Consider the following 72,089-nt stretch of genomic DNA (forward strand, 5'->3'; position numbering starts at 1 on the left):
AGAAGTGGCCCTCTGGGAGGAAAGTCAAATAAAAAGCAGCCTTAACTGTACTCCAGATAGCTGGAAACCAAGAATGGGACAATGGCCCAATTATTCACAAGATGATGCTGATGTTAGTCTTTTATCAGGAAGGAAAAACAAGCAGAACATTTTTTTTTTCCTTCAAGTAAGTAAATTCCAACTAATTAAAAGTTTCCCCTTTTTTTTCATGGCAAGCATGCAAAAAGTGTTGTGGTTTAACCTCTCCACACCTACAACCAAATGTCTCGTCTTCTTGTGTCTTCTATAACACAGAACACAGAAACTCATTTGGGCAGGCACTGAATGAATTTCAGTATGCAACCACAAAAGAAAGCCAAACTGTACATATGTTATATATTAAAATGGCAATTTTCATAAACAGGTGACAACAACCCCTTTTCACTATTTGATCCAGCATTCTTTCAGTTCTAACTGAACAAACCAAGGAATTTATTTCCATGAAACTGTGTTAAGCCTACATGCACCTGAAATTCCTGATAACTGTGCTATGCTTTGTTGCAATGACAAATTACAGGGTATGTTTCTGCTCTGCTCGTTAGTCTTCCCTTGCAGTCCTAACCTGCATGTGCCCTAAGATAAATTCGGTATTGACCCTGAAAGGTAGTGTTCTTGAGAACTGTGTTCTTTTAGAGAAACTTAAAAAAATAATAATAAAAAAAAAGTAGTTGCTTTTTAACACCAGCTACTCTTTTGACTCTGAAAACAGGAGATACATTTTTTTTCTCACACTATTTTAGAGATTGAAAACTTTAGTAAAAAAAAACAAAAAACAAAAAAAAACCCAAACAAACAAACAAAAACAACAAAAGCAGGAAATAATATCAAGAATAAATGCCTCATCAAAAATAAACAAACAAACAAACACCAAAAAAACAAATGATCTCGAATATAGACACTGAGAACAGTTTTGGAAGAGAGAGAAAACAGTTTTGGAGCAAAATTGAAATGTTTTCTCTGCCTGGAGAGGAGAGAGATCTCTGAAAAACACTTGGGATTATATGGATTGGAAGGCAAATTTGGACAAGCTTATTTAGGGAAAGAAGGTGAACAAGTTTATAACGAAGTGATACAACCTACAATGAACATTTGCAGCAGTTTATTTTTCTGAGTGATTGTTTACTTCTCAGAGCAGTCACTGCAGTCAAGCAAGAAAAAAAGATGCAATCAAGTGTCTGCAGTGCATCTTCTTTCTCTTGATGGACACTACAGGTTTTGCCAGACAAGGCAGGCGTACAAGATGCAGGATGGGAAGAAGCTCAAAAACCTTACTAATTTGTCTAGGAGAATTGAATCTAATAGAATAACTAACCACTTAATGAATAAATTTATTTGCAAGTATACCCATGTAAACCTGCCTCCATAATCACATGTACTGTGGTCAATACCCACAAAAAGACTCTGATGGTAAAGTTAGGAGGTCACTAAACCACTTCGGTAATAACTTTATCTGAAGATCTATAGGGAATTTGGTTTAGGAAGATGATGTTTTCCATATTAGATAATTGATAAAAACTACCATTTTTTGCTTTAATTATCTTTTAAGCAAAGACAACTTCAGTTTTATTTTTCTCTTCTTTTTTTTTCTTTGTCAAATATGGACTGATATTGTTCTGTCTGGATACAGTGCCTCAGATCTCAAGGGTCCCTCATGGGTCTTGTCATTTTGTTGCCTGAACTCTCTTCATTTTGTTGCCAATATTCTTCTTCATTCTTCCATAAATGGAGGATTGGCGGCCAGAGAGATTTAGCTTGGATGTTAGGAAATACTACTTTTCTGAAAGAGTGGTCAGTCACAGGAATGGGCTGCCCGGGAAGATAATGGAGTCACTGATCCTAGAGGTGTTCAAGGAACATTTGGATTTTGTTTTGAGGGACATGGCTTAGTGAGTGCTATTAGTGATAGATGGATGGTTGGACTGGATGATCTTGAAGGTCTTTTCCAATCTTGGTAATTCTGTGATTCTGTGATTCTGTCAGCACCAAAGTGTCTGAATATATCTGAATGATTAAGGGTTACTTACAAACTCCATCTATGCTCTGAGTTAGTAGAGCACAAGTACAAGTTAGTAGAGTTAGCTAGAGCAGTGTAGCCAAATTTGCCATCTACTAAGTCCGAACGAAGGAGCTGACATGATTTTTTAGCTCAAATACTATCTTGCAATAATGCATTGGGATGGCTTTCAAATGAGAGCTGATATGAAATGCGGAGTGAGTTAACTCATGATTGTCTGAAGGTGACCATATAGGTAGAGGATAGGAAGACCTCATAGAGGAATCAGGACAGGCTAAATCAGTGGGCTGAGGCCAATGGGATGAAGTTCAACAAGACTAGGTGCCAGGAACTGTGCTTCAGTCACAACTCCAAGTAACACTACCGTCTTGGGACAGAGTGTCTGGAAAGCTGTGTCACAGAAATGGATCTGGGGTTTTAGTTGACAGTTGGCTGAACATGAGCCAGCAGTGAGCTCAGGTGACCAAGAAGGACAACAATAGCTTGGCTTGTATCAGAAATAGTGCTGTCAGTAGGAGGAGGAAGGTGATTGTCCCCCTGTACTTGGCACCGGTGAGGCCACACCTTGAGTGCTATGTTCACTTTTGGGCCACTCACTACAAGAAAGACAAAAAGGCCCTAGAGCATGTCTAGAAAAGGGCAACAAAGCTGGTAAAGGGTATGGAACACAAGCCTTATGGGGAGCAGCCAAGGGAAAAGGGATTGTTTAGTTTGGAGAAGAGGAGGCTCAGGGGGATATTATTGCTCCCTACAAGTACCTGAAAGGAGGTTGTAGCAAGGTGGGAGTTGGCCTCTTCTACCAGGTAACAGCAATAGAATGAGAGGGAATGGCCTTAAGTTGTGCCAGGTTAGGTTCAGGTCGGATGCTAGGAAAAATTTATTCTCAGAAAGAGTGGTGAGGTATTGGAACAGATTGCCCAAGGAGATGTGGAGTTGCTGTCCCTGCAGGTGTTCAAGAAACATAGCACTGAGGGACATGATTTAGTGAGCATGGTGGTGATGGTTTGATGATTGGAGTAAATGATCTTAGGGGTCTTTTCCAATCTTAATGATTCTATGATTATATCCTATGATATCCTTCAAAATGACTCTAAAGCCCTGAAATCACTCTTCTGTAACCCTTTTGAAAAGTGTTTACTGGTGCTTTCTGCTTGGCCAGTTCTGAAGACAGCAGATGCAATGTATTCTTGTACTCTTGAGGGATATATATGAATGAGTTTGTGATGTGTTTTCTCTGGTTTGTGTCCTCTTCAATTACAGATTACAATTACAAAAAAAACCATCATAAGCCACTTCTTACCAGTGTTGCATATACTATGGCAGTTACATTGCCTGTCCAGCTAAAACTTCTGTTTAAGTTTCTAAATTCCAGGCATTCAACTGTCATCTGAAATATCTAAATTTGTTATGCCTGCATGTAGGAGCCTATCTGTGGGCTATAGGCTTTCTGCAGTCACCTGCATGCAAAGAACTACTGTTATTTCAGATGCCTTAGGATATGCATGACATCCTGATGGGCCTAGGAGACCCACTGTCAGTGGGAGGACAGCAGGTTACTCTGTCTGATCTCAAATGTCACTGCCTCCCTCTGTGTAGGCCCTTATTAGAGTCAATAGAGGTCTAGCATGGAGTCACTGCAGCTGAGCGAGTGACTCAGCTAAGGAGCTGCTGGTTCTCTAAGCTAGGGTAAATTGAATCATTCTCTGGGTCGCATAGGCTAGGTATCTGCAGAGTATGGCAGAAACTGTGAACAACTTGTGCGTACAGGGACACCTACTTTCAGACAACTGCATTGTGGTTTAAGCTGACAAGCAGCTGAACACCACACAGACCTTCTCTTGCTCCCTGCTGCCCAGTGGGATGGAGAAGAGAATCAGGAAAAAAAAAAAAAAAAAGATTGGACTTATGGGCTGAGTTAAAAACTATTTACTGGAACAGAAAAGGAAGAGAGAAATGACAGTAATAATTTTTGTGAATATATATATATATATACATATATATATGTGTATATATATATACACAAAACAAGTGATGCATAAAACAATTGTTCACCACCCAACAATCGAGGAAAGGCTGAGAGACCTGTGGCTGTTAAGCCTGGCAAATAGAAAACTGAGGAAGGACATTATATTATCAGTGATTATGAATATCTGATGGGAGGGAGTCAAGTGGATGAGTCCTCTTTTCAGCTGTACCCAGTGACAGAACAAGAGGCAAGGGGCACAAACTGGAATGCAGAAAGTTCCATACAAATGAGGAAAAACTTCTTTACTTTGAGGATAAAGTGCAATGGAATAGGCTGCCCAGGGAGGTTGTGGAGCCTCCTTCTCCAGCAGTATTCAAATTCTGCCTGGATGCTTTCCTGTGTGACCTACAATAGGGAAGCTTCTTTAGCAGGGGGTTAGACTAGATGATCTCCAGATGTCCCTTCCAATCCCTACAGTTCTGTGATTCAGTGAAAAGGTGCACTTTTTCTTTCAATAATAGATTTTCAGAGACTAAACGGCTGAGATTTATATCCTGCTTCTGTGCTACAGGGCTGGCCTTATTACACTGAAGACTGAGGTGCAGTAGCACTCACGTGTATGAAATTTAATTACACTGATTTATCAACTAATTATTTTTCCTACTAGTTTTATCCAACTGTCAGAGATCACATCCTTTCTTTGAGCAAAATGAGTGCATTTGCTCTAGGAATCAATTTGCCATTCACAGATGAATTCTCCGTAATAGCCACTTTGCCTTTATTTTTCATTTCCAAATGAAATTACATTCCCAATTTGTTAGTAAATTTTAGTTGTTAATTTGTTCACGTATAAGAACGCCATAGTCTTAACTATGAAATGACACAGCTTCTTCAGAAAGGCGATTCCCAGCCTTTAGACCATAATGTTAAGCTATGCTGGTGAAAGATATAAATTTTGAGTTTGAAACAGCAAGCTGGAGGATTTTTTATTCAGAGTTTCTGCATCCTGGATGAAAGCACTAAACTCCTAATCTATAACATAAATTACAGTGACCATTCCCTTTTTTTCATCCATTTCAATGAATGAACAAGTCTTCTGTTTCCAAAATAGATTATATAAATGCTGACTTCCAGGAGACAGTTGGTAAGTGCATAAATTTTGTGCACAGTGTCAGTGAAGGGGCTACTCGTTGTCCTGCTGAAACTTCCCACAATTAGCTGTATTTACTGATAGTTGCCCCCCCTCCCCCCCTCCCCCTACGAGAAGCATCAAACTCTTCCTTGTATCATGGGGATGGATTGTTTATGTTTCCTTTGTTAGTGGTTTCTTCTTATGGATTAGATCAGAATAAGGATCTTTTTATCTTTTCAGATAAGAATAAGAGATCTTTATTTTGAAAAATTAGCCTGAATAGGGAGATGGGCTAGAATGTGACAGCATCCCCCATGGAGCCATGGAAGCCAGTTCCTTCAGTTTTCATCTCCATTTTCTGTCTTTCTATGTTCACTGAATGTTTTCCAGTATTTTCTTCATTTTACTTTTAACACTGCTCCATTGTCAACTTCTAGTTTTTGTGTTTCATAATTTCATAATATTTATTTTATTGCACTAAGTTGATGTTTATAACTCCAAATTTATTGTTCTCCTTTTTTACCAGATCTACTTGTTTTTACATTACTTTATATGTGCTGACATCTTACAAAGCAGGTAACTTTACTTTCACTGGTTCCCTTTCCCACATTCTGAGAGCAAAAAACAGCCTAATTTTCATTAGAAAAATAATCCACTTGGAACAAAAATAGTTAGGGCACAGCTGAAAAACATCCATGTGGACCTGAACTGGAGAGAAAATGCTAGTTATGTGTTTTTTTCTTTTTTTCTTTCATTCTTGAATGCTTCCGAGTTTTCACTTGGCTGATCTGTAATAAATGTGTTCTGCAATCTACAATTCACAGAATCACAGGAGACTGAGGTTGGAAGGGCTTTCTGGAGATTGTGCTGTCCAAGCCTTTGGTCAAAGCAGGACTGGGTACAGTTGGTTGCTCAGGGTTTTGAATATCTCCACGGATGGAAAGTCCCTAACATCTCTGGGGAATGCATTGCAACATTCAGACAGCACAATACAATACAACAATAATGCAATGTTCTGCAGTATTGTATTGTGTTTCAATTTGAGCCAACTACTTCTTGTCCTTTCAGGGACTCATGTTTAGTATTGTGGTACAAAGCTGTGAAAGAAAGATTCAGTAGTATCTTCAATAGCATACTGAGAAAATGTCGAGCAGATATTTATCTGTTCATAGTGTTAGAAATGCTAGGGCCAGAAGAAGCCATTAGAACCATGTAATCTAATTTCTGCCTAGAAGAAAAAACGTAAATCTTGGTCAGCAATTTCTGCATAAGTGCAAATAATTATCTGTTGCAAGACAGACTATTTCATAGGAACAACTCTTATCTTCAAGTAGAAGTAATTGAAAATCAAACGTATCTATTGCTGGTAAGTATTTTCTTTTAAACAAAAGTGTATAGCATACAGGTGATAGATTCACAGAAAATAAATCAGGAAGGGACTCAGGATACTATACCTCTTATCTGAAGCTATGTCATTTTTGTCTAAGCCACATTTTAGATACACTTGCCTAACTTTTTCCTTGATAAACTACAATGATGGAAGCTGAGCTGCTGTTTTGGGCTGTTGCTGTTGTTCTACTGTTTTTGCAGTGCCTGACTTTAAATTTCCCTTGTTGGTATTTAAATGTGCAATTTCTTGTTTTGGCCCCAGTGGCCACAGACAATTGCTTAGTCTCTTCCTTACAGCAACTTTTTGTACAGCTGAAAACTTTTAAATCTCCTTTCAGATTTCTTTCCTTTAGATTAAATGACCCCTTCAAACTTTCCTAAATGAAGTAGTCATGAGTTCTATCATTCTTACTGAACTTCTTCCAGGTGGCCTAGTTTATTCTTGAGGAATAATGCTTGTAAATGACAGTGTACTCTACCAGTGAATACTGCACCAGCCCTTGCAGACAGCCTTTCGTTTAGGCAGGATGTACTTGGCACATGCTCAGATCTGATCTGCTTTAATCCTCAAACCTTTTACAGCAGAGCAGTTCTGTCATTCCCTACCCTCTGTCTGTGTAGTGTAATCCAAGTCTGTAATATGACTTTACATTTCCTTCCCCCACAAAATGAATCCTATTTCTTCAGGGAAGTTATCTCAAGTTTATTGGTGTTGTAGTCCCAACCCTAACAGTGCTTGAAACTTCTCCTGTGTTGGTAAGATCTTCATATTTAATAAATATATCTATACCATCATGCAAGATATTTACAAAAATACAGTATTATAACAGACCTAGAGCCCATTTCTTTGGAATTTTATTTAAATATCCTTAATTTTTTGAATGGAATGTTCAATATAGATTTAGATACAGCTTCCATCATGGAAAGTCATTAAGCTGTGTTCTTCTCCAAGTCAGGACAGCCTACCACAGGAAATAGTGAATCATTATCATATATTTTAAAGTTCTTCCCTGGCATCTAATAGTGAATACTCTCAGAGAAAGGGTACTCATCTGAGTGAAGTTTAATTTTATCCTCTTATGGATATTTTTGTCTACTAATTTTCCACTGTTGCGTCATATAGTATAGTGTATCATATAGTACAGTTCTAATCATTTTCTTAAAAATAAATAAATAAAAAAATTAGATCTATTTGATATGATTTGTTCTCAAAAGTCCTGTGCAGGCACTTGCCTTGTATCATTGCTGTTTCTTGGTGTTTGTGAATTATTTTTTGACTATTACTGGATTTCTACAGAACTCAAATTAAGCTAAGTGCCTTTTTCTCCTCTTTAACATCTCTCTCCTCTTTTTTTAAAAAAAAAAAAATTAGATGTGGGATTTGATTTTTCCTGATTATGCGGAGCCTTTTTTATTTAGAACAAATTTTCAAAAATGTAATCATTTATCATCCCTGAGATAAAAAGCTGGCAAAAGTAAAATGCCCACAGAGTTTTCATGGAGGTTGAATTCCAAAAAAAACCTCTAATTTACTTATTTTCCAATCTGTTTGTCACTGCTTTTTTTTTATTACTCATCTCTCTGTCCCAGGTGCTATGCTGACATTTTCATGAATTCATATCATTAACACTGTAACCTTCTGAAGACTCCTGTTGAGGAATAGACCAACATTTGTCTTAATCTCCTGCAACTAGAGAAAAACAGAGTATTTTCTCATGTATTTTATTACTTCACAAGTTATATTTTGCCTTTCTGATTTTATCCCTGGAATGCTGATACTCTACTTCAGGATAATTTGTGCCCATGAGTTGTCTTATTATTTTTTAAACAGTAAGAGCTCTCCCCAGTTCCTATTCTTATTTTTGGTGACATCATATAAAAATCCAGGACTTCCACCTCCTGATCTCATTGCACTCTGCTGTCCATGATTTATGGTATTTCTGTTCTCCTTTTTAACTGAGTATAGTCAATTCTGACATCTGCTTCATGGTCACTCACTGCAAGTTACTTTTCATCCATACATTCTCAACCAGTTCTTTCATAGTTTCTAGGACACCCAGAAGATGTCTTTGTTTATTTGCTTTGTTTACCTTTTATAGAAACAGATATGTCACAAGAACATTTCAAGATTTTGCCATTGATGATTTCCTGCTGCCTTCCTTTCCCTGTGGCTGTCTTAGTGACAAAAGAATCCATTACAAAGCGAGTCTGTCCTCTGCTCTTCAGGTTATTGCTGGTTCCAGAAAGTGCTTCATCAACCTTGTCTTTGACCAGACCCAAAACACAACAGCATTGTTTTCTATTTACTTCAACATTTGAGCAGGTTTCTATTCCTCCATCTTCTGGGGCACAGAAGAATATCAATATGCCCTTGGTAAACAGGGTTTTGTTGTTTTTGTTTTTGTTTTACTTTTCAGTGAAAGCTGAACTAGATACATACTTATTCTGCTAAGTAATTGGTCAGTATTACAGCATTTAAATTCTGATACCTTCTGAGTCAAAGTGTTTGTTGTTATCACTCCAATGACTTCAATACAATTTTTCCAGCAGAAAATACGATCTATTGTTTCCTTTGAAAAGGAGGAAAAATTATATGAAAATGATATTCAAAATAGCATATACACATGGTTGTATTGAAACTGTATATGCAGTAGTAATACTGTCACTGACTAAATTTTGGCTTTTTAATCTGCCATCTTAAAACTATTTTATGGAAACCATTTGATAGAATGAGCACTGGGTACATCACTGAAAATGCTTAGCAAAGAATAATATTATTATCTAAAACTAACTGCAGACTAAAATGCATGCTTTTACAAGGAAATGAACCCATCCAGACCAAAGGAACTTTAAGATCTTTGTTTCCATGAGAGGTGATATTTTCTTCACAGAATGTAAGATCTTTTCCATCCAATATTTGTTATTTTAAGATAGATGAAAATTCAGATGCCAGAATGGAAACAGGATGGTATTTTTAAGGGATGTAACTTTTAAAAATTATATCCCCTAATACAAAATAATTCCAAGTTTATGAAACTCATTTATATTTCCAGTAGGTCTAGGCATGTGTCTGTAAAACAAATCCTTTAAAAAGGATTTGATGTGACAACACACATACACCAAGACAAGCACCCAAGCCCCCTATCACAGCAGTGAGCATCAGAGCAGAGCTACCTGAAATGAGGAGTCCCTGCCTAGGGGCTGCCAGGGGCAGTGTACGGATGTGAAACTGGATGATACTCTCTGGTGTCTTTGCTGAGCTAAGTCTTTCCAAAATCTTCAATCCAAGCATTCATAGAATCTTGGCTTTAGTCTTTCCTATAAATTTCATTCTTATGACTGCATTACAAGGTAATGCATTGGCTCCACTTATATTTTGAAGCAGCTGAAAGTACCCAGCCTTTGACTGTTGTCCTTGTCAAAATACTTGAGTTTTACTGTAATCAACTGAAAACACATTGTCTATTAGAACTTTTCTGTTAAAGACAAAGAAATTAGTCTTTCTTTCCCCCTGTTAAGAATATGGGAGTAGATTCTAACAAGAGACCTAAAAGAAATTATTTGTCATCATTTGTACGAGAAATGTAAAAATAAAAATATATTACAGAGTTAGATACAGAATTTAGAAAAAATGCTTTGTCCACGCAAGAATTTGTACTTTTCACATCTTATGGAAAATAGAAAAGCTTGAGTTTTTATGATTCCTTTGAAACCAGTTGCTAAAGTACTTTGCAAAATTTAACTATTTAGGAATGTTTGGAATTTAAGCAATCCCTTAGTAAAACTGAAATTTAAGATCCAGTGTAGGTAGAGAAAAACATATTTAATTCTCTGGAAAGTATTTGATGTATTTAGAGGGTGGATTCTACAAGCTAAAGACTAAACAGCAGTAGATTCTGTAGTAATAAAAAAGAGCAAAGCATATGAATGACAGTCTAGAAGCAGACTGAAAAGGTAAAATTTTCTTATGCATATTATTTTTTACTTCAGACAGTGCATTTTACTAGTTGTAATAAAGCATCACAATATCTCTTTCACAGTATCTCTTTGTGGAAAATATCTAGTTTGCATACGGGTAATGATGATAATACTAGCTCTCAGATTTCAAATACTGCTCTCAAGTGCTCCTTTCAAAATCTGCAAGCTGAAATGAAATTGAGTTATGATGATGAAAAGGAGGTAAAAATAGCAGGGATTTTGTAGAGAAGTCCTTTTAACCTTTCCGGATTGTTTCTAACATGAGAGGAACAGGAGTGTGTTTACATAGAATTCTCACTGTCTAGTTCAGACGTGTGATATACTCTTTATTTTTATACGTAGATTGGCTGATATATGATGGTTCTTTTATTTTAATGAGTTACTTTAGATGCAAACGTACTTCTTTTTTCTGTTTTAACTTTTTCAAATGCATTACCACGTGTGCTGTGTAAAAGTGCCGAAGAGAGGGTTGTGGTCGCAGGATGTCCATAATGTACATGTTGTGATGAATGGACTGAGTATTTTACATGCCATCTCTTTATTGCAAACCCTCAACATCTTTCCTATGAAATGCATATCAAACAACTAATGATACAAAATATCTGCAATTTTCTTACCTGTGATTTAAAAAACAATACAGCATATGGTGAGAATGGTTATCATACATTCATATTTAAGCACTGTCTTTTGCTGAAGATACAAAGTGGAGAAAAAATTGAAAGAAAGAGCAATAAAATTTATCACATCTGTTCAAGACACGTATATTAACAAAAGACTGTTCCTACAGCTATGCTTGAGAGAAACCTGGGTGTTGCGGGCATGCAGGCAAAACCAAATCATAGCTGATGGTTGACTAGATGAACTCCTGAGGACCAACTATGAGTGTAAATTGCCATTCTTGTAATCTGAGAAATGATATATCCCCATAAGAGTATATCTAATCCATGGTGATGTGATACAAAACAGCTAACCTTACATTGTTCTTTTGATGGCTTCTTGGTGGTGACTTTTAATTTATGAGTAGTGTGGAAAGTGTGGAGCAGTATTTTCTGAAATTGTTCCAGCTGGGTTTGCAAGAACACACCTTTGTCTGCAATGTTCAAATCCCAGGAACCTTTATATCACATAGCAAACACTTAAGAACTGAAATAGATGCTTTCAGAGAAATTCTTCAATGAAATCTCAGTCCCAAAAAGTTTTCTAGGATTTTTCTAGGAAAGACAGATGATCAAATAAGATAATGCTTACCTTTTTTCAGTTGTCATCAGTGGTTCCTGGAGAGTGAATTGGCAGATAAATTCATCCAAGAAGTTAAATCCACAACATGATCAATTTGCAGTTTGGGCAATTTTCTTCCCTCGTACCCAATTCCTTACAGCTCCTGCCAGGACTCTAGGCTATTCGCTACACACCTTTGTCCTTTTCCATGTGTTTCAATGCTGTCAGGTTTTACCCTCCTCATGAATACCTTCTTCTCGCTTTTTTTTCCTCTTACATTTCTATTTCTTCTTTGCCCTAGGCCTTTCCAACAATACTTTAATCCCTGACCTGGCCCTTAACAGTTTCTTCTTTCTCTGTCTATCTGCATTTTGAAGTTTATCTTTTATCTTTAGGGGCTAAGAGGTGATAGAGCACTTTAGAGTTATTTCAAGAGCTGATTGACCTAGCTCATTTCTGAATGTGATTCATGCTTGGACCTTACAGAATTCATAAAAACCTGAGGAAAAATATGCCTTTATGTCCAAGTATCCTGATGTCTTATTACAGTGAACCTGCATTAATCAAAAAGCCTGATGGCTGCAACAAATGTGTTGCAGCCTTCTCTTAAAGAAGCTGTGGGATCAGAGTCATTTTCCTTTGGTGACAGTGATGTAGGGCAGCTTCTGACTCTTGCTGGTCAAGAAAAATGCTGTCCCTTTTTCAAGATTGGCTTACATGTTGGGGCACTTTCATAGTGTAAGCACAGGACTATCCAGTTTTTTTGCCAGTTTAGACTGATGTTTGTACTTGCATTGGCATGATCTAGCTGTGTTCATGTACACGGTCTGCTCTCTTTGCAGGGAACGTGATCTACTTTAATCTCCAGGTGACTACCTGAAGGTAGTCCAATGGCAGCTCTATAGCATTAGAACTGATTTTGTATATCTGACATAGTGGAATTATTTCAGCAGACAGACAAGCTTAATTAAGACCCAACACAGTTCCTGAATTTCTTTCTGCTCTTGGTACAGTTAGAAGTAATCATAAATAGTTGTTTTAAAGTACATCTGAACTTCAGCCAAAGCCAAATCCTAGGTGTACTGATGCTCCTTCTTATGTATAGGAAATGATTAAACATAAAAGTAGTATAAACATTAAAGACATGGATTTTCACCCCTCTTTTACTCTATGTGTTCCAGGTTTATTATTTCTTCTTTCAAAACTGTAGCCCCTGGACAGTGTTAACTTTTAGTAGTTATGCTTTTTTTTTAGCATTTTATTCTAGGTTTTGGGACCGTTTTGTCATTTGATTAAATTTCACCAAGGAAATTGGGCAGGATGTATTATTTAGTGCAAATAACTTGCCAAGATGCATGGAGAGAATTGCTTTGGCTGCGATTCTCTGAACTGGATTCAAGGAAAAAATATATTTGAAGGTCTCTGGTGCTCAGTAAGATGCATGTAATATTTAAAATGAATTTATCTTCATCTGTCAAAGCAGGGTTTTTTTTGTGTTAGAATTGTATGTGTGAAAACCTAAATGACAATGTAACACTATAATGTGCTTGCTAGGATCCTGTCTTTCTGAGGAGCTGTGTTCAGTTCCTCAGGACTCTCAAGGGGAACTGAAGATGCTCAGAGTCCTTCCCAGGACACATTGACTGTCACAGGATTAGTGATACCCATTAGAGATACCCATAAGCTCTCTGCAAGGATAGTATCACCTTCTTATGCAAAAATGACCTTTGGAACAAATTCCATTTTTTGAAGCTGAAATGTCATATTGCACAGAACACTGTAGATCCTGTAGTGTTATTAATATCCTAAGCTTTTGAACATAAACACACTGACCTCTATTCCTAAAATGTATCTGTGAGTGCTGGGAGTATTTTGTACCATATAAAAGATATTTTTTCTTCAAGATGCAAAATATCAGGCAAGTATTTTTATACAAGGAGTGTTGGACGTTATGGAAGAGGGGTAATTCAGACATTCAAAATAATTTCTAGAGGCAGATCCGCTTTGTAGTGGCTAAACATTAAATTTTTTGATGCTCAAGACGATAGTGACAAATTTCATAACCACTTTTTATTTCTGACAGCAGTTACTGATATCTGGTCTCTTTTTTTCTTTCTTCTACTTCCCACTGTTAAATCTGTCCAGCCTTTCAGTAGTCTAAGATGTCTATCCATTTAAAACAAAACCTCTTCAAATATTTCTTATACGAGGAACCCAAAATGGGCATGCTAAAAATTTAGAGACCTTGAAGAACATATTTAAAAATTAGATGTGAGCTGAAAGCAGGATGGACATTGAGAATTCTTCCATGTAACACCACAAACTCTGTTGCAGCAACAGCGCAGGGAGTGGTAACAGTCTACTACACTGGAAGATATATATGTCGGTGGTGGTAACTTTTGGTATAGAAATGTTGTACTTCATTTTCATATAAATGATGGTGCAATGGTGTTAGTATTTCTTTTCTATCATAGGGTAATGCGTGTGATGCATTTTTAGTAGTTTGGCTGGAGGGGAGCTCTGTGCTAGTGGAAAGGCTCCTGAAAGGAGCAGTAACCTAGCCAGACTGCAATTCACACAAGAGGGAGATTTTCGTATGGACCTAGAAGTAGAGCTGATCCAACTCAGGACGTCACAGAAAGTTGCTGAACTGAATAATAGGCTAGTGTTTCCTCTATAATGCTAAGCACCCTGTTACCACTCTCTACCTGAGGCTTTTACAGAGGGAGTGGGGCTGCTGAGTGTCCAGAAAGGGAACTTACCTTTCCACCTGGTCATAAGAGACAGAGGGAGTTGTCAGCATATCTGGTGCTTATGGACATAGGAGCAAATTCTTCCCCTACACAGAATCAGCAGCTAAAGCATCATCAAAGGGCGGAATATTTTCCACGCACATACTTGAATTGCAGCAAAATGCAGAATAGTGAATATGGCAAAGGAAGGAGTACACAAATTAAGCTTAGTGGTACAGATTTTTCAGGCAGAGCCCTGAGCTATCCAGAGACTCCTTCTTAGCCAGGGATTTGCTGTACTTTGTCTGTGTTTCAAATGTGAAATATAGTGGGTTGATTTTTTTCCCCCATGTTTCATATTGTCAGTGTACAGTACAGATGCACACTGGCTTCAACCTCCCTAACTGGACTAAAGGAAAATTTGGTTTACTTTTTTTTTTTTTTCTCCAAAATGTTATATTTTCACTGACTGAAAAGAGCTAGATCAAGCTTTGCTGCAGTGGTGTTAATAACTGGGAAGTTTTAAATTCAAGAACTCTGTGTTATGCAAGATTTGGTGGCATTGCAGGTGGTCAGTATAAAAGATGACAACTGGACTTTAAATTTTTGCAGCTGTGGAATTTCTTCGTATTATGCTTGACTAACACATGGCTGAGTGGCATTTTGGTCTGTGACTGGACTCATCATACAAATAAGTGGGATGTTTTCTTTTTGGCCCTGAAGGGAACAAGCACGTGTCTGTGTGACATACATTATCTGAGCAAATTCAGAGCCAGCATTACACTGGTATGCCTGTGAGTTACAGGTCACAACAGGCTTTCAACCAGCTCATTCTGAGATATTTTTGGTGACTTTGTGGTCTCTCTGCGTAGTGATGCCCAGAGAGACAGAAGCCAGCTGGCAAAAGCCCTCATCAGCAGCCTCCAGAATCTATTTTCATGGGCTTCAGTGGGATTTGAATTAGGCATTTTAGGCTGAAGTTGCCATCACTTGGTGTCACTAATTGGTTCAGCTATTCAAAAATAGTCACTTGCAATTCTTGTAACAGCCTTCATAGTCATATTTTCCAAAGTTCAAAGCCCACATGTGCTTTGGCTAATGAAAGAGCACTCCTGAATATGTTTATTTCTATCTATGGGATGCCACATTATTAAATGATCATTCTCCACATATGCCCCCTGATAATACTGGTAATGATAGAATGCTCCGTGATGCTGGTAAATGCAGCTTTCACATCCATATCTTTGGGAGATTTTGGACCTCTCTAATGCATTTCTAGGGGTAGCAGAAATAATTATGGTATATATACATATACTGAATTTTCTTTCCCTACCTGCTACAAATCAGCAGAAAGCTCCTAATTTCCTTTGCTTTCTGGCATGCTAGAAATTAACAGAGGAAGAACACACGCTGTTTTACTTTGCTAGAGACTGGCTTATACAACAGATTTTTACTCTGTAAGACAGATTTTGCTGTATTTGTGCTTTTTTCATCTCCCCCTGAGGAGTATTAACTCAGAGCAATCACAAGACACCCATCCTTGACTGCTGCTTCTTGAACTGTTATATCTTCTTCTTTGCTTCTTGCTTCCCTATTTGAAGTTTTTTTTATATTAATAGGAAAAAGCGACAACCAAAAACAAGTCTTACAGCTATCTCTTTTCCAAAAATCTTAACTACTAGATGTGAGAAAGCTGGAATATTTAAAACTCTCTTATTCCTGTAGAATTTGCTTTCAAAAACTGCATCCTTCCACTGAAATGAAGAAAGGTAGAATTCTCTTCAAAGTGCAATATTGAAATAGGAAGACATATCCCCACTTGGAAAGTGCTGATCTACTGGGAAGCTGCAGCATGTTTACGGACTCGGCTTTCTGAGCAATCTCCAGAGCTTGAAGAGATTACAGTGATATTTTAACAAGGCTGCTGGCATCCATCACCGGCTTTTACTTACTGAGAAGGCTGAAAGATGGAAGAATGCAATTATTTCCATGTTAGCTAAATATTAGTGGCAGATTGTCACAAGAACTTTGGTGCTTTCAACTTCTTCATCTCCTGCCAGGCACACAGGTAAGTGTAAGGGCATCTCTGGCAGCTGATGCCTTGGGAAGGGAATGGGGGTCACGAGGGACTGGTGTCAAAGGCAAACGTATCTGATCAGAAGACAAACTGTATTTCTTAAATGTTAAATATGCAGTACTGCACCTTTTCATTTCCTATCAGTCAGGTTACAGAGCCACTACTTACAGGGGAAATATTTCTGTGAATATATTATTGCTTTCTGCAGCCAAGATCTGCCTGTCATTTCAAACTAATCCGTAACATACGGGATTTTTGTATTCATTTATATACATCTGAACAAGGACGTGTAGATAAATGATCCCTACCTAGTGAAGTATCTATGTCTAAACCTCTTTCTGTCACCCTGAAATTGCTTCTGGATTGATTACTGTGGTTAAAACAACGTTATCCCATATGACAGACGTGATATTATGCATAGAAGTAACTTTCTAAAGATGATTTTCATTGAAGAGGTTTTCCCTGAAAACACGATTTTCTGAGATGAGATCTTTGAGCACACTGTTTCAGATAAGTTTGCAGCACGGTAGAAATACAGTGATAAACAAGAGGTTTCAGAGTTCACAAGTGGGAATCTAATGGCATCAGAAATAGATATTTCTTTCTCTTTCACCCTTGAAATAACAGTTATTCTCTTTGAGTAATGGCACTGCTATGCCTCTAGAGGTGAGGCTTCCTATTTGCAAACTTTTAATATAAAATAGCTGATCGACATTCAGAAAAAAAAAAAAATAAAAAAAATAAAAAAAAGACTCTCTGACTATAAATAGATTTTGTCTTAATGAAGCTTTTCTTTTCTTTTCTTTTCTTTTCTTTTCTTTTCTTTTCTTTTCTTTTCTTTTCTTTTCTTTTCTTTTCTTTTCTTTTCTTTTCTTTTCTTTTCTTTTCTTTTCTTTTCTTTTCTTTTCTTTTCTTTTCTTTTCTTTTCTTTTTTTCTTTTTTTTTTTTTTGCTATCCTGTGAGAATATTCAACCCGCTTTAGGAATTATTATTATTATGGAAAAACAAAGTTATTACATGTTCTTCTACTAGTTTTATTTGTTTGTTTGAATGACTATAAGAGAGGAGAGTATTTGGGGCTAAAATATATTCAATTTTTGTTTTAAAATATGGTTGATTACAGAAAACAATTAATTCAAGCTGTATTTCCAATCTGGCTGTGATAAATGAAACAAGGCCTGCTGGAAGACAGAATTCTAAATAAATTTCGAAGAATAATTAGATGTGTAATTAACAGAAGTCTGAATTATTATCACTTTCTCCTCTGTATAATAATTCTGCATAAAAACATGAGAAATGGCTCTCATTAAAATCTCACAGCAGATCAATTTGCAAAAGGGAGTGGAACATTAACATGAAGCATTCAAGATGTGCAAATACTGCGATTAATTAATTAAAAGGATACTAGCACCAAAAATAGTCTGAAGTCAGAGGGATTATTTAAGAAATAAACATACCTTAAAAGGTAAGTTTGTTCTTCCTTTTTTAAACGGCTTTTCAAAGTCCCAGAGGATCTGTGTTTTTATATTCTGCTTTTATCTATTTGCACTGAAGAATCATTCTAAATAGCTGTGCTTTATTCCTCTGTATTCATCTCAGTGGAGTAAGTGATAACTTGGATGGATTCAGGAAGCTATGGCAGAGCAGGGCTGATGGGGTTTGCTTTTGTCCAGTTTTAAGGTGCTTTATGTCAAAGTATAGGACTTTCAGCCAAAGGTACCTCTACTGACAGCAAACAGAAGCAAAACAAGAAGCTGAAAACTCTTTTGTGAAAACCAAAATAAACAGGCTCTGCCAGCCTTCCCGGTTCTGGGATTCTGGCGAACAAATAATAGAACAGAAATGCCAGGAGTTACTAAAATCCTGGCTTGTGTCAAATTCCTCAAAATGCATTTATTCAAGCACTGTGCAGTATCATGCCAATACTCACATTCTGCCTTTTTAGAGTATTTGATAATATTTAAGGGCTACTTTGGCTGCTGTGCAGTATTCAGTCCAGTTGGGTCCTGTGTGCAGTGCAGTACATAAGATCCAGGTATGAATCCTATGAATATTCAGGTTGCATTACTTTTATTAATGCTTGGAATTTAACACAGGGAGGGAAATCTCCACTTCATGTTCAAAATACAGCTTTAAAAAAACAAAGAGCGAGAGAAATTTTTGTTGTACATTATGAAATAGTAATGTAATACACGCCCAAGAGCTTAACAAAACTGTAGTAAGACTAATTTAGCCAGTGCCTGTCTAATCCTTCATTAGCATACTATCATGTTTTCTGCCCAGTGGGTATATTGCGTGTTGAGAAATTATGTGAATATCCAGCAGTAAGAAGTGTTGCTGCTTAAGTTACTCTAGAGCTTTTTTTTTTTTTCCTTTTTGTTTTTACTGTGGGTGAGCATGCTTATTGAGAGAAGGATTTCTGGCAGATGATCACCCTTGGGATTCAATGAATTCATGCATTGCATGTCCTATTTGCACGCGGCTGTATAGCAAAATTACTGTTTTTCTAACAAGATACCTGTTTGAATAGAGACACTATTCAGTTCCACTGCCTCTCGGAAGACCTTACCTGTCTTTCAAGGCAATTAAATGTACACACGGATACGACTTATTTAAGCAGAATTCCAGGCGCAGGTCTGTATGCATTTGGTGCAACAGGCTGAGTGGTTTGTAGGTTGTGCTAGTGTTCTCAGCACAGAACTGGTCCTCTTTCCATAGAAAACCCATGGGCTTTGCTACCCATGTTAGAGGAAGGAGGACCAGGCCATTTGCTATTGTGTGTAATCTGGGTTCGGTATTGATGACCGCACCAAAAGATGTAATAGGTATCACTGTTTCTTGCTCTCAACCCCCCCCCTCCTCCCCATATTTTAGGTCAAGATATCACTTTTTATATCTGTTGAGATTACTTATTTGAATTCCACTTGGGTGGTAAGAAATTCATTTCAAAAAAGGTTTTTCTTTTTCTAAAGAACAAAAGGATATTTGTTGTGTGTATTTCCTGCAGTGAATATGGCTGTGCTACTTGCTAGGAATCCGCATTTACGGGCATGCATTTTTGATACAGATACATTGAAATGCTATTTTTAGTCCTAAGGTGACGTAAGGAAGGGAGTGTGACACTACTAGTACGTGGTGAATTTAAACAGCAGCTAACTCTGCAACAGGGAGTTATTGCTGTGTATTTACTGCTACTAGCTGTGCTGATGGAAAATATAATCGAAATCAGCAAACGTAGGATGTTTACTTTTCTGTTAGTGAAAGTAGAATCACAGAATTGTTAAGGTGGGAAAGGGCACTAAGATCACCTAGTCCAATCACAAACTAACCAACAGAATTAGATCCACTAAAATTTATTTCCAAATAATTTGTGAATGTATGAGCAAACCTAACAATTAGTGACCACAGTCTGTGGCTTTCTATCTTCCGTTATTCTGTTAGAGGTTAAATTGGAGTGAAATGGCATTCGTTTAAAAAGGAAGAACAAAGATTCAAATGTTTTGTATTTTACTGACTGTGCTTACCATTGGCTGTACCATTTTCTTACTGATACAAGTTTTGCCAGCTATGACATCCTAGTCAAATTTGCACAGATGAGAAGTACAGAAAAACGAGATCAGTTGCATATAAGATATTAAAAATGATTGTAGTAATCAAGTAATGATAAAATGATAATTGTAATATCATATTGAATGGATGCTTGAAAGATTTTTTAGGAATGCTATGTGTAATATAAATAAATGGAACTGTGTGTCTGTTTTGTCATGCATCTGGGGACTAGTTTTGAAATAAGGTATTCTCCTTTTGGCTAGATTAATTAATTGCTGATAATGATCTGAAATTGCATTCACAGAAGCTCAAATTCTCATGCATGCATTATATGATATTTAAACTAAAAACGCAAGAAATCAATTCCATTGTTTGTGTTGCAATTGACTGAATAGTAATTGAGACACAGGAAATTGAAAGGAAATTGAAGAAAAATTTCCAGAAAATTTATTAGCAAGTCACCTTCATGAGCTCTTAATTAAAATTTAGAACATAATTGAATTATGCTTTTTATTTCATACTCAATAATTTCCAAGATCTGCTAATATCTTTGCAATTATGTTAAAATTACTGTATCCTTTATAGACAGCATTGCTTTTAAAATTGTATTTCCATTCTCAGATGGCTGCTACTGGAGAAGGTGCAACTTGTAATCAGCGAAGGAACAGTTTATATCAAGTATTTGATTGGGATGAAGGCCAGTGTTTTGGTAAAAGTGCTCTTTCACTTGCTTCCAGTGGCAGCATCTGAGTGAACTGGGGAGGAGGCTTCCCCTGACACTCAGCTGAGAGCCCATAGGACGGCCTGCAAGACTGCCCCCAAGAAGCAGCTCCCAGGGGTGACTGGGTCCTGGCTTGCTCTCTTTGATTATTAGGCTCATAGGACACTCATTTTCACAGAGGGTAACAGTACAGTTGAAAGGATAGAAAAGTGGGAAAAAGATAAGTAGAGAATGGAATAGGGACTGAACATATGCATTAGTCAAACTTTTAAATGCATAATAAAAGCACTTATATGAGATGAAACTCAAGGTTTGTATAAGTGAAAGAGATGTTATACTTGCTTTCTGTAATGCACTGAATTTTATCTCAACAACTTTTCATTTTATAAACAGTAACATAAAAACAATTACACAAATGTTTACACCCCAAGCCCCCCTCTGCCAACATTTCTGTTACTAATCTGATGCCAGTTTGCTTTTGTTTTGAAATCAGCAGTTATTGACTAATTTCCTATCTCTGGTTGTTTGATATTATTGCTTTGTCCTTCAGTTGCCCTTGCCTAGCACTTTTTATGAAATGTACTCCAGTACAGTACTTTAGCACTGTTTGGTATTCCTCCTTATAAAATTAAGTACAAAACAAGGTACATTAAAGTATTAATAATTTGTTTTCAGAGTTTTTAAAGATTTCACAGATGAGGATAAAAGGGGCACTAATATGAATGATGGTAAATGGGGAAAAGAAGAAACAGTCACAGCTTATGTTCAAATAAATCTGTCTTTGCTACGTATATGGTGAAAAAATATTTTTGTAAACACAATTTCTTTGTAAGAATTTGGGAAATCTCTCCAGCTTTCTCTGTTGACTGAGTCTAAACATTCATAACTTTTCCAGGCTTGCAACCTTGTTGAGCATATGCTCTCCTTGAATCTCTTCTCTATGCATTTCTCCATTTCTCAGGTATTGCCTACCTGAGATCTTGTGCTAACTTCTTTTTTCTAATATTTCATAAACGATTAAATAAATTCAAATGAATAAGTCTCTTTATTTTTTCTTGTTCTTTTAAGTGATCTTCGTCCCCAGATTGGAAGGATTTGTCTGTCCTGTCAGGTATACGATCCACGGAGGTATTTCACCTTCTCTGTTCTGTAACCCCATTTTGACCAGAAAAGGAAAAAGGAGCACTGAGACTGTTTGTAATCCTACCACAGGAGCCAGATGAAACAGTTCCCCCTTGTTTCTACACCATACAACTCAGTTCCTGAACCAAACAATCTAACTTTGGTTCCTTTTCATTTTACATTCATCCCTATAAACAAATAATTTCATACTTACTGTCCAGTTGTCAGTATGTGACAAAGTACTCCCTACAAAGAGAGACAGATGAGTAAAAGCAGATTGAAGTTTTTAATCTAGAAAGGGAAGAGACTGAGAAGAGATAGTGAATTTTAAATACATAAAAACTAGTTGCCAGGTGGAATTGATCTTTGCAAATAGGACAAGAAATATTGTGTTTAACTTTGCAGCAATGGAGCTTAGAAATACTCTTTTTATAGTTACAGTAGCAAGGCACTGGAATAAATTGCCTTTCAAAACCATGGAGATTCCAGAATGAGACTTGTAAGCACTGGTTTGAAAGTCATTTCCTAAGACTAGTACGTGGTTGATGGATCCTGTGGTGAGACAGAGATGGGTTAGCTCTCTCTCAAGCCCTCCTTTTTGCTATTCCTTCGTTGCAGGCATGTAAACTTATGGGCTAAAGGGAGCAATGTCAGATATGAGCAGTGACGCATAACAAAATACATTATTTACATCAACCATTGCTATGGGAAACCTTTCTGGATTTATTCCTACCCAGCAACAAAGAGGAGTTACTATGAGAGATGGTCAGAAGTAATGTCCAAAGTATTAGAGGTGATTAAAAGGCAGTGAATGAAGCCAAATTAATTGCTTAAATCAGGGATCATATAAATCAGGAACAGTCTGTGCTTATTATGTTAACTCAGTGTTTTTAACCTGTGGTTAGTATGCTGTGGTAATGTAGAAGAAGAAGTATTTACATAATGGAATCACAGAATCAGAATCACAGAATTACATGGGTGCAGGTGAACTATAGGATCTTTTCCTTACCCTTCTGTATCTTCTTGCTAGGAGACTGAATGACCTTCATTTACTAAATCAATATTGAAATTCCCATATTTCTCTGTAAGCTGTGCCAGGGAGGGTGAAATGAATACTTGTATACGTAGACATATTGAATAAACTCAAAATGTTCTGTGATCTGCATCATATAGCAGCTCTGCTAACTGATCTAATGGCCCTTTCTGAGATTTGAATATTCAAGAAAACATCTTGTACTTCTGAGAAAATGCAGCCAAACTATAGATCTTGCTTTATAACGTATGAAAGCAGTATGAAAGCAGCATGGTGGGGTTAAACTACTTCAGAAACGTTACTCTTTTGCCTGAGATAACTTGTTCCCCTTTCACCAAGACCCAGTTATTGCCATTTGGATAGCACACAAGACGCAGGTTGAATTTTTCAAGGGGAGAGTCATCTATTTATGTGACTGCCGGCTAAGACATTTCTCAGGACCTTGCCCTTTAGCTTGTCCTATCACTATAACCGAAATAAAGAGCTGATGTAGCTCAGTTCTTTGACAGTAATCACACTTGAGTAGTTTGGCCAGGATCTGATGTTACGCTTAGTACCAAATCCCAGGGAGAGAAATTTTGAGGTCTTTCCATTTCTTACATCTTACTTGGTCAATGAGAAGACAGCTTAGTTGGTGCTGAGCAAATGCCATGATCTGTCTAAGGATTTATCCAATATGAAAGCACAAGAGCAATGGCTTGCTTTGGAAACTGTTGTTTCAGAGATTTTTTTCAGACTCTCAAGCACAGCAGTAAGCTGAAACCCTGCCACAAACTGCAGTGGTCAGGATCTGTCTACTTGGCATTGCAGGAATTCTTTAGAGCTCTAAGAGGAGTCCCTCAGAGCCAGCACCTGTTATTCTGTCTCTTTTATAGGACAAAACTAAATGGTGTCATTGCTACTTTTCTCTCCTATGAGCAAATTAAACACAACATCAGAGAAAGCAGTGGAAAATGTTGTGTCAGAGAGCTCCATTTCGCAGCCTCAGAGACACACATCCAGGCAATTCCTCTGGATAGCAGCTCTGGCTTAACCTGTACCCTTTTGGTCACAGGAACATCTGCTCTGTCTGAAGACAAAATGCTAAAGAGGTCAGAAACAGTAGCACATTCGCCCTGCTGTCACAGTGCTTATGCGGGCGTTGATAGACCCATCCACTGGCACAACTCTGGGAGCCGTTCACTGTAATTCCATCTCCGCCTGGAGAACCAGAGGGTTAACCAGCGTCGCTTTCCAGCAGGGAAGCACCGCCCGCTCCAGCTGTGCCGGGGGTTCCCAGGGCTGCCCCGGCCCGGCTCGGGTCTGCGCAAGGCGGGGACAGCCACCCTCTGCTCCCTGCTGCATTAGCGGGTTTCGCCCTCTCCTAGCAGAGCGTCCCCGGGGGGCGGCTGGGAGATTCCTGAGGAGAGCAGAGTGCCCGGAGGGAGCGGCAGGAGGAGGCGGGCGAGGAGAGCATCCCCTCTCCGCTGCCGCCGCTGAAGCCGTGCAGAGCTGTCGGTGTGGCTCCCCAGAGTTAGTTGCTCAGCAACAAGGATCAATTAATATGCTTTGCAGAAAGTGCAGGGGAAGCCCGAGCTGCTGTCAGCGAGAAGGCAGGAGGCTGAGGGTAATTCAGGATCCCACCCGAGTCTGGCACCCCTTCACTGCCACCTCATCCTCTTCAACCTCCCGTTAGCTACTGTTATTTATCCTTTTTTTTTTTTTTTTTTTTTTTTTTTTTTTTTGGCTTCCCAAATCCTTCAGGCAAAGCAGCTCCTTGCTTCAGAACTCCACTGTTTCGAGGGTTTTGCCTTTAGATCTCATCTGTATTATGGGGTTATTTGTCAATCTTTTTCCAGCGCTCTTCTAGTTTAACATTTGTGCTTGCTGGGGAGGGAAAGGGACAGATGATGCTTTAGTCAGATGGTTAAAATGATTCTTCTGGATGAGGAGGGTTGCTTGGTAACACACAGTTGAGTGGTGGTATTGAAAAGGCATCATGTGTGAATTGGGAAAGTTTTTGTCTCTCCTTTATTACAGGTAATCAGCACTGCATATCTGAGACTGAGGAGATAGTACTGGTGGTTGTGAAACACGTAGACAATAGAATAAATGAGGAGGTGGACTTTTTTTCCTTTTTCAGCATAGCAATTTCAGGACTTCAATAAGGTATTCTTTTCTTTTTCTTTTTCTTTTTCTTTCTTTCTTTCTTTATCTGATTGTCTTTGGAGTCCCTCTGATGATGCCACAAATCTGGGAATGAAGAACTTCTTCAAGCTGATTGGAAATGGCATTGCGGAGCTGAAACTTAACTGGAGGAAATATATCTCCCGAAGAAGGAAATATAATGCACTTTAAAGATCTGACTTCTGGTGAAAAATTCAAGCCTAGAGAAAACTTGTCTGCTTTGTTTGGAAGAATGGGTTGGACAATTTTCTTCAGTTCCACAGGATATCTGAGTGCCATGCTGAGCTTGATCTCTGCAGCATGCTCTGTGCTTCTCATCTCTTCCTGATGCACTGCATGGTAAGGCCTTTTTTTTTCCTTAATAATAATATTTCTGCAATGGTGAGAGCTGAAAATGCCACCAATAACCAAATGAAAATTGAAAAAATATAAAAACCTAACAAAAGAATGTTTGTTAGTGTGGTTGTTTTCCAGGAGCAAGTGTCCTGATTACTGCAGTAGCTTTGTAAGATCATTTCTGTCATTTTTCTTGCTTTTTGGCTCTGTGTGTTTGCGTGTGCGTGTTTGTGCATACCTATGTTATCAGCTGCACTTGCACTGGAGCACTGGTATATTTCCAGGCTAAAGGGGATGTTTTGGAATTTGCTCTGATATTTCTCTTTTCCTCCCTCTATTCCCCTTCTTCTGCCTCCCCTTCCTCTCTGTCTCTGTCTCTCTGGGGTTATGGTGCTACACTTTCCCTGCACCTCAGTTGTGTACTGACCGCTAGAAGGGAAAAATAGGGAAAATAGGTCCTGTAGAAACACAGAAACATTAATGAATCTATATTATCTGGGTAAGAAGCTATAGAAGGCTTTACAATGTCTGCTACCTAAGGTGAGATCTGCAGGTACAAAATACTTACCCTCTGTGGGAAACAGGTATCAGATGCAGAATTGGATGCTGTTTTAAATACACAAGGAGGAAAATCCTTTTACACATCAGAACGCCAAAAAAATGACCAATATGAATTTTGACAACGTTACTTTTGATGACCTAAGTCACAGTAAAAGTAAGAAAACCTACTGTGATGTGGTCTTGTATCAGGCAATTTCTGTCATTTACTAGCTTGGGTATTGGGAATAATTATAAATGAATTCAGTGAATGTTGTAAGATTTTGCTTGTAATGTGGATGAGAGGTGGTAAGTAAGTGCAAAGTGATAGTATTAACTAAATACTCAACTCACTATAACTTATGGCCATTATCTGGAAATTGCCAAGCAGATCAAGAATTATAAAGTGAGTGTACTGAGACAGAAGAGCATCTTAGCTTTCAAGAAAGCCTAGTTTCTTTGGATTCCTGTTTCAAAAGCGTAGGATAGAATGAAAAATAAAAGAGTGCTGATGGTAAATATATGTATATTTTCTTCTCTGTTTTGGTTGATCAGTGAGTTTGAAGAGGGGTGGCTGCCCCTTGAGGAGCAAACCAAGGTGAAGGCCTGCCCCTGCCCTGAGGGTGATCTCCATCAAGTCCTACTGGATTTGACAGGAGATGAAATGCTGAGGAGCAGGTTTGAGTGGCAGTTGTCATGGGCTCCCCAGCTGTGGAAAGAGGTGATGAAGTCCTGACTGCAGGTTCAGAGAGTGGGACAGGTGCAAAGAGCCAAAGCAAAACTCTGAGACCGGCCAGCCCAAACCAGCTCCCATGGACTTAGTATAAGAGCTTAAATTCTATTCAAAAATTGAGTTTTGTCTAAGATACTGATACTTCCCTCGTAGTGAAGGGACCTCATGAGGTAATTTCTAAAGAGAGAATGGAAATGCAGTCTTTTCATGTCACTACAGCAGGAGAAAACTGAGATGATGCAAATATGCTCCTATAGTGTGGCAGTTTTCAGGTAGCATTCAGAAAAGCTAGACTTGATTTTAAAAATAAGGGTTCAAAGTATATATATACATACTATAAATTAGATTTTTTTCTATATTGTGCTATTTAAAGTGCACAAATATTATAAGAACCAATAAGAAAAACTGAGGAAGGATAACATAACTTGTAGATGTCATCTTCCAATCTTCCCTTGTGGAAGAAGCTCTTAGTTGTGGAAATGGTCTCCCAGCTCTTTATGTGAACAAGGACTGCATACTAAACTCAAATTTCCTATTGCAAATCTCCCCTCACATCAGCAGGTCTACTTCAATCAATGGGACAACTCATATGAGTAAGAACTACTCATGTGAATAAATTAGGAAAGATTTTGTAAGACCAGTCTCTTTGATTGCCATGGCAACAGATTTATTAGGCTTCAGGCACAATTTGTATTTCTCTTCTAAACAAAATCATTTTTTGTTTTACCCATGTGTATCCTTTCGTCTTGCAATTAGGACAAGAAAAATAGGTCAATTACATTCTTGAAGATCATACAACTGTACAGACACATGGTTAGGGAAGAATTATCAGAGTATGCAAAGTTTACTTTTATTTGTGGTCTCTAAATCCAAGATGAGTGTATTTTTACTAGAAACATTCATTGCCTTATTTATTTATGCGACTCTGTTAATGTTATTAGGTATTCTTGTCAACAACTCTGGAAACTCACCAAAAACAAACATCATTTAAATTATGACTGAACATAAAGAAGCATTCACTATTATTAAGTACAAGGAGACTTACCAAACTACCTAATACATTACATATTTTCATTCTTTTAGTAATACATCATGTTCAGCTCTTTACTAGATCCAGAAACATGTTTATCTTCAGGGTATAGAAGCAAGATGAAGTGATAATTATAACAAACTTCCTAGAGAATATAGATATATACTGTCACAGGAGCCATTAGAACTTGTGAGTTTTATTACACCATGCATTATTTTCTGCTTATAAATGTCTATATTATTAGGGTATGTGTTACATAAGAAGTAATATTTCCTTCATTGAACATTATAAAGAACGGTCCATTTTTAGAATACAATGTACAAGATTTATTTTTATTTTTTTTTTTGCACTAGCTTGTGCATTATGGAAGAAATGAAAATATTAGAAAATGTGAGAATAATAACCTTTAGTATGTATCCAGTACTCTAAAGCAGCAATAGGTTTGTTTCATTAATCCCCAAAATAACAACACATACATAGTGTGAAGATTTGATTCTTTTCTAAGGGGGGTGTAGCTTTGAGAAAGAAGCTTTTGTTCATGATGATCATTGTTTTTAGCAGACATTTCTATCAATGATGTACTGGGACAGAGCTCTTTCTTTAGTGCCATTTCTCATCATTTACTTTAAACAGTCATATAACAGCTTTAATTAGTTGTCTGTGAATTCTAAAGGAAGTGAACGTAATTTCCCTTCCTTTTAGATTACTATTCAATAGGGCTCTGATGTTGAAAACATATGTATTTAATTTCAATCCATGGAACTCTTTCATTAGATAAAGTATGTGAATTAGAGCTTGAAGTGTCTACATTATCAGAGCAGTTACGCTGAGTAATGGAAATACTTTCCATATTTGCAACAACTATTCCTAGTTGAGAAAAAAGTACTTAAAAAATAGAACACATAAGAAGTTCCTGTACCTGCAATGCCTTGAGTGTTTTTGATTCAAGAACCAGAAAAAAATCCGAGGTTTTGCTAGGCACACAAAAATAATTTAAAAATCTGAATCTTAAGGTTTTACTGCTTAAACATAAACACGGGAAGAATACATACATCTAACGAGAAATTTCAATTGATCAGCATCGTTCTTTTCCAGAAACCAGGATAAGAAATTGAAAAGGCAAAGGTATTAAAAAAACCCCTAAAAACTCATATGTGTAAAAATATGACACATTTCATTTCAGCATTGTTATTCAGACTCTTTCGTATTTTAATAGGAAATTCCAAAACTGTTTTTCTCAGTGATGAATTGCAGTATTTAAAATTTCTTTTTTTTTTTTTTCTTCAGGGAAATATATATATATATTTAATACTAGATTTGTCATAGCTGTCCCAATATTTATTGTCTCTTACAGGTCAGCTCTTTAATTGCAAGCTCCCTGAAAGGCCAACTTCAGCACTACCCATTGCATAGCCCTATATTGTTGATACTGAACAGCAGTTCCTACCAGCTCTATGGTAGATGTAAGTTCTGATTGCAATTCCCTGTTTTAACTATTTTTGTGTCTTCAGAAAAAAACAGGCCTCTATTATACTGTGAGTTTTACAGATACCAGAGGAGGTAGTTTCTACTACAAAAGGCTTTGAGAGGCCTTCCAAGTGCATGCAGGCAAGGAGTTGAATTAGTCAAGTATTAATATCTTTATTAAATAGATAAGGAACTGAGGAACAAAAGACTGCCGAGGGCTATACTGTCAGGGAAGAGTTCTCAACTGAACCCAAATGTCCTCATTCTCAGTTCATCACTGTCCCTGCAAGGTTGTTCTTCATTTTCTTCATTTTTTGCTTAATGACTTGCATTTGGACTTTTAAGTTAATACTAGTTGAAGTATCAAATCTGAAAGGGAATTACTGATGCATACTTCCTTTCCAGTGTGAGACAGTTGTCCTAAAAAATTCTTTTTTCTCTCCTGAGCTGTTCTGTTTGAATGTAACCTTTAATTATGTAATTGGTTTACTACTTGGGGGAAAAGCATCCTAGATTAAACAGCAAATTCTAAATAGTAATGTCCTAAACGCCCCATGTGTACTAAGGTGTGTACATGTGTTTGTATTTGTTTATGCTGCCTGGATTTAATGATAGCTTTGAGGACTGTTGGTAAATGAATGAGATTTAAATACAGGGCAGCCAGGAGGAGCACCTGCATTCCCTTATCATCAGCAGCAACGGTCCACAGGGTCATCCCCAGCCAACCTTAGCTCTCATTCTTATCTGCAGATACAATAAAAGAGATTCTGAAAGGCGCTCCCATTCAGGACAGAAATGTTTTGCATTTTGATTTGGATATTGAACTATATAAACGTGTTTTAACTTCAAACACACAGATCTTTAAGAACTTTTCATATGTACCATAATTCTTTTTTAAATGACAGAGGACCCAAATACTTGTTAAGATATAAGCATGGTGTTTACAGTGTTTACACATTTCCTGCAATATTAATAGATGAGGAAAATAAATCTAATGATTATGATAAGGTAATTTTTGAACATTGACAGGAAAGGTGGATTTTATCTGGTTAAGAAACATTAGAGATGCTCATATATACAATTTTTATTCAAAATAAGATCCTCAAAAAGAAGAGGCTTGGTGAGAAAAGTTGATTAGCTAAAGGGATCAGTAGATATTGATGCAATTTGATTGCAAATTGAATCAAGAATGTCTATTGCAGCTCTTTCTGAGAAAAAGAATGGGGCAGTGCCTGTCCCTTCCTTATTTAAGCTAGACAGCAAGCAGTGGTGTGACTAGAAAATAGTCTTTGCATAGTCTGTTACTTGTTCAGTACGGAAATTATTGAAGTGCATATTCAACCTCTGACTTCTAAAAATTTGGGACTTATCACTTAACAATAAATAACATAGGATATTGAAAATCATATCATTCTACTTCAGGTAATGCCGTGTTGTAGTTAAGAGAAATAAGGACTTCACTTTGACATGTGCCAAAATCTAACAATACTTTGCAAAGAGAGGTGATACAGAAATACGTTAAGAGGATCAGAAAGTTCCTTTTGGGAAGGCCAATTCAATGCTTTAAAACCAAGTCATTTAAGCTGTTCAATTCAGAAAATAGACGACAAGGCTTTTTGTTGAATTCCGTGGCCTGTGTATTGTTGGGATTTGTTTTTTACTTTGCATCAAAAGCAAAAATTGGTTGAAAAGTTTTGGTTCAGATATTCATTGCAAAACAACAACAACAAAAAACTGACTATAGAATCAGTAAAATACTTAGTAAAAGACAGGATTTTGGAAGAGATTTTAAAGTATTTGTAAAAGTTCTTTCTAATGGATGACCTCTATGACACTTAGCATATACCGTTTCTGTGCTGTATATCTGTATTTATCAAAGCTGGAATTCCAAGATTTCCCTTGGAAGAACCATTCATTCTGCCAATGTCATTTCTGTTTATGCTGGGTTCCTGTATTTTGATTAAGTAGCAGTTGGTTTTTGTTACATCAAGGTGCTCTGGAGTTTAGCATAGCTGGATATTTTCTCTGATTCCTCAAAACACTGTTATGAAAATGTGCAACAATCTATATTATGCTGGAGCCACCCCAAGGTATTGTTAACTCAATGCATATTATAAAGGGGACAGTGTTTCTGACATGACTTCCTACAATGTTCAGGGTGTTTTAATGTGTAATATCACTGAGAGCATCCTGAGTGTGGAAAAATCCGATGTTCCTTCCTTTTTATTATGGTTTTAATAGCACTATTATATATGAGTATGCTGAGGAAAGGTTGGTCCATTACTTTGACTCATGACTGTGATTCCTCAGGTCTTGCATCTTTCCTTGCACTTTCTTAATGAATTGTAAGGGATTGCTGGAATCTTTGGCTCTAGTGGTTTCTCAGCTCCAGCCCCAAAATCAATGCAAAAGATGTTTAATGCACAAAGACCCATCTGCTCCGTCCGTGCATGCTCAACACAGAATAATTCCAATCCTACTCATTGAATTTTAGAAAGCTAGTAAAAGACCAGAAGTTACATATGCAATGTTTCTGCAGAGGAGATAGATGAAAAGCATCACTAAAGCTTCATGCTCTTATAAGCAATAGTAATATTAATAAAGCGGACGTGACAGATATTATAAAGAAGACCCTACAATCAGATTCCTTTCCAGTTTCTAACCTGGATTTCAGTGTATATATAAGTATGTGCAGAAGGCACATCAGTTGGATATCAGAGAGATTTTAGCATCAGAAACTGCACTGCACTCTGCTTTGCTCCTCGTTCCCACCCATGGCCCTTCTCTGGAGCCTCACCTGGAGATGCAGTTCACCTGCAGAAATCAAGTTTTGCATGAAGAGGGAAAGAGTCTTTCTTGATCCCTGCAGGTTAAGCAAGGGATTAATAGCTGATGCAAATAGAATCAATAAGCAATTTCCTTTGTAAGACAAGGGCAACCTTCTTGACATCAGTTCTTTAGTGGTAAATGCCAGGTGTTTTTATAAAGTTGCATGGGTTACCATGTATCTTAAGAATCCGATAGCATACACTCCTTGCTCACACATCCTCATCAGGAGCCTGTCCAGACTCATCCTCCATTGGCCCTTCCTGTGTCTACCTCAGCCCATGCAGGCACATATCCCTAATACCCGTGACAGTGTATCTGGGTACATCTGTCCATTGCAAGTATGTATGAGCTGAGCCTCTCTCTCTTGTGGTCATGCATCCATCCCACCTGCAAGTTCAGCACAACTGTGATTATGTTGTCTGTTGTGCTCCCCTAAGATCCTGATCTTTGCTCCCCTGTGATTTACAGTGGAATATTCCTCAGCCTTGGGTGGCACTGCTAAGAACAGGTCCCTCAACTGTATAAGTGATGTGTGCAAATATGATGTCTCCTGGGAGGCTAAATAAAATAGACAGTGCTCCTTGCCAGCCACTGCCATGTCTCACTTTCTGCCTTGGTTTACAAGCTCTGCCAGTATGGTTTTGAAGCCTGTATCTGTTATAGATCCTCTGTACTCCCCACTGCTAAGTCCAAGATCTGTGCATAGGACTCAACTTTCACACGAGCATTAGCACAGGATAGCTGCTACTGCATTGAGAAATAGAAACTACTGTCATGCAATGAGGTAAGATGTTATGGATAGTTGATTTCATAAGAGATTTGCAACAAGGTAGGACTTTTCCACAGGTCATTGCACACGAGCATGTGTCCAACCTGCTGGGGTGAGCACTACCATCCTACTGGGTACTGTCACAGCTGGAGTGAATTTAGGAGCCAGAAAATCTGCCCTTCAGATTGTCGCCCAGTTCTCTGCAGACACACATGGCTGGACTGATGCTGCTATCTGCTTCACACCTACGTCTCCCCAGTCTGGAAGTGCAATATCTCATCCCTTATTCTGCTTATATAACATGTAAAGATGCTGAGTTCTCCCAGAAATCAGGTTACAATCACTGTGTGATTCAGCTTCCAGATCTGTTCAGCGGGGCCACTGAACCTTGCTTGTGTGTCCCAAGGTGAGGATTAATCTGTTAATGTTTGTAAAAAGCTATGTAAATGCTCTGTATCATGCTGACAGGTCAAGCACTGCATTGCTCACTGACTGCTTCTCCTGGCAGTGTAAGATATATGCCAAACAATGTCTGTGCTTTTAACTGATGTTCGCTGATCTATCTTGACTGGCTCAACCCTCTCAGGATTTGGCCCTCCTTAGCCTGCTGATAGGTGATACAGCACAAATATGCAAGGCTGCTGCTTTTCCAAATAAATTTGAATGTAGTGAATACATCATTGTATGCTTCTGCAGGACCTTAACACTCAGGACACTTTAGTTCTCCTGAAGAACACATGGAAAGTGAGGAAGGAAGCTGGAGCTCAGTCCCCTGTTTAGCTGTGGGCAGGCAGGTAGCAGTAATAATTTCTTTTAACTGTAGGCAAGGATCAGTAGCTCATTTCACTGGTTAAATTACAGGTACTGGATCCTCGTTATTAGCATTACACAAGGATTTTTATGTTGATTTTTTTGTATGAATGCATAATACTTTGATCATCTTTCATGATTTTTGCAGTGAAGGTCATTTGCCACTGATCTTTGCTGATGTCTTTATGGGTATATTTAAGTTTTCCCAGTCTATGAGGGCTGCTCCAAAAGTAATGCCTCCTCGTTTTATTATGTTTGCCCACAATATCAGAGGTGGGTATTGGTGATATGAAAGTAAAGGCTGAACATTCTCACCAATATTCTGTTCCACTTTTTTTTGCCATACAATAGATGGCAGCAAAGGGGCAATCTGACAAAGTGTCATCTGACGTGGAAGTGTATATCAGGCAAAGATGTGGAATTGAATACCTCCATGCTCCATGCAGAAAAAAATAGTACCAGTGACATTTGCTGACACTTGCTGAATGTTTATGGAGACCAAACAGTGAATGCAAGCAGTGAGGTGGTTGGTGTTGCGTTTCAACAGTTTCAACAGCAACTTGAAAGACAAGCAACAAGTGTGAAATGCAGGGTCTTGTTCATTCCCAGTGAAAATGCATAGCTAATGGTGGTGACTATGTTGAAAGATAATGTATTTTACTTGAGAATTTGCTCTATTAAATACTGTTATTATGATCTTTGTATCTGTTGTAGTTTCCATTAAAATAAATAGGAAGCATTATTTTCAGAGCAAGCTATATAGATAACAATGCTGCTGAATAGTTTAGGAGCTGTTATCAGCGCAAGTTGTTACTGAGTAAAATCAGGATATCTAAAAGGAAGGTACTTTCTGTGAATCTTTGTTGCTATGTGATCCTCTTTGAGGCTACTAGAGCTAGAATCTCAATGTGTGGGTCATTTTCTGGGTCTAACGTAGAGATATGGTGTTGAAATATTCAAAAGCAGTTATGAAAAGTAGTTTTTTTGTTTTTCTCAGTGTTGTTTGTGCAAGGAACTTTTGCTTTTAAGGCCTGATCCGATTCCTTTCGGAATTGGTGAGAACTGTGCGGCTGGTTTTTTCCACAACAGCTTTCACCCCAGCAAAGTCTACATGATTGCCATAACAGCAAACGTGAACAGGCTCTGGCTATCTTTACTCAAAAATCTCTTTCCTTATTTGTTTTTTGTTTTATTGCTTTGGAGTAACAAAAGCCCACATAAATGCACACAGCCTGTATCGGTCCAGCAGTTTTAAATGACAAGTAGAGGAAAGATGGTAGGATGTGGCCTTTGGGTTGCATCTAAGAGTTGTTGCAGGATGGTGGCTGCTCCTCAGACAGATGCAGGCCCTTTGTACTCTCTGAGAAACTCTTGCTCTCACCTGGCTGTGCTGAAGCTAACTTGAGCACAGTTTAGTGTGCAGCAGTACTGTGACTGCAGCAGAGATGTAGCCCATGTCATTTATAAATGACTGCAAGTTGGAGTAGGAATAATTTATAAGCCAAGCTTGGGAGATTACCTTGTTTACGGCATTGTTAAAAAATAGAAGGTAAAATTAAAATGAAACAATTAAGTCCAAATAGATGTAAATGTCTCTTAGATAAGAAGCCTACTAATGTCCTAGAACTACAATTTGGACCATAATATAACAAAGAACAACAAGAAAATATTAGCATTTACAAGAAATAAAGAATTAGGAAACAGAAGAAAGGCAACAAAGACTTTGCTAATGGAGGGATTATGGCTTTTGAGACCATGCAATGTGACACCTATGAAAAGCAGTCAATTTTGCAGATTTAGCAATTACCACCTGTCAGGAAGTGCATGTACAAAAGATGCTACTGCATGTGTGGCGTGGGAGAGTTTCTCCCTACCTGGCTGTGAAGCGTGTTGAGGGTGACATAGCCATCATGATGGCTGAGCACGGTGTGTGTGCAGATGTTTATGAGAAATCTATTCTGTTCTTCTTTACTTGCAGATACCTGCATGTGTCATAGTGCTGTGCATTTGTAAGTCGTGCACTTCTCCTTCTCAGTAATGCTTACTTTAGCCCCAGGGGAAGTGCAGCTGTGACCATAGTGGATGACTTCATCAGAGGAGGGAAGTTACCCAGCCTTACTGACAGATATTTATGAAGATTTTCCCAAGGCCAGCCTCCAAATGCATTACTGCAGAGATACTTTTGACATTTGTAGTCCAAGAAGTGCTATTCAGAGTAAAACACTGCCAGTGGGTTTTCATAAAAATCTTGTTTCTTGGATTGTCTGTGGGGGTTTGAATAGAACTCTGAGTTGCAAAGCCCTAAGATTTCTCTTGAAATATCTCTACCAGCCTGTATCTGTCTTCCTTTCCTCTCCAGACACAGGGACCTTCAGCAGTGCTTTTTGCTTTAGTTACCTACAGCACCCCTGCCTGTGGCTAATTCCTACTCAGGCTTGCACTCTCCAAGCAATCCCCAGTGGACTAGGGAAGAAGGGAAAGAATTGGAATCAATTCAAAGAAAGAACTATGAACTATGGGCAAGAAAATATAAGGAAATGCAATTGAGATGCAGGCAGATTTTTTTTTCCCATAGACAGATTTTTGAATAATAAAATGATTATAAATATTGGACTTTTGGAAATAAAATACTTACTACTAAAATCAACCCACAAGCATATATCGTGAGAAACCTTTCTTCCTTGACACAGCTGTCAACCCTTTGGAGATTTTAAATTGGAATTTGTCTAGTGTAAATCTTAGTTTCTACTTAAAAAGAAATATCAAGAGCATTGAGCTTTTGTCTAGGGTTTTTAAAGCATGGGAAAACTAATATAATTTCTGTACTGATGTGGAGTTATAAAATTTCACATCCTCCAATTTTTGTCAAAAAATGGTTATGTCTTTTGATTCATGAGATATTTTGCTATATAACACTGTCATACACTTTCTCTTAAGAAAAAAAAAAAAAAAAAAAACAATTCTCTCCTCTGGACTATTTGACATGGCTATTTCATTTGTAACTCAGTCCAGAGCTGGCTATGTTTCAGTCACCAATGTCTTCACAGAGTTTCTACATGAATTATTGGGCTGTGTTCAGTATCTAGAAGTCTAAGGAGTTGAAAAGTATGGTTCTAATGTCTGACTGCAACTTGAAAGGTTCTTCAGATGCATAGCCAGGCGTAACAATGACCTGTTTGTGGTTGCAGCAAAGCAATGCCCATACTGAACTCAACAGAAATTAGTCTGGGTGACAAAAGGATATCTCCTGTCAGATCCAACGCATGTGCAGCATGGCTTCCAGATTCAACATGAAAGAGTGGTTTTAGAGGATGAGAAGAACAAGAGTCAGCTATGTTAACCATATCAGTGGCATTTGGGAGTAGCTTAGAACTGATAGGACATGTATAATTGGACTTAGTTTGAATTCTTAAGTTATGCAGGCTTGTACAAATGCTTTTAGCTAACTAGGAAGTCTTTGGTCTTTGGAAAAAAATGGCTTCAAGCAAATGGGAATCTTTTGAAGGTTTCCTCTGTATTAAGAGGATTTTTTTCTGAGTTGTGTTAGTTTATTTTCATTCAACACTGATACTGATTAACACTGCATTGACGTCTTCTTAATTAGCAAAATAATATGAATGATAACCAATAAAGGATTTTTTTGTGTGTGCTCCTCCTTGATGTCTCCAGAGCTACAGATCAATTGCTAGTGTTTAGTGACTCCTGCTCAAGAGTGCAGGGCCTGTGGGTGGGTCTTCTTTTATGGCTGACACTTGTACAATGCATAATCTGAGATGACACTGACCCTGGCAGAATTATAGGAATATTGTTTTCAGCAGGATAAATTGTTCCTGAATGGTTTCTTCAATGTACTGTGTTACACGTCCAAACATTTTTTTCATCATCTTGAGCGTATGTCCTAAATTTCTTCTCTGCTCTTTTTATTGCATGGGTTTGATTGTAGCCAACAGCAAAGGTCAAAAGACATTTTACTGTTTCTATTTCTGCATTTCTGTTAAGATGAATTAAATTGTTGATGCCGTAAAGTGACTTGTTAAAAAGCTTATGCTGCAAGACTTCAACTGGTATAAACTGAAACTGAACTGCATCAGTTTGAACCAGATGGTCCAGAGAGACTATGTGGTCCAAAGGGTAGGGTATTGATTTAGAAACCAAGAAAGAGAGTTTGATTCCCTGAAGCCAGGGAAGCTCCAGGATTTTAAATAATGTGTTCACCTTACTCTGTCTCAGTTTTTTCCTGGATGAGTGGTGGAGTGGCTCTGTATTTGGAGGTATTTTGCACTCAGTTTTTCAACCAGGTGGTCTTATTTTCACATCTAACATTAGTCAGTAAAACTGCCTGTTCAATCTGTGTTATAGGCAGGTTCTGAAGTCTAGGAATGCTGTGGTACAACTGTACAGACAGTTATGTTTACCACTGTCCATGAGTGGTAGAATGCATAATTTCTCAGTCCATAATTGAACCAGCACTGTTTTGTACTTCAAGGAGGGCTCAATTTATTTCCTTCTTAGAGAAGGAAATCCAGCTTAATTTCTTACAGTACAAAAAAATTCAGATCACAAATTTCAGTTGAAACTAATATTTATTTCAGTACTTTAAATTAATTCTTAAATGACCTTTGGAGATATTTGGCCATTGTTGTTTTATAGTTTTTTTCTTTGTTTGCTTTCTGCTTTGGTTTTCTGTTTGGTTTTTTGTTTGTTTGCTTGCTCATATTGAGAGGAAGGTTGTTTGTTTTTAATGTTGTTATTGTATCATTTAGTTCCACATATGTAACTTTTGGAGTCTTGTACATCTTTTTCTATCCCTAGAACTTCCCTACGCTGTGAGCACGAAATATTTGAATGTATGATTAGTGTTCATTTCCCAGTTTTTGCTTTGTGAGTGAAAGTCCATCCTCCCACCAAACCCTGAAGAATGTTGTTCCACAGCAGAGCTGCCAGCTTCCTTGGGTTTTAGCTGGTCTCTGGCCACAAGGTTTTTTTTTTGCTGGCATGCTCATTGCTCCAGCCACCTTATCCCAGTACACATTGGCAGTTTTTTATAGTATGAAATGGGAAGAAATGTGGATAAACATCACCTTCCAGGACCATCTGGCTTTTAAAAATGAGTAGAGCCAAACAGATACATTACAAATGTATCTTAACTGAGAAAGCATCAGTTGTGGCATAACAGTTGTTAGAATAGAAAATAGTTCTGTGTGAACAAATAGAAGATTCTTCATTTTGAAATACTTGATTTTGAAAATTGAGATTCACCAAACCGCTGTTTCTTAGCTATGTTGCTCTTCATTTACTTATCATACCAGTTCAATGGGACTTAGAAGTCTCACTGTATTTTACATGGACTGTGGGACTTACAGTTGTTTCCAGTGACTAATTTTGTACAATTTGTACAATGTACTAGAAATATTTTACTTATTATTAGCAGCCTCTTTATTACAAGCAATGTCTTTAAGGACTCTATTAAATGTCAAAAAATAGGGCTAAACTTAGTTCTCAGTTCTAGGAACATAAATAAATATTATCTTTCCTCTTAAGAGTGATTTTACTTAAGGTTTTGTGAATAGAACTTGGCTTAGTGTCCACCAAAGAAAAATATATCAAAATATATGTTTATTTCCCTAAATCTTCAGGAGAGGTTACCAACATGCTACTGAATACACTGTTAGAGAGCAATGAAATATTTTCAGTTTTATGTGTGGCTGTGTTCTCAATTTTATTCACTTTTCATATGGTCATTGTTTTAAATTAGTGGCACTACATTAGAGGATGTCAGAATGCATCACATAAACAGATAGAATTTATCATGACCTTGAGGCAACATGATGTGTATGCTGCATTATATTCGCTATCCAGACATGTTCCTTACATAGTACAGCATTGACTTCAGACATGGAAATAACACAGATGGTTATACATACTGTACAGAAGACATATGCAAATAATCTCTTCAAATCTATAGCCAGATCATTTGTAACTTTTTAATACAAATAGGAATTAACTCAAGCAAAAAAAAAAAAAAAATTAAAAAATACAGATGGCTTTGCTGCATACACAAGGTGACATCCTTTGCTGAAAAATGGAAATCTCTGAATGTCAGGAAACATGTTTTTGCTATGAGGGCAATCAATCATTGACAGAGGTTGCCTCGAGAAGCTGTGGAGTCTCCATTCTTGGAGACGTTCAAAAATCTTCAAGAATATAACCACACACAAAACTGAAAATATTTTACTGCTTTCTTGCATTTATAATATTTGATTGCACGTTGGTAATTCTTCTTAAGGATTTAGGGAGATAAATGTAATATTTTTGCTATGTTTTCCTTTGATGGACGTCAAGACAAATTTTATTTCAGTGTGGTCCTGAATAGCCACCTCTTGGTGTCCCCGCTTGAGCAGTGAGTTGGGACCAAATGACTCCAGGGATCCTTCCACATATCAGCCATGTTGTGGTGCTGGCCAAGCATTGGGCAAGTTAATCATGACGTTTTCTGTCCTGAATCTCACTTCTCAGGTGTGCTAGAGAGATGACCATGTGGAGATGAGCTTTCACCTTGCTTGTGTTTTCCCAGCTGTGCAGGGAGTTGCACAGCTAGGAAGTTTCCCCAGGATCTTAGTAGACTAAGTATTCACCTCTCTTTCACACCATTCTCACTCTTCTTGCAAGACAAAGGGAGAGCTATTCCCACAGGTCAGTGCCTGGCCCTCCTGAGAATGTGGAGGTTGACCTTCAGCAAATTACTTCAACCTTCTGCTCTATTTCCCCCACCTTCCCATACATCGTTCTGTTATAATTTTGGAATCTGATTGGACTAAGGATCATTCTTGTTGTCTTTGTCTGGTTTCTAGCCCAGACGTCAGCAGGGGTTGCCGCATGCTGCTGCAATAAAAATGACTAATGATGATGATGAAAGGAGTGGGAGTTGGTTGCCTGGAGTGCTATCCTACTTTGCTAACTTTGTTTTAGAAACTAGTTTCTTCTTCCAAGTACGTTATTTTATCAAAATTAATTCTAACATTTTAAAAGCAGCCAGGGATTTTCTGTTGCCTCACTTTTGGAATACCCATTCTAAAACTTGGAAAGAAGTTTTGAAATTTTCAGAGTTTCAGATGGTGTCTGTTGTCACAGAGCCAATAGCCTGAATGGCAGGTTATTGGCACCTTCAAGTGTTAGCTCCAAATGTGTCCTAAAAGGGGCATTCAATAGAAAAGTGCTCTATTTTTAAATTAGGGCTGAGATAGGTAATAATAACACACAAAACACTATGTGAAAAGAACATTATCAAGGTTGCACAGCTCAGCACTTGAAACTAAGAAACACTGCAAGCAAAACTGTCCCAACTGCATTAATTTGCCACCTTGCACAGGTACATCAGTCAAAGGCTATTTTTGCACAGGATTGGAGTCTTGCATGGTGTGCAGAATAGATGACACAGTTTGTGAGTTCAATACCTGATTTACTTTTTGCTGTTCAATGCATAGCTCAAATTCTGCTGTGAAGGCAAAACTATTTCCCGCTGGGGCATTCCATGGAATGTGGAACACATTGTAGGTCCTTGCTGTGTGCAAACACTGACTTAGCTACCTTTATAGTGTCTTAATAACAATTCTAGGTATCATTTTTCTCTTGTACATCTGGTAACCTACAGCAGAAAAGACAAGATTACAAGTATCTGTAATTGTAAGAGCCCAATTTTATTTTTGTTAGAGTACTAGCTGCACATACTGCATGAGGCCATGAGTTTCCACTCCAATGGCCAGTGTTCTCTGCTGCAGATACTTAAGCCCTTGGGTGCAAGGTAGGCTCATAGAAAATGAAGTGCACAGAGCTGATAACACAGTGCAGTGTTATCAGTGGTATCAGGGAGTTGTCCCCTTCCTCAGGGCAGCATCTCACTCCTGTAGACAAAGGACTGCTGCACCTTTTTGCACTCTCCAGCCAACTCTATGTTCTTCATTAAAAATAATTAAGAATTCTGCAAACAATAGCCTTTTTCTCTCCTCTCCTATGGCAAATGCACAGTACACTGAATGAATTTGGCGTTTGGTGAATAGTAAAGTGGTTAGTTAAAAACTGCTTGGCAATACACAAACACAAGGAGGCTGACTCCATGCTGGATAACCTTTAATTGTGTCTTTTATGACTGATCTTTGCAAATTTATTACACAAATTATTTATTTTTGAAAAGCAAATGCAGCATTTTACTATTCAAATTTTCTTGTCAACAATGTCATTTCAACTTTCATTTGAAACTCATTTCAAAAGTTCTGCACAGATCGTTGAAGCAGAGAGATTAAATAAACAGGAAAAAATACAATAAATGTAATTTATTTTGTCCAACATATCAATTAAAACCAAGTACATTTTCAGATGCATAGCACCTTCTTCATTACTGATACCAGGCTATCTCAGTAGCAATAAAATTGCTAGCGTGCTCCTTGCCTAAAATCTGAAGATACTCCTGTATTTCACAGATACACTCAGCAGATTTAAATGTGGCTAAAATAATTATCAGTTTCCAAACATCATTTCTGTAACCAGGCAAGTTGGGTAATTTTTTCCAAAAAATATTTTCCCAGAGGTTAAAGCAACATCAAACCAAAAAGTTACCATCTTAGGAAGTTATATGTATAAATAAAAATAATACAACTTTCTTGAATGAGAGGATGTCAACTGGCTAGAGTTATTTCCAGTGTCCCTTAAAATAGCTGTACATAATTTCTGAATTAAACATAGCCTGAAGCAAAAATGGTGTAGACTTTGTAGAGCCACAAACTAACAGCTCTTTTCTAAGGGAGCTCATGTTTCATACTCCTCAAGGTTTTGGATGCTCTTCCAGTGCATGTTTGTTTTTTAAGGAGGAGAGACTTCTGAGCTCCATTTTGAAGAACTAATCCTCAGGGTAGTTTGATCCATTGGAGGACAAATTATCTTCTGGCCTTGGCAGAATTTAGAGATAATGTATAGCCAAAGAAAGATAAATGTGTGTAACTTTTTCCTCCTTGTAATATTTCTTAAATGTCTTCTGAAGCAGCTCAGTTTCCATTCCAACATGCAGCAGCGTGAGGGCAGTTCTTCAAATTTCTTATGACAGAGGTTATGTGCCTTCTGGCAGGTGGGGGAGACCAGTCTTTCACTGATTTTTGAGTATTGTATCTTTCCTCAAACTCAACTTTTTTTCCTCTTAAAAGAGAACCCTGCAGGTTCCTTTGAAGTAGAAAATTAAGTGCTGAGGTCTAAAATGATGGAAAGAGATCCTTTAACACATAATTCATCAAGCTGTTTCAGTTAATGACATTTTTATCCGGGCAAAGATTTTAAGATTTTTAACAGGTGTGAGGGTTTTTTTGGCTGTTTTTTTTGTTGTTGTTGTTGTTTTTTTTTTTTTTTCTCAGAATACACAATAATAAGAATGAGCACTGCCAAACATGACTATTCAATGTTAGGAATCAAAGAGTCCTCTGACCTGGCCTGAATTGATACCCATAGCATATAACCTAACTGACAGATCTGACTTCAAATCTTTATTCTGTGATAGTTTCAGGGGTGCAGGAGGGACAGACGTTAACCTTCTTTGGTCTCCCATCCCTCCTGTGTTTTTTTCTTGTTTTTTTCTTTTTTTTTTCTTTGAATGAAAAGTGTCCCCTCAACCAGATTTAGTCTATATAAATGATAAAATCTTTGGAGTAAGAACAACACATCTTCAGAGTACATAGCACAGAAGCTTCATGGTAATGAAAGAATCCATAGAATGGATTTTGTCTTCTGTTACTCGAAAACCCCTTACCATGACTGCAGAAGGCAAGAAAGATAACCAAAAGCACGGTATTGATTTTGTTTGAGGAACAACTAGAATAGGATTTTTCAGCCTACCAAAAATATGACTACAGGGATATGATAGGAGATTTACAGTATTCTAGGTGGCCTGCAATTTAAAATACAATTATGCATTGTCCCAGATTACATCATTAGGAATCAAGTGGCAGGTTAAATAATAAGTGAATCATTTTTCAGATGTTCCTTAATTAACTTTTGAGCTCATTGCTAGAGGACACTGCATGGAAAACAAGAAGTTGATGTGAATTCAGAAAGTAATTAGACAAAATTAGAGAAAAAAATCCACGAAGGTGCATTAAATCCAAAGATGTTCCCTCTGGCAGAGGGAACCTGCAGATTTTTGGACTCTAGTTAGGTACAGAGGTAAGCATTACTGTATGCTTGTTTGCTCTGTATGTTTGGCATCAGCTAATGGCAAGGAGACATCTTGTTAGCTGAGGTTAGGTCTGGCTGTGCTTTTTCTCACTTGTATCACAGCGTGTTTGGTCTGTACCAGAAATCCTATACAGCAGTCCTGAGAAGCGAGCACTGTGGCTAGCTCAGTCCTGAGGATGGAGAAGAAGCTGGTTGTGAGACACCAAAGACCTGGTGGTGATTATGTTAGTCTTCTCTTCTCGTTCCACACTGAAGCTACCTCTTCAGGGGAAGAAGCCCTTTGGGCTCTGAAAGACAGGGCTAAGCAGATGCTAGATGAATCTGGGACATGAAGGATCTGTTCTCCACCACGATATTCAAAATATGCAACCTTTATGTTTCAACACTAAGTGCTCTGAGCTGTCCTGAGACACGGCACTTAGCTCCAGCTCCATGCTGCACCAGCAAGCTGAGTGCAGTTTTGCACCCACGTGCCTCCAGGACAAAGGCCTTCATAGTAGCTGCGAACAGCAGAGCAATAAATTGTTTGAAACTGGAGCACAAGCATTGTCCGTTGTCTTTTAGAACCAGTACATTTGCACACGCTGTAGAAAGATTCAAGTAAAAAAAAAAAAAAAAAGCATAATTCCCATCATTCTCCCATTCTTATTGCTAATAGAGGGTATCAGGGTTGACTACCAGAATAGTACAAGGGGTGAAATACTCTTTTGACTCGAGAAATCTGAAAAGAAATACCTAGTATTTAAAGGATGAAAATGACAAATATGCTGTGGTACCAACTGAGAATGAAATGCTTCTGAGCATTAGCACCGAGCAACCAAGCACAGTGCTGTGCATCAGAAAAATGGATTGTGAACAAGAAATAAGCCACTCTAAATCAATGAGAATTATGCAGAAACTTAACCACAGCTTGGGCCAACCCAGAAAATTCATCATCTCTGGGTTTGTGAAATTTGGAATTTGAATCATATATGCTTCCACTTCTAATTTAAGTAGCTTGCTAGTTTTGATCAATAATCATTTGTTTTTAACAGGGTATCTTATATCAAAGGGAGAGGGCTTAGGTTGAAGGGTGGCCTTTGATCAGTTTTGTTTCTTTCACAAACTAGGACTCATGAAGCCTCATTAATCCTTGCTGCAGGTGGAGCTGAAGGCTATTTGTGAATCTGTGGTTAGAAGTCTCTCCACAGAGGCATTAAATGGGAGTCTGCAGCAGTAGCTTTGTGTTTAAGGATAATTATTCTGATATAAACTGTAGCTTCATTTCTGAGATAGAGATGCTTATATTCAAAATATCCAGTCTCTTTAATAATAGAGCTTAGATATCCTGAGCACCACAGGGTGATGCATGGTCTCAGACACAAATGAGAAGAAGAAAGGAGAGGCAAATCCTCCTCCTCTCCTGAGTCCCTTAGTTGCCTGGGGAACAAAAACAGCTGCCAGAGCATCTATGGGACCTTACCCATAGTGGGGTCCAGGGTGAGGCCTGTAATACATTGCTGCTTTGAATTCTGCCCTCTCAGAAAAACCTCACTGTTGTGGAGTGCTTTCCGTTATCGGAGAGGAGGTCTGTCACTGCTGAGGCCCTTAGAGATATAGTGGCTATGAAGCTATAAATAGCATGTATTTCCCACTGCCTGAAACCTGCCAGCGCAGCAGCAGGATGACGTAGGTTTGCTGCTTTCCTGCTGGAACACTACAGAAGTGCTTCTACTCTCTCCGCTGAGACGTCTGTTAGCTGTAGACACTGTTTCTGTGCTCACTGTTGGGGAGATGTTATTGAACTGAGCTCACATTTCTGCTTTTTCTGATCTTTTTTTTTCTCCACAAGAAACACCTCTCCCTGGGCACCTTTCCTTGCCTCCCCTCCCTCTTCTTTTGGACAGGTCCCTGCTTTTCTAAGGTATTCTGATTGCTCCTTGGTATTAGCTTCTGCTCGTCCCACTTTGATTCATCTGCTGTTATACATAATGCACTGTCTGTGCAGACTGCTCTCGCTGAAGGGACTTGTTTGAAGCTTTTTTCAATGGTCTGAGAGCTTCTCTCTTGCTTTTCCTTCTCTCAGCTTTATCTTGCATTCATATGATGTTTTTCAGTTCTGTGAAATCCAGCTTTGCAAATAAAAGCAGATGGTTGCTCCTGCAGCTGCTGATACCTCTCTGAGCAGTATCATGACTGGCAGCTAACAGCATAGTGTGTGAGTGAAAGTTAGGAGAGGACTGATCCAGTTCAAGATGTCACAAGGACTGTACGTGGGTACAAAGTCATTACAGAAGTGGTAATACTTATTAGAAAAAGGATCCTAGGGCTGCTGATGATCACAAATGTTTCTGCTGGCTTTGCCTTTCTCCCACTGGCAGCAGTGCAGCACTCATTGGAATGCACTGCTCAGCATCCTGCCCAGTGGCTGTCCAGGATGGGAGCTGAGGTTGGATCTTAGTTGGATATCAAGACGGATATTAGGAAAAATTTCTTCTCAGAAAGAGTGGTGAGAGGCTACCCAGGGAGGTGGTTGAGTCACTGTCCCTGGAAGTGTTCAAGAAAGGTGTAGATGTGGCACTGAGGGACGTGCTGAGTGAGCAGGGTGGAGATAGGCTGATAGTTGGAGTAGATGACATTAGTGGTCTTTTCCAACCTTTATTCTGTGAGCATGCAGCTTTCCCACATCTGTGCTTGGAGGAAAATGAGGTTAAAAGAACTTGGGAGAAAAGGAACAAAACTCCTCTTTGTGTGTTGTATAAGTGGCATTAAGCCTCTCCTCCACTAGTAACTGGAGTGCTTCTGTGTGGAATAAGAAAAGATGGCAGCTCCAGCAGCAGGTGAACTCACAGTCTGCTTTGTATGATTTTTGTGCCTCCTTCAGTTTGCTAATCAAAACAAGTTTCTGCTCTGTTTCTTATCCCCAGAGGGCGGAACTATCCCCAGAAAATTAAAGCTCTCTTATCTGTTAATGTGTCATCACAACTAATAGCCTGGGGACTATAAACAAGTTTAAATATCAGAACAGTTTGGCTGGTGATTGTCCGTGATTATGTATTAAGAATACAAAATTTGTGCCCAATGATATTCAAGCTAGACTGAAAATGAGAAGGCAGCTCCTCAGCTGCTGTAAATGGAGGTAGCGTGGCTGAGCGGAGAAGGGAGGCTGCTCAGCACCTGACCCTCAGGGCTTTGCAGAAGTTTCCATTCTTGTTTGTCAAGGCACTGAATCATACAGGCCAGCACAGGTCCAAGCAGAGTGCAGACCCTTCTCTCCGCTCTAATGTCTGGGAGCTGTGCTCCTCCCAGCTCACAGCCTCCTGGGCACTCTTTCAGTAGTGACCTACAAGCAAAGAGATTGCAGATTGCTAAACTTTGTCAAGAGCAAGTCAAGGAGCCAGCATGTTCGAAAGCTGTCAGATATGTCAGGCAGGTACCTCACAGGGGATGTGCTTTGTACCTTCAACTTGACAAACATACTGCAGTAAAATAACAAACATGCACTCTCTGCCACCATTTCCAAAGCCCTGCTGCTGCCCCATCACTTTCAGCTCACTGACTGTTCATGCTGAGGGTGAGGAGGCAAGGAACAGTTATTTCCTCTTGTTAGAAATGCTGTGACTAGTCCATAGGTCTGCTTACAATGACATCAGCATGCAGTGAGACCTATGGTTTTGTGGAGATGGCAGTGGGAGTATCTTGTAACATAGTTGGATTTGAAATTGTTCGTGTTAACATCTCCCTGTTCTGAAAGGCACTGCTGTTTCTATGAGTCATTTCCCAGGATAGACTGGGCTATTCTTGAAAGAATCCCACAGATTAGAAACTGAGGCAGAGGGAGATGAAGTGATATCCCCTAGATATGTACAAAGTCAATAGTTGTTCAAAGCGGTGGATATCAGAGAAGTGTTCTAACCTCTGATTGTCCTTGCCACTGTGCAAAGCAGAATACATGGAATAAATAACTTTTCGTGTATATCTTTACAGACTATATATCTTCTTGAAAAGCTGATTCCAGGTTAATGATGAATCTTGCAAAATGGTATAGGGAGCACATTCATTTTGATAAGGCAAGAGATCACTTACCTAATGAAGTACTACTTAATAAGAAGGATCATTATTAAAGAAATGGTATATCTAGTGCTTTTTACACCTTCTATATTAATCAGCATTTCTCGGCAAGGAAAAGGAGTGTTTCTGACAAGCATGAAGTTGCATAAGAAAAAATATAAAAGGAGCAGTGTGTCATAACAATTTTAAAACATGAAACAATGTCAAATAAATGAAATCAATTTCCAGAGGAGAATAACAAAGGCTGAAAAAGGTCCTAGAAAGCCAAAAGATTTTGATTTTCTTTTTCATTAATTAGGGACATTATATTAAAAATGTCAGGAACTGTTTTCCCTGTAACAAAAAACACCCACAAGACGCAGCCAACCGAAATTCCTCTCTGAGCACAAGATCTGTGAAGGTTAAAGGCTTGAGTCTGGCATCAGGAGAGCATTTCTTGTCTCCCAAGGTCACTCCATAAATGTGGAAAAGTAATTTTGATTCTGGTCTCCTTACAGTTCAAAGTCAAAGCTTACCTTGTTTCAACAGTTCTATATTTGGCAAAGTACTAATATAATTGTATTTGGTCCCAGTCTTGTCCTGCTGGAATGTTAAGCACTCCTAATACCAAGCCCACTGTGGTCTCTCGTAGCGTAGGTGAGGCATGAAATATCAAGTAGTGTATTCACACTGGAGCAATTCCTCCAAGGAAACTCAGTATCTGCTTGCTAATTATTAGAACATGCAAGGAACAGAAAAATGATTGCATGACCTCAGATTAGAGATTGTGCAGCCTGGTGACCCCTCTATTGTAGCTGCCAGCAGTGTGTACATGGCAAAGATTTTAATAAAAAGGCAAGGATCTCGTGGTACTTCCCCAGAATACTTTTGCAGCTTAAAAAAAAAAAAAAAAAAAAAAAAAAAAGAAATCACAACTCAAGGACTTCCTAAGCCAGAGGGCTTTTCTTTATATCTTATAGTCTTTGATATACTTTTTCTTTTGTGAATTATTTAGCTACTTTTAAGATTTATGTTAATTTTAGGATTTGCAGTGTCCTGCAGGAAAGAGTTTGACACTTTAATTGCATGCTGCACACTTTGAATTTATTAGAAAAGATGTGTTGCTCATAGTAGAGGTTTTGATGCCCTCCAGCTGCCTCTGCTCACATCAATCCCAGAAACAGAATTATTGAGCATGCGTGGTGTAGATGCCATGACCAACCCATATTGGTCAGTTCAGGGTGTGTGGAAATCCACCCCAGCTGAGGTTGACTGGTTGACTCTGCCCAAACCATAGGATAAGGCAGACCTATGAATTAATCAGTGTATCTTCTCTGGCTTTTTTCAGAGCCTAAAGGGCTCACAGGATACTTGGCTATCATTGTGTTTCTACAAGAGCTGGAGGTTCTGAATGAACAGTGCTCAGCTCAGTAGAATCTGTCTGCAGAATTTCAGACACAGCACATGAATGCCTCTTCAAATCCTCGTTTGAGTCTTGGTATGTGTTCTGATCATATTTGTGATTCCACTTGATTTTTCAAACAAATAGTGAAATGTAGATATTTGACTAGAGAGACCACATCTTGGCTACTGAAAAGGGAGAGTGCTTGACTGTGGCACAGTTAGGGATGTGGGTTTGTGGTCTGCTGCCATGTGGACTCAACGCCTTGTGAGTTAGTGTGAGGGTTGTGAGGTTAGTGTAAATGGCTTTCATAGGAACTCTCCTGGTATTTCCCAGAGCCAGCTTTCCTGTCTGGGTATCACTGATTGTGCAGTGGCAATTCCATAGGCAGGGAAAGCACCTGCTAGTTGCAAAGCAAAACCAAGCAACAGGTGGGACACTTGGGCTCCTCCAGGAACTAGCTGAGGGCAAATATGGCAAGGACCATTTGCTGCTAGAGGATGTCCAACAGGAAGAGTTGCAATTGGGAGTGGCTGGAAGAATGTGGGGAGTAGTTTGTGAGGGCTGGAATGGAACCAGGAGCCAGCATGCCCTGGGAGGTGCGCAGTGCCCCTGAAGCTTTGCCTGTCTGGGTCAGATTAGCAGCAGACCTGTGAGATGAGAGCATTCTGTTGTCTGGTGCAGCATCCCTCTAGGAGAAGTCACAGCTTTGCTGTGGGTACATCGAGGTTACCAACTGCCTCATTTTCTGCTGAATCACTTGGTGACGCCAAGGCAAAGCACGTAAATGCTAATACAAGTGTTCATGTAAGGGCTGGTAGCACCTCCACAGACCCCCACTCCTGCCTTACTCACCACTAATCACTTGTACATCATCAGTACCTGCTGATATTCCAGTCCTCGCAAGGATGTCAGCAGTGGTTGCTGCCCTATATATGAACAACTGGCAGACAAAACAAATGCACTGTTTTGTCTGGACTCTTTTTTTTTTCTCCTAGTCTCTCTTGAGAAAGTTCTACTCTTCCAGACCTTTTCATCCTTTTGGTACTTTGCTGCGCCACATCTGCATGAACAAGGACCTTGCTCGGGCTGCACAACTGAGTTCCCAAATTGTGATGCTGGGGGGATATTTGCCTGTTCTAAACAGTTCTCTTTTCTCTGCCTGCCCAAGCTGTGTGGATCCAGCAGCTTTGATCCATAGGTTAGCTGCTGGAGGAAAAAGAGAAGAGGTTGCGTCTCCTTTCTTCTCCAACTAACTCCCTCCTGTGGGCAGGAGCAGTTTGGGGAAGCTTTTGCTGCCTCCTGCCAGCAGCAGGAAGGTCACAGGATGTGGTGGGCAGTCACAGAGATAACAGTAGGACACAGCCCAAGCTCAGCTGTTGGCAGATCGGTATGCTTTGGGAAAACAGCCAGCCTGCTTCAGTTTTCTGGGTCAGTCTGGTTTTCTAGTTGCGTCTGAATTGCGTTAGATAGATGTAAGCACGGATTAATAGAATTTATCCATTTCTAATTTGAAGATCAAACATTTACCCAGGTCTCATTACCTGGCTGGCACACCAAGGGAGCTCCAGCAGTGCCCGAAGTCAGGGCTGGTCCCAGAACTGAAGGATTTTCTTTTTTGAGCAGTTCAGATGTTAGAGCTGCTGCTTAGAAAATGGCCGTATCCTCCCTGCAGGCAGATCGATACCTCTCAGCTCACAGCACTGCAAGGAACTTTTCATCGTACATTAAGAATGAGGAAAATAAAAGCCACGATGGATGTTATTCTGGTTTTGCTGTTATTTTGAATTATTTAGAGGGAAGTCACTGCTGTCTTCCTTCTTGTCAGAAGACAAAATATCTTTGTCTTTGGTAGTTTTTCCTATAAAAAGGAAAAAAGTTCTTCCCATTTTTGTTTCTCTCACCCACTCAGTCCTTGGTACCAAGGTGTAAATTCAGGCTTTCTGCAACTTTCCAACGTCTCCTACATTCTTAATGCAAACCAAGTTCCCACTGACACAGGTGGAAGTCACATCTCAGTGGTACACTTTTAACCAGCTTCATAGCAATGTTGCAGATGAGTGATTAACGCTGTAAATGATGGCTAGTGGATAAGCAGAGGATATTTTGGAGGGTTATAAGAAATTTCCAGGCTAGCTGAACTATCACTTAATTAAGCATTTACTAAATAGCTAGAAAAAATGTTAAACTTTAAACTGAATTTTTAATGCACAGTGTTAAGAGGCAAAAATCCTGCAGTTTTCTCCACCATTTATATAAGCTCAGAAAAACAACCTAACTAATGTGTTCTGGTATTTTTCTTCCTAATTCTAGATTATCCTGAAGGGGAGGATAAAGAAACTGGCCACCAAGATGGTAATCACTAGTGGAAATGAAGAAGATAAAGGCAATCAAGAAAAGGAAAGCAAAGAAGAAACCATCTTGGCAATGCTTGGAATTATTGGGACAATTCTAAACCTCATTGTGATCATTTTTGTGTACATTTACACAACGTTGTAAACTAGCAGGCATGCAAATAGAACAGATAAAACGGCCATTAAGAGTGACAACAAACATTGCTGACTATTGACAAGTTGTTTAATCAGAATTGACTCTGTATTATATTAACACATCATAAAAGCACTGCCTGCAGGCAGCGAAGGCTGAAGCACAATTAATTTAACAAGACTTCTTCACGCAGTAACAAGCTAAACTCTTCTGTCCTGCCCTCTTCCTTTCGCTTTGGTTTTCGGTTTGGGGAAAACATGACTGCAATTATGTAAGTTGTAGCTTTGGAGAAATCCACCTGGGTTATGTTGTTTTAACACAATTTAAAAAAAAAAAGAAAAAAAAAAGAAAAAAAAAGAAAAAAATAAGAAACTGTACACTATATACAATTAAAAATGTATACTGTATACCTGCAAAGATGGAACTCTAAGATAGCTGCATAGCACAGATCACGTGTCCGTTAGATCAAATGTTATTTTCTCTCTTGGTTTATGCTTTTACTTACATCGAATCTGACAAGCTTTTTGTTTAGAATGAACATATGGTGCAATCATGAAAAAAAAAAAAAAACAATTCTATTGAGCAAGATCTGCCTAAAACTGATAAGATGTTTGGAGAAATACGGTATGTGGTTATTTTAACTTTCTCATTTGCTTAACATCTGTGTCTGTTCATACCAATGTTTATAAATATATATTTTTAATAAATGTGCTATATTTTTAGCATGAGCCAAACATTTGGTGACACTTGTATTCATGCAGCTAGATTTTGTTGGATGAAGTGCCCTTTTTGACAATGGATGATATTCTTCTCAGCAATTATACAGTAGTCTTGTTTGCAGCCCTCTCAGTGTAGTCTTCAGCAAGCTCACATCGTGCTCATATGCATGACTTGAAGTTGGAATGTCAGCTGAAAAGCATTGCTGCCTAATATGGGAAATAGCAAAACATCGTAAGGTGACCTTTGGAGACTGGTTGCAGAAAGAAGGTTCTATTTATAGTTTGAAACAAAAAGTGAATGGAAGGAATTTTGAGGCATCTCTCAAGATATTACGAAGTTCACAGAATTTATGGCTTTCAGAATCTGGTCACACTCTCTAAGGGCTTGTAGTGAAAGAGACAAACGCAGTTATGCAGTTGGAAAGAGAAATGTAAAGAGCCTGCAGAGAGGAGCTTATGAGAAATCTATTTTGTAAACACAGGGTGTATTTCAAATGTGAGGATGATTAACCCTTCACACACACTTCTCTGACTTGCAATTTAAATGATGTCAGTGCAGTGAAATTTTCTGATTTGTGGTTTTGGCAGGAACATACAGGGGATGATCATCATTTTGCGTCAGAATTCAGTACCTATCAGCGTATGAAGCACTAAAAATATGAGACCTCAACTCTGCCTCAAATTGCCTAAGTAGTTCCCCATTAACTCTGACATGTTTTCTGAAAAAAAAAAAAAAGAAAAAGAAAAAAAAAAAGTCAATTACTTGTTTGCTGACTTGTGACTTGGATTATGTCCTCAGATGAACAAGACAGATTGCTGTTGAAGTCAGTTGGAGATGTTAAAAGTCTCCTCCTAAAGTCTCAGGAATTATAGTGATCAGCCCTGTGCCTCTGAAACCAGCAATGAGCCTCTCACTGGGTTCCAGGTGGCTGGGAATGATTTCACAAATACACAACTTCACTGTAAGATAAAATAAAAGCAAGCCTGGGAAAGCCTCAGGGAGACTCTCATAAAAGAGGTATTTAGACTCTGGTGTATCACACAGTCAATAACAAACCATCAGGAGAAGGGAAAAGGTCAGTGAGTAAATTAAAATGAAATCCAATATGAAGACTGAAGGAAGAAAGAGCAAAAATAATTTCATATTTGTGGGAAAAAAAAATGACAATGAGAGAAGTGAGATTTGAAAAAGCAGAGAACAGTGCAGACAGAAGGTGCCAGGTGTAGGGTGGTAGAAGAAGCTTTCGTTGTGGCTACACTCCGCAGGTAGAGCCAGGGGTATTGGGAAGAATGAGAAACTTTTAGTGGCACTGTTCAGTAGAAGTGAATTAGGCTGATATTTTTTGGGGATGTTTTTTTGGCTTGTCTGTTTGTTTTTGTATGCTTTTTTCTTGTTTGGTTGGCTTTGTTGTTTTTTTCTTTGTTGGTGTTGTCATTTTATTGGATAATTCTAGGGAATTAGAAAAAATCAGCATTTTGTATAGCCTGAATGAGAAGAAAATCACAAAAATACAGTGCTTCCATCTTGTAGCTTTCTTTTTTGAAGGTACTGCTGATCTCAGCATGGGGCAATGGCATTGTCCCCATTCCTCACAGCACAGCTGCACTTACTGCGAACACCTGGCTATCTCCAGCTGCCCTTCACCTTGTGATGGTCCTCTGCAAATGTTTTGCTAAAGCCTCTCCTTCTCCAGCAATCACCACAGCATTCTGAGTCTCATTCCCATCTTCTAGAGGTGAAGCTGGGAAAGGGCAGCATCAGGGTTGAGAGATGAGCTCTGCTGCCTGATACTTCTTTGCCTCTCCATGCATCAAGAGACAATACCTATCATCTTGTGGACATGAAGATGCTTAAGAATAAATGTCCATTAATTTCTGCTATTAATATTAGAAATCAACCTCTACTCTGCAAAACAACAAAAAACACTACTACACCTCAAACAGTTCACTGTTCAATGCCTTGTTCTCCTCCAGACATAGTCCAGGACTTTCACCAAAGCAGTCACAGCAAACAGCCCAAACGTGCTTAAGCTGAACTGGTAGATCAAAAATCCTAAGGAAACAGTATTCACTCTTCCAGCAGAAGACCAGACAGGGGAGGAGTTTCCAGCTGTGGGGGAGATAATCTTTACCTTAAAGGATCTTGTATGCTTTACATCCGCTGAGCAACCAGGCACCTTCCAACAGCCATGTGCCACATGCCTTTCTGCAGTGCTTATATTGCACTCTACAGTAAGAAAAAAGCTTTATCCCCAACCATAAAATGTTTAACAGTTAGTATTTTAATTTTACTGGTTTCTGTTCACAGATTTTTCTAGAAATATCCTGGGGCAAGTACTTTTTAAGTAGATTCATTAACTATTCATTTAAATAAAAATGAAGAGTTTCCCTTGAGGGCAACTCCTCTACCTTTTATTTGGCTCTCATGAACACTGATATGGGGAAAGTACACTTTCAAGAATGACCGTGGAAAGGAAGCATTTTATACAAGAGCCTCAACATGTGTCTTCCCAGGCAGATGCACACAGGCCTGGTTTAGGCTAAATGCCAGCTGCAGACTAATTACCCTCATGCTTTTTTACATGAGTGGTTGTCAGCATGCACCTGTAAGAAATATTCAACTCGGTATCACATATATCACAGATTCCTTATCGTCGGTAACTGCAGTAACTGCTGAATAAAACTTTTCACAAGAGCTGAATGATAAATCTGCTTTGGCAAGGAAAAAGCCAATAGTCTCATTCCTGGCTTGACTTGCAGGCGATGCAAAGAGTTATCAAAGTCTTTTTACATTAAATATTACCACATTATTGATGGAAATCTTTATGTTTCCATTTGAATAGAAGAAAATGAAAATTCAGTATCATAGTAACATACCAGAACAACAATTTTTAGCTTATGTAAATTGAGGATACCTGCGTATATTTGTTGTACTATATAATCTAATAGTTTGCATTATGGAAATGAAGAATGTTTTCCTGAGGTGACAGGAAGGTGTGTTTCTTTCTGCCAGCGCCTGGTATACTGTTAGCACAGCCAAGTGTGTACAGAAGAATTTGAGAAGGTAAAAAATTGTTCAAAGCCCATCATAGACATAGTGAAGTAAGGAGATGCAAGAAGAATAGGCTGCTGCTCTCAACTGTAGCTCCTGTAGCTGCTTCTAAAAAAGTCACCATCTCAAGAGTATGCCTTTGCATATGTTATCTGGAAGGATGCTTCTTACCCCTTCCTTCGAGGTTTTGAGGCTGGGAGGCACCGTGATTCTAGAAACTGCTGTTCTGGTTTACTGGGTGTAGCAGAAATGCTGAGTCACAGCCTGAACCACTGATTGAGCACCTGGTGGGAAGGCAGGGCCAATGCTGGGGAGCTCAGGTGCATGCAATGCAGCTGAGTGACTGAAAGGGATGGAGCCAGGATCCACACCTTCCCAGATCTCATTTAAGAGTTGGCAGTGGAGGTCAGGGTATCTTGCTGAAGATCCCTACCTGTCTGAGGTCTGCTGAAGGTAAGCTGCTTCTTTCCTTTACTGCAGTGCTCATAGCTGTTACATTTGAGCAAGCCCTGCCTTGATGCAGTCTAGGACCTTGCTGCTCTGCTTTCCATTCTGTTACAATTGTATATACAGGTCTATTGTTGGGTGGTCTTATTGTTTTCAATGTAGTCAGTAATTCTATTTGCTTTAGTTCTTGGTAATTCAAAGGATTCTTATTTGTTTGAGTTCCCCTTCTTGCTCTCTCTTCTGTTTCTCAAGTACAGTGTTGTTTCATTAGACATCCGAATACTAAGAAAACCTCCATAGCATCATGACGAATACTTAGTGTGAGGCATTGATGAAGTCTAAGTGTCTTATACTTCCACTTAAACCATATCCTGAAGCTTGCCCCAAGGTCTCATCTATGCATGTCAGAAGGTGTCATCATTTCTAAGTGAGAACCTGACACTTCAGAGCATGCTGGGGGATGTTCAAGGAATGTGGCCCATAGCAAGGAATGGAGTTAAGGAGTAACTGGATTAAAACTCTAATGAGGTAGCATAGCAATATTTTCTAATTAATTGTCTTGAGGTTTGGCTGGATTACTTAATTTCTGACTACCTTGTATTTTTGAGGGGGTGTGTGTATGTGTGTATATATAGATATAAAAATAAAAAATTTTCTTGGAAAGTGTTTAGAAGAAACATATCAAAGTGAAATAAAGAAGAACCTTATGCAGTGAGGTTCTAGCAGCAACTTCCAGTAGCAGCCTTCCAAAGCAAACAAGACTGAGACACCAAGTGCTTCTGGTTCTTTTCCCAAGAGAAGACTTTGGCAGGCCAGGAGCATGCTGCATGAAGATGAAAGTGCCTCTTGTGCTTAGAGAGTATTGTCTTTAGAGCAGTACGCACAAGTTTATGAAGACTTACAAAGATGTAAGGAATGGCACAAGCATTGTTCATCTCAATTATTAACCTGCTCTGCTTCCAGGTACATTTTTGAGACTCTTATAAACTCAGTCCATTCTTCCCCACCAGTGATCTAAGAAACAAAACCTGTGCAGCACAGAAACCTCACCAGATTTAAGTAATATGTGTATCTGCATACATTTATCTTCATTCAAACCATCTGGAAGCCCAATAAGGTGCTCCTTGTCTTACTCATTAAGATTGCTTATTTGCATTTCACCTGGGGGAGCTCAGATGGTGAAAGGCAATTTGTAGAGCTGAAAGTACCCTAATGTTTCCAGCAATGAAACTTTACAGGATGTAGCTGTTATCTCAGAATGCTCCTTTTCACAATGAAATACATCATGTTCACATGACATACAATAGGTAGTGTCTCTCTAACTGATTTTACCTTACTGTTAGGTGCTCAGATTTTGTATTAGCTGATCACTACAGCAAGGTTTTATACTAAAGTATGGATCCCAAGTCAAGTTCAGTAGCATGAGCTACTCTCTCATCGTGCTAGATTTGCCTGCTAGTGAAACAAAAGAGAAATACAAGTCTATAGCTTGCTCTCTGGGTTCTCTGCAGGCTCACACAGTGATTAAACTTGAGCAACTTGTTTTATGATGGCTCTGATATACTCACACACCTCCAGAACCAGCCCTGAATCTGGCCTCAGTGCCTTGAAAGTCTCATGATGATACGATCCTCAACCAGTATCACTCTCCAACAGCAGTGATATGGACTGGCAGTAGCAGGGGATGCCAGCTGGGACACTCCATGAGCCAAAGCTTGTATAGAGGAGGCTAGCTGGTTTCCACAGGTACTTACCTTCTTGAGGATAAAGGGCGTTGTGGTGCATTGGTACTGGTGGTGAGCTATTGTAATAAAGTGACTGTATTCCAGGGGAGTGATTTCTCACCTTTATTTTCTACAAACGTAATTGAAAACGTTTTATAATTCTGGCTTTGTCAATTTAAGATATGAATTAAAAAAAAGTTATGTTTTCATATTTCTAATTTGCTGCTTTTCTTCCCCTGCCAATCAACTAAATTTCAGTTTTGCAATATACTGTTCTTATTTCTGTAATAAAGATAGTTAATGCTTTGGTACTGGGTGAATAAGGAAAAAATGTAGGCAACATGGTCCGTGTTTCATTAATTCTTTATTTTGGGCAGAAAATATAGCCAGTGATTTTCTTTGCAACCATTGCTAGCATTAATTTCATAATAAATTCATACCATCAATTCTAGAGCCTAAATAAACTGAGACAAAGATTCAGCATTTGGAGCTGTGCATTTTCAAATGCTGTCAACAAACAGAAGCATATGGAATCTTTGCATTAAGACAAAAGAAAGCAATGTTGTACACATACATTTTTTAATAGTTTCAAACTCAGAAGTGAGACAAAACTACTATCATTCTTACACTGTTGCTGACATTGCATAGTACACAGTGGGACGTAGTTTAGATGCTTGCTCTTCTAACACTTGCATATGCGCTTAATTCAACCTAAGGGACGTGGTTTCTTTGCAGTCAATATGCATGTGTAGATTTATTTACGGGTTTGGCTGACAGCTGATATAGCAACAGTGTAATTAATCAGGTAGGAAATTCCATGTTTTTGCCCTACACAGTGAGTTTATATCTCACTGCCTCACTGACCTTATTTTCTTCTGATCAGTTTGAGTCTCTATGACGATAAACTGATTAAAAACCTATATAATATAACCAATGAAAGAATGAAAACAGTGGAGGAGTATTCAAACTGTATCTTCTATCAGATGCTTGGCATACAAATTTGTGCTTTGAAAAATTTCAGTGCTGAATGTTTTACATTTTCCTTTATATGGTTCACCATCAGTCCACACTTATTAGTGGCTTTAAAGTCTCTATTTGATAGCAGTGTATACATACTCTTTCACTGAGCTGTGCAAACAGCAGCAAAATGGATTTTGCATCCTGCGTTGCTTTTTAAAATTTTGCAAACCTCTTGCCATCCTATACTGACCTCCTGGTTTTAAAGATTGACAATTCTGAAGAGTAACACAATTCTACAACCTTCACTACGATTTTAGGCAGAAAGGATGAGGTCTTTTACATCAAAAAAGGGGTTTGTTTCTCTTATTTCTCTGCTCATGTAGATAGCCTCAGGTGCCTCCTGTGCTGCTGTTCTGAGCATAACAGACCCACAGGATTGAGGTCTTTATTTATTTATTTATTTTAGAAAGTTTAGTTGTCAAACCCCTTGAAGCAGTGTATTGCATGGTTGTTGCAACATAACCAAGCAAGCAAAAAAAAGTTCCAATCATAGAACCACAGAATTGTTTGAGTTGGAAGGGAAGTTTAAAGGGCATCTACTCCAACTTCCCTGCAATCAACAGGGGCATCTACAGCTCCATCAGAGCTGTAGTCCTGTCCGGAGTGACCCTGAGTGTAACAAGCAATTAACTTCCTAACTTTTAAAACAAAACTGTTGTTCATGTGCCTGCTTCCATGGGTGGAAAGGTGCAAAACATCATCAGTATTATTGGTGTAGCAATGGCCAAACAGTACTAGATTCAGTACAGAACTTCAGCTGCTGTGTTTGTTAAAGCATCCAGCTCGGAGCTGTGACCTCCAGTTATCAGAAATGCTGAGCAAATGCTTTCCCTGCACATTGAATATTTGTTCATTTTTAAAATGGTTTTCATCTCAGAAATTATGAGATTTTTTTTGATAGAATGGAATTTAGAAACAACTCTTGCAATGTAGTTTGGTATTTTTTAACAGTGTTTTGTTCTGCCTGCTTTCTTAAGAGAATTAATTTCCAGCTGAAAAGTTATTTCAAATTCAAATCGAAACTCAGTTCCACAATGCTAAAACATTTTGCCTGCCACAGTCTGTTCTCAGCCTCCCTATCCTGCATTGTTCAGCCACACTGAGCCTCCCTGTAGATGCTCAGGAAAACAGCACTGCTGAGCACCAGGGAGTGCCTGGCTCATACAACTTACTATGCAATCCAAGGGCTTTCAGCAGTGAATGCAAATGTGTTCTTGGTTTTATTTTTTACATACGTCACACTTTCATAAACTGAGACCACCACTCACTGCATAACTCTGTGAATCAGACTGCTGCTTCCATGGGGCCAGGAGCGCTTGAGTGAGGTGAAGAAAGAGAGAGGCCGAGAGATATCTGCTGGCCATAAACAGCCCTGTAATAAGCCTTCACAGGCACAGAATTCAGCCTCGCAGTGCACACTGCCTCCCTGAACCTGGCTGCTGGCCACCTCATCCCTGGTGCTCTCAGGGGTAGTGAGGGGAGCACACACGTTTTCCCATCTTAATCATGTTACATGCTCAGTTGGCTTTGCTGCAGTAAAAGTGACTATGGCAAAGTATGGGACAGCAGGGGAGCAAGGCTGCTATTCCCCTGGGCTTTGAAAACTTTTTGCACACCGACAAAATCTAATGACATGTTGGCTGGAAGCTTCATCTTCTACTGCCATATCACCAACATCCACTTCTGACACTGTGGGCCAACATAATGACGTAGGAGGCATTGTTTTATGAGCAGACATTGTAAGTGCTGCAGCACTCCCACTGTTTGAAAGCACTTTGAAAAATTAAAAGAATGTTCAGAATATAGAAGAGACTGGTCATCTAAACTGATAGTTGCTTGTACTGAAAATCAAAGCTTCTACTCTAATTAATGATAGAGTAGCTTTGATGTCACAAAACCTGAAGAGTATCAGAATCCCATGTTATAAAAATGCCATCGTTCTGCTCACTTTGAAAAGTTAATCATTCTGTTTCTGAGACATCTCTACCAGCACCAAAATTTTATAGTTCACCATCTTGTTCCAAACTTGAATATAACAGGAGGTTTGAAAACAATGGTCCTTACACTGGAATTGCACTGCCTGGAAACTAAATGAGAAATCAGAAAGCATGTAGATTGGTTCTCTGTCAGCCTGTGCTGGATTTGCAGGAAGATGTACTGAAGTGTGTCTAACAGCAAAACAGTCTGACCGGTACATTCAAATATCCTTTCAGATCAGTAGGTTTTTATTTATAGTCCTCGTCCCCTGGATGGAAGATGGATATTTTTTCGTTCAACCAGATGGTTTCTTCCTTCTGTGTGTCTTTTTATTCATCAAGTCTTAGATAAGTACAATGTTGTTGATATGTCACTGCAGAGGAGTAGTGTTAAGAAAAGGAATGAAATAGTCCAGATGTAAAAACAAAATGTCACTTTGCGTCAATCAATTCAAGCTATACAGAACAAACCGTAGAGATCCCTGCAAGCAACACACACTTCTTAGAAACTATCATTTCTGAAAGAGTGATAGAAGCAGAAGGATGTATTGTATATGTCCGTGGGCTCTTTGAAAACTACTTTGGAAGATGTATTTTTGTTATGTAAAAGTTAAATATATTAATTCACTTGAGTGGTTTGCTTTCAGTAAGTAATTTTTTCTTTACCATTCTTACAATACGCACAGTGCCAGCTGTCAGTCCAGCTTCTACTAAAACCGTTATCATGAGAAAAAGGCAGAATCTGGCACCTAGATCTGAACATAGCCCTGCATTTAGGTTCATATTTCTCTCAAAGACAGTGTGTGAACCTGTTAGCTCCCTGGCCTGCCCATAAGCTGGAAAGAAACTGTACTGAAAGTAACTTTGCTAGAGCTGTGCCACATCCTGCAGCTACGCTAACGCACAAAATCACAGAATTGTTGGTGTTGGAAGAGACCTCAAGAGATCATGAAGTCCAACCCCTCTGCTAAAGCAGGTACTCTACAATAGGTCACATAGGTAGGTGTCCAGCTGAGTCTTGAATATCTCCATAGAAGGAGACTCCACAACCTCTCTGGGCAGCCCGTTCCGGTTCTGTCTTTCTCATTGTATAGAATTTCTTCCTCATGTTTGTATGGAACTTCCTGTGTTCAAGTGTTAGACCATTGCTCCTTATCCTATTGCTACACAGCACCAAGAAGAGTCTGGCCTTATCTGCTTAACTCTTACCTCCTTTTAGATATTTATAAACATTGATCAGATCCCCAGTAACTCAGCCCACTTTGCTTTGCAGGAAGGTTAGTTTCACACGTTTCACACAAATAAAAGGGAACAAACATCTCAGGGCAGTCACTTATTTTCCTCTCAGCTTCTTTCCTTCTCCTGCTGCTCCTTCCTCCTGGTTTCCTGCCTTGTGACATCAGTCACCATCACTACTAAACAGTCTTGCTTGACATTACTGTCTCTACGTGTCTCAGATTTAAATCGAAAACCTCTTTCTTGCCCAGGGCCCTATTTTCTCTGCTGATCCCTTTTCTGACCCCAGTGGCACCAGCTGTTGAGCATCATATTTTTCCCAAAGCCAAAGAGGCTGCAGGGTGTTTTCTGTTACATACCTGGTATGATTGCCCTTTTTCCTATCAGCCCTTCTCCATCCCTGAATTAATGCTTGCCAGAAATGCAGCTGCAACTTGCAATTGTAATACCTTTGCCAATCAGCAGGGTTTTGTGCTTTTCTGTCGTTTGTTTGTGGGATTTTTTGTACTTCTGGCTGGAGACAAAAGATCTTGGGGAGGAAAAAGTCAGTATATCTCACTATGACACCTCTGAGGATTTTTGACAAAGCTGCTTAGAAAAAGCAAATATCTGGCTTACTGTATGGGCAAATCACATTTTTCCTGCAGTGTTCATCCTAAAGTTCAGAGCAAATGATGGTGATCAAGCTGGATCCATGCTTATGAGGTCACAGCTGGTCTAATTTGAACATTGCAGCATTCTGTAATGATGCTCTCTAATTATCCTGCCCATTTGTAATTCTGCATTTTTAAGCTGGTTTTTTTTTTTTTTTTTTTTTTTCTTTTTCTTTTTTTCCTGTTGCTGCTGTTGTTTCAGGAGATTAGAAAATCCCTGGTTGACGCAGGTAGATCTGGTGAGGCATTCTGGTAACCTCACCTTTTACCATCATAGCAGATACAGCTATTCTAGTTGTGAGATTCCTGACTAGGGTAGTTGCCCCCAGTCTAGACAGCACAGCTCTGTGAGCAGGCGCTCTCCTCACTATGACTAAGAGCAGGCTTGAAAGGAGTGTTGGAAGGAAAAAAAAAAGAAAAAAGAAAAAAAAAAAGCAGGAAAATGTGAGTCATCTCTAAAATGTCAGTTTGCATGCATCTTTAAGCAGCATATAATTATTTTTATATACATGTTTAATTGATTTTTCTTCATGTTTCATCTGGGTCTGCATTTGTCATTTTCCTTGCTGGGTGTAGCATCAGGCTGCTACCATATCTGTAGCTGTTGTAGCAGAGGGAAGCCCTTGAAGGAAACAGCGATGAATTTGGCTGCCCTGAAAACCTCTCCAGGGTGTAGACTGCGGTCTAAGGGGTTTCTGCATTGAAAATACATCCCTTAGCACAGCTGCTTGCAGTGCCCATAACTGAAAATCCTCAGTGGGGCACAGCTTCAGCTTCAGCTGGACCTACAATGCCAATACCCACCTCTGGTTAGAAATCTTGTTGCCACCAGAATCCATTGTAAAAACAAGAAGCAGGTGGCTAGGATTGCAATTTGCAGCTGAGAGTAATTGGAGGCATCTGAGAAAAGGGCAAGGGTATTTTTCCGATTCCTCTATCTCAATGAGCGAGACAGAGGACTTTTTGAGCTTTGGAGGTTAGGAAGAAAGCAAAGTATTTTAGTTTGGAGAAGAAATCATAGAGAGTACATTTGTGATCAGGAGGGAAGTTGTGTCTTAGGGTATTTTTATTTTTTAACCCTTTCTTCCACTTTACTGAAGGCACAAAGGCTCTTAGTACTCTGGAAAGGTAAGTTCTTAAAGGCATATGCTGAAGATGTAGTTTGCTTGTAAGAGAAGTCTGTGGCTTCCCCTTGTAGCATAGTCTGAGCCATGCTGGAGAGAACACAGTTTCCTGCAGGAAATCATGGCGTTACTTTCAGCTATGAAAATATTTATTGCTGTTGCATGTGAGCTGAACTCACAAAAATCTGTGGCTTTTCCTCATCTAAATGAGCACGTGTTATTGGAGACTCCTGTAGCTGCTGCCACATGGTGGCAGGCAGATGGGAAGAATCTTCTCCCCTTGGGTTGGGACGCTGTAAATGTCAAACACACGAAGATATCCTAGGCCAAGTGTGCAAAACCCTCTTATTTCACCTGCATGGATCTTGTGGCTGCTCACAGCTAACTGGTGTCTTTCATAATGTTTTCTGCCTGACATCTGTGATAAGGGTTTGCTTTTCTGAATTCTGGCATATGATTTAATTCTTTTAACAATTTGACTCCTAAGTGCTTTAATCTAGTGGCATAAAACTATCAAATCTAATAAAGTTGAGTAAATTAGGTAATATCAGCTCTCAGTCAGATGTTCAACATTTTTTGAGAATGCTTCCCTTTACACTCAGTTGTAAAACCAAAATAACCTACTTCAGCACATTAGTGTCTCAAGGAATGAAACTAACTTAAGCAGAAGAAAAATCCTGTCTGCTACTTGTTCTGGCATTTTCCTGTGACTTCTGAGCACAGCAGACTCACCACTGGCCATCTCCCCTTCTCTCTGCCTTCTCATCAGCCCCATTTCAAGGTTTTCTTTCAGTTCTCAGACCTTTAAAGGCTAGTGTAGCCTTTCCTTTATAAGAAATTTGGGTTTGTTTCTTAGTAAATATTTTGCTTGGACATAACCCAGCACTTTGGGGCATTAGTGTTTTCTTGTATTGTTTTCTCTTCTAACATGTTTTTGAAATTAGTAACTTTTGGTATTGTACCTCTCATTACCCATGACGTCTCTCCATTCTCTATGCCTGTCTCATAGTGGAGATTTGACCTTCTGTCATGTCCGTTCTAGCTTTTTACTTTCTGTATTTTTTAAAGATATAAATAGTCCCTTTTCATTCTTGAATATTTCTAAAACTGAAAATGCATTGTAAAACTTCCTTTTTCCTGTCTCTTGATGGAGTGGGAGAAGCATGGAGGAGTTCTGTCATTTAAATAGCTCTAATGACAGCTACAGAGTTCAGTTCTAGGTGCTGTATCACTTGTAAATTAAATACTTACGCCCACTTCATAGTGACTGCAGATGGAACCTTGGTTATTCTATGATTTCCATCTATTTGCAAGATGAATGATTTTCCTCCTGTTTACACAGAGTATCACAAGTTACGTCTTCATTTTTTCTGGAAGAAGCTAAAAAGCCTATGGCAACCTATGCTCTTTGCAGAAGGAACCATACCCTCACTTACATGAAATTAAATCAGGAGTTTCAGAAAGGTAGGATCCAGACAAGAAAAAATGGAAGAAGTCTTGAACTGCCAAGATAAAAAGGTGGAAAAAAAAATTCCATTGACTATGATCACATGAGAAATAATCAAATTAGTATGGGGAAAACTTCTTGACTTATCATATATGTTAAGATATTAATTATGCAACTGTGTTTTCTTTGTACGTATATTTTATCTATTTAGAAAAAGAAAAAAAAGGATATATTTCTCTTTTTCAACACTCTTCAGTTCAGAGTTTCCATTTCTGAAAGATGCTCTTACAGTGTATTAAGCACTGTAGACAATTCAGTACAGATTGGACACCATCATAGAGCTGAGCTCGACGTCTGTCTGAATCACCACAAATTGAGTGAAAGATAATGCCATTTGCCACAGAGGTGGCAAAAAGATAGAAGGCTTGCTATGAAATCTAGTTACTATGTTTAATCAAAAATTTTGAACCTCATTTGACTTGGTTCTCCATACATTAAACCAAATGGATAGATTTATGTGATTGCTAAAATATACTTGACCATGAAAGTCACACTGTTCAACCTGTGCATGTTTAACAAGGATAAGTTTGACTGGTCCTTCAGACTTAGCCTGTTTTGGCAGTAGTTCATTTAATTAGGATTAATATGTACACTGGTGGCGATATGTTGAGCACTGGCAAAGTGCAAGCCACTTGAAAATGTTGTATGGCCCTCCTGAGACCTGCTGCCTCTTCCTGTGACATTGTTTCATATTGCAGTGACACTGATGGCTCCTTTTTGGCAAATAAGTATTTGCCAGGTTGTGGGATGGGTCAGGCCAACTGTATGATTCCTGTTCTTTGTCGCTTCTGTCTTCATTGCTGATCTGAATGTCTACTTCATGGAGACATAGGGAAAAGGGAGGGCTTGTAGGTTGACAGTCTACGGGTCCATTGAGAGTATGCAGAACTGGAAATAAGTACTGTTTCTCCTTTCTCTCCCTCCCACTTTGATTTGGGAGCTCATAGGTCATTGCTGTGAGCTGTGAAAAACTGGACTCCTTACATCTACATTCTCCTCTGCAAACAGAGGACCCAGCAGAGTTTATTGCAGAGTAAGATGCCAACCAGACATAGAGTGCTTTCCCCCATGGCGTGAAATATTGTCTGAGGGAGAATCTGTGGAGGATTGCTTGTCATCTAATTGCATTATTTTTCAACCACATGAGCAATAAATATTTAAAGTCTGGTTGTAGGCAATGTAACACTCTGTAAATATGTGGTTCTGAATGCAGAAGTGAGAGGCAGATATTTTTTTTAAGAGGAAACAAATACATCTGTTTGGCATAAACTGTCCTCCTCTCTATTCTGTAAGGAAGAATATGCTGAGGCAATTTTGGATGAATGAAGGGGAAACTAAAGCGAAAAAGTATTGCGTATTGCTGAATATTTATTGCTACCTCCTGGCTATGCCCTGTTTTTTTCCATTTGTCAGATTGAAGTATTAGCTCACAACTTACAAAGGAAAGACAGAGATTGAGAGAGGGAACTGAGAAAACCAAGAGCTTCACTCGTAGTACTTCTTGTTCTCTCCCTTCTTGTCACCACCATACTCACTTCCATGACAGGGAAACTATGGTCAGCAATAGAGATAGACAGCAATACAGGAGTTCCTGTCAGGTTCTCTGTTTTCTGTACAGCATCGCTTGAACTTGCACCAGTCTGAGTATTTTGGTTTCACACAGATATTCATAACTGGTTTATGAAAACTGAGACTGACAGTTCTGCTGGTCTTGAAGATGTAGGGCCCATACCAGCAAGAGGTGAGAGGGGCAGCACTAGGGGAGAGGTAGAAATGCACTTCAAGTATCATTAGACTCTGGAAACAAGCAGTCTAAGTGTGAAAATAAATCCGAACCTTTTCTGATGCCTTTTGTTATGATCAAACTAGACTTATTGCCTTTGAAAGGAAAAAAGTACTTTGACATTGACCAAAGGAAGATCTGTTTTCCCAGCTGATTTAAGTGGAGCTGTGCAGAGCTATGAGAAGAGGATCTCATTTTGCATTTTGCTCTAACTAGCTTTCCTGTTGCTTTCAAAAAAATTGTCTGTATTTTTGGAAGTGTTTTTATGAGGTGCCTTTAAAGTTGAAAACTAACTTGGTGATTTGACTCATGTGGTCTGTTTCCACTGTGAGATACAGTTAATAAGAAATGATTAGCAAAATATGATGTTGTGTACTTCATCTCACCACCCTGCTGGTTCTAAAATCCTCTTAGTGAACAAAAACCTTAGTGGTCCTCTCAGAACAAGCTATTATCAATCAAGTTCTATCTAAAAAGAGAAGTTTTCTTTTCAGAAAGCCCTAGTGAGGCATAGTGTAATATTTATTGTGTGGCTGGCAGTATACTTCTGCCTGAGGGATGGACTGCAATTACAGCATGGTAAATATTTCATTAGAACAAAGCAAAACTGCATAGGAAGTAGCCATCTCTTTATTTAAAACATTTATTAAAATACAACGTTAGAATCTACATGGGAATAATTCTTTCTGCCCAATCTACCAACTATGCTGCAATTTTGGTCAGACATTTTGTTATTACAAAACCTTGAATATTAGAGCAATCTATCTTTCCCTCTGAGAAAGATGGCCCTCTTAAAACAGGCAGATTAAAATTAGTCTACATCAATGCCCATGACAAAATCCTGGCTGCATTAAGGAAGTAAGAATAGGACCTAGCACACTTACAAAGATCTTTCTCTTCAGAATAATGGTGTAAATGTAGTACAAGTACAAGACCTGAACATAAATAAGTGCAATCTGCATAAAAGAGTAGGAAGTGTTCAATTCTGCAAAATTATGTATGCATAGGATTGGAGAATTTTCTGTATTAAGCATCATCTGACTTCCATCTCTTTCAAAGTTGCCCACTTCCCTGGGCATTGAAAAATGACATAACCACCACTTTTTTGAGCATTCATTTGCCCTACTGCAATAATTTTCTTAGAAAACAGAGCAAATATAAAGAATGAGGTCCCAGTGAGCAGTAAAATAGAAGTATCTTTTTTTCAGAGAGTTGTTTTTCTGCCATATAATTTTTAACCTATAATAATCTTCTGTAAGGCTGTGGAGAGGTGCTAGGTCCTACAATGTAACAGCTTTCTTACTACTTTTAAGACTAAAAGAAATAGATCATCTCCTTACTGCACCAGTCATAGGAAGATGAGGTCTAATTTTGTCTACTTCTTGTAATTATTGAGTGGTACTTCCTCCATTTCAGGCTTCCAGACAGTGGAACACCTTTCCCATGGTATCTCTTCTTTCACTAGCAGAAGTTTGCTCAGTGTCTTTCTCTCACTGGGCTTCTGGTCAGTCATTCATTACTAGCAGCAAGAGCACCACCTACTTTGCTTTGAATGATTTGTAGGCTAGACTTGCAATATCAGAGTAGGGAACAACTGTCTCTCTGTTGCGTGCCGTGGTCTTGTAGGACTGTGAAGCAGACTTCTCTGCTGAGCATCCCAAGCCAGCCTAGCCTCCCTCCTGTGGCAGAGGCTCTATTTCACTCTTGATGTCTTCCCTAGTACTTAACAAAGTTTCCAAGCTACTTGATACCTCTAGATGTACAAAACTGTTTCTCACAGTTAGTGTTAGATCAGTGCTAGCATGCCTTCCCATCTGTGCCAGCTGCTTTCTCTGCCACTTTGCAGTGATCTTCTATGTGGAACTGTCAACTTACCTCTGGGTGTTGGCACGCCCATATGAGTGGTTATGAACTCTATAAGTTGTGATCTGAAAAGAAGTAGGATGATTTTCAATGGGAAGAGTGAACCAGTAAGATTTCTGGCTTAAGTTGGTCCAGGGTATTTCCCTGTCTTGTTCTCATAGTTTGTCTCAGCACCTTGAGCTCTGATAGGAACTTCAACAATACTGGAAAGCTGGCACTCTGCAAGAGTTAATGTATGGTGAAACCTGTCTCTAGAGTAGAGTCCTTACCATTCTTGATGTTACAAGTGTACAGATCCTGAGAAGCTGTGTTTTCTTGTTTAAAGCCATGCCTGTTTGTTACTCTGACAAAGAAATGCTATGGTAGATCAGCTCTGAGGCATAAAATCACCATTCATTGCATATGGCAAAACTTCGGTCCTAAAGTGCAACATCAGCTACAACATCCAAAATGCATGTAGATTATATGCTGGTTTCCTTTGGGTGGCCTCCAAATGTTGAGGATGTGACTTTTAAGCATTCTGGTGAGAGTTGTAAAAATAAGCAAACCTATCTCAAGCGAGTCTCCAAAATGTACTCCTAAAGCTGTTTCTTTTCTGTGTGGCACAGGGGACTGAGCAGATACAGATAAGCCAAGACATTTCCATGGGACTGTGCTCTGGACCATCTTTGTACTTGACCCTAGTACACGTCAAGTTCATGTACAAATATTTGTCAGAGTTTGTGTAGAGTCCTGTGCCGGGAAACACTATAAAGCTCTGTCCTCCTACGTTGCTTTTTTCAATAAGAAATTGGAAAATAACTGAAGTAGCATTTTAGATTTAAGTTGGCACGGCATAGTAAAGACAAGAATGCTTAGGTCTTTTTTGCTTCCTGGGAGGTTTATGAGGATGTACTAAACAGAAAGGGGACCCTGGGGTTGCATTCTTCACAGAGTGTTGTTTCGGTGGGACCGTTGCCATATCTTCAGCAGCATCTCTTAATGTTGTCTTTCACATGTCGGGGGAAACTTTTCACTGAAAGGGTGGTGAGGCACTGGCATGGACTGTACAGGCAGGTTGTGGATGCCTCATTCCTGGAGGTATTCAAGGCCAGGCTGGATGGGACACTGAGCAGCCTGATCTGGTGGGTGGAAGCCAACCCATGCCAGGGGTTGGAACTGGATGATTTTTTTACGTCATTTCCAACCCAAGCCACTCTGTGATAAGGATGCTAAGAATTCCGAAGACCTCTACAACTCAATTTGCAGCAGTGTTTAATGCTTTAAGTGGATGTTGATCTAATTCATTTGTAACAATCGTGTGATGCAGCACTCCTAAATTTTGTAAGCTGAAATTTTTCCTGTAAAATAAAGCAGTTGAACAGCTGGCTCCTGGAACAGTGCCCTGGTTTGCCTTTTTGATTGTGAATTTTTGTCTTTGTGCTTGTCTGGATTTTGTTAGAAAAATTTTTACATCCAAACTCTCATGAAAGTCATGTGTCAACCAATTACCAGAGGTTATTCAAAGGTTATATCTGAAGTACTCATTTGAGATATGAATGGAGTGTTTCATTCATTGGTAATGGTTGTTGAATGAAGGCTTGAAAATCCTAAAGGAACCATCAGAATAAATTTGAACTTCTGCACTATGGGAATAGTGCTGCAGTTTCAAAGTGTGACCTTGACAGCAAGTGGTTGCATTCACACTTTCTGAAGTATGAGGGACACATTTCCATAATTCACTGAAGGTGCTTTTCCTGTAGCTGGCAGGTTGACAGCAATTAATTACCTTAATATTTGCTTGGAGTTCTGAGGCTGCACCAAGTGATTAAAGATACTTCTGGAAATTAGGGGATTTGTTTGCACTCCTTCCTCTAATTGTTTGCTAAATAATTTACCATCATTGTGTTTCAAATCTCTGTGTAGTGCAAATAGTACTTAAATAATTTGGATGAATGGGAAGAGGGAAGTCAATGCTAATGTATAAAGAGTGTGTAGCAGAGGAAGAAATTGGCATCCCTGAGTTTTAGAGGCAGAAATTAAGATGAATGTAAGCATCTTTGTAACCTAAATGGATGGTGATAGTATATACATGGTTGATGCAGAAGTCCTGTAATGCTTCAGACAGACCTGCAAGATCAAGCTTCGTTATGTGGATGTTAAGTGGACTATAATGAACTTAAAAGTTGTAGCAATTTTTGCAACTGCTTGTCTGAATATCAAGTAGTATGCTAAATGAGGTCCATCTCTAGATGACCAATCTTTACACCTTCCCAGATGATGCATCTTCCATCACACTTTTTTTTTTTTTTTTTTTTTCTGTGGCCATAATCTGAAACATTCTTGGTGTCTTTCCATGTATTTTACAGCATTTTCTTGAAGGTTATCATAATGCCTGCAATATTCAGGGTGTTGTGTAAATGTGATAGATATCCTTTCAGCATGAATTTAATTCACCATATGCTTCACCTCTCAGTTCTTTGCCAATGGAATGACTCCAGTTTGAAAGCATTTCATGCATTGCTGCTATCTTTTCTATTGAGGAAAAAAAAAAAAATGCTATACTGAGGAAATTTTAACAGAAACTGAAATTTTGTAAATGAAGTAATGATGAAAAAGTTCTAGCTTTGTGATTTCTGGTCTGATTTTAGAGTTGTGTGTTGGAGGGAAGCTATGAGTCCCTTACACTTCTGTCGTCTTGCTTACTTCCCCCAGAACCTCAGTGACTGAGGTAACCTTGTGTGCTCAAAAGATGAGGCTGAACTCTTTCACACTCATCAGATCATCAAATTGTCTTATATGCAAGTGTCACATTTCGTAATCATTTTTCTTTCCTTTTCCATATACAGAGTGAAAGCCAGAACTTGATATTGAAAAACACACTGATAAAGTGTCATGTTAAAAGCAGACCAGCATAGGCAGAACTGAGTTACCTAAAACAACACTGATTCATCTTCAGATGAAATGCATTTGAAGCATTGAATTTGAAATGCTATCTTGAGCAAATTTCTTACCCTTTAAGTATACAAAGGCTGGTACATACCAGTGTTTGTGAAGCAATGCTTAATAATAATGCTTTCCCTCCAGTTACCTTTAGAGGTGTCCTTGAAAGCCCTGTAATTCTCTTTTCCTTAACAGAGAACTAATCTGGCATCTCTGGCCTTATGAAAGCCAAATACTCAGGTGCTGTGTCCCTGATCAGTTGTGTATCTCTTCTTGCATATTC

At 38.7% G+C, this 72,089-nt stretch overlaps 1 protein-coding gene across 1 annotated transcript; it reads left to right on the top strand.

Moving 5' to 3' along the window:
* Positions 1 to 25,436: 25,436 nt before the first annotated feature.
* TUNAR (transmembrane neural differentiation associated intracellular calcium regulator) lies at positions 25,437 to 51,792 on the top strand (the record flags this gene model as incomplete). The annotated part of the gene is made up of 2 exons (XM_079536973.1): positions 25,437 to 25,475; positions 51,607 to 51,792. 2 exons carry the CDS (start codon positions 25,437 to 25,439, stop codon positions 51,790 to 51,792), a joined length of 225 nt encoding a protein of 74 aa, XP_079393099.1.
* Between the last annotated feature and the right edge of the window lie 20,297 nt (positions 51,793 to 72,089).

This window comes from Tetrao urogallus (assembly GCF_951394365.1).
Source record: "Tetrao urogallus genome assembly, chromosome: 6".
Classification (NCBI taxonomy): domain Eukaryota; kingdom Metazoa; phylum Chordata; class Aves; order Galliformes; family Phasianidae; genus Tetrao; species Tetrao urogallus.